Source organism: Lepidochelys kempii, chromosome 14 (assembly GCF_965140285.1).
Source record: "Lepidochelys kempii isolate rLepKem1 chromosome 14, rLepKem1.hap1, whole genome shotgun sequence".
Lineage (NCBI taxonomy): Eukaryota > Metazoa > Chordata > Testudines > Cheloniidae > Lepidochelys > Lepidochelys kempii.
The window spans coordinates 48,643,010-48,709,693 of NC_136393.1; the positions used below are offsets into that span (position 1 = coordinate 48,643,010).

At 50.1% G+C, this 66,684-nt stretch overlaps 1 protein-coding gene across 2 annotated transcripts; it reads right to left on the bottom strand.

Moving 5' to 3' along the window:
- Nucleotides 1–27,572: 27,572 nt before the first annotated feature.
- Nucleotides 27,573–52,695, bottom strand: LOC144929297 (L-amino-acid oxidase-like). 2 transcript variants are annotated; one of them, XM_078848440.1, is made up of 7 exons: nt 52,320–52,695; nt 37,642–37,865; nt 35,324–35,430; nt 34,500–34,701; nt 32,658–32,711; nt 29,167–29,297; nt 27,573–28,427 (listed from the first exon to the last, which is right to left on the bottom strand). In XM_078848440.1, the coding sequence occupies exons 2-7, from the start codon at nt 37,780–37,782 to the stop codon at nt 27,614–27,616; spliced, it is 1,449 nt and encodes a 482-aa protein (XP_078704566.1). In that variant the 5' UTR covers nt 37,783–37,865; nt 52,320–52,695; the 3' UTR covers nt 27,573–27,613. The 2 variants fall into 2 exon arrangements, with proteins under 2 accessions (XP_078704566.1, XP_078704565.1); XM_078848439.1 differs by lacking the exon at nt 52,320–52,695 and adding an exon at nt 42,452–42,514.
- Nucleotides 52,696–66,684: the final 13,989 nt, after the last annotated feature.

Below are 66,684 nucleotides of genomic sequence, written 5' to 3' on the forward strand. Positions count from 1 at the left end.
CAGCGCCCGGCACAACAGGGCCCTGATCTTATTTGGGGCAACAAGCTGCTTCCATAAAATACATCATCAATCATCATCATCATCATCATATAATAGACCTAAATGAAGCATGTTCTCTTAGAATAAAGACTGAGTTGTAAAGTGACTAATACACAACGTGGCATTTAAGCCTTGCAGTGATTTCAGGGTACTCTCCAAACTTAAACAGGTGCAGAAAGCAAGAACCAAAACTGATACCTATTCAAAACTTAACTCAAAATAACCAGAAACTGACTGAGGGACACAGGTGTTCGTCATATCAGGAAGCCATACGGATGTTTTTTTCTTCATGGGGAACCTGCAGCCTAATCAGAAAGCTGATGACTGCAAAAAGATCTGACAAAATAACCCTTTGGGGTAGAAATCACTCAGTGTAATTTTTGTAAAGTGTTTTACAAAGTCACTGACAACTGCACAGGGATCTCGTCTGTTTCAAGGAATCACTTAGGAATAAATATTGTCTCCCATCCCGGGTACTGTCCACCTCGCACACACAGAGCTGGAGAGTGTCCTTGTTTAACGCAGCCCTGCAGGGATGTCAGGCAGAGAGAAGTGCCCTTCCATCCCCTGGCACAGCCCATGTCAGCAGTTGTGTAACAGCTGTGTGGGGAGGGGCTAGGTGAGATGGGAGCACCGCACATGGGGGAGCAGCGCTAGCTGCTGTTTGAGATGGGGAGGATAGGCAGGGTTGCCAACTCGCTCCCAATATGTGCTGTGTTTCTGAAAGCCCCAGCTCCTGGAGTCATGGGAATCAGGTGATAATCCCAGCTCTGATTTTTTAAATACGTACATTTCTAGCTCCTTTCATTGTGGAGAGAAACCACAAAACCTGATCTGAGTGCGACCTAAAGGGTCAGAAACCAGAATGGAAATAAAAAAAACCCCAAACCTGCTTTGTTATTTAAAGAGACAAGGATTTTACAGGCCTGACTCCTGATTTTTAAATGCTCTGGGACTGGCAACACTGAGTATGTGACACTTTCCTAAGGGGTGCCACAAAGCACCCCCCTAATCCAGTACAGCTTCTTGTCCTATCCTCAGAGGTGAAGGAGAACAGGTTTTCTCCCTCCTCCTTGTAACAACCTTTTAGGTATTTGAAAACTGTTCTCATGTCCCCTCTCAGTCTTCTCTTCTCCCGACTAAACAAACCCAGTGTTTTCAGTCTTCCCTCATAGGTCATGTTTTCTAGACCTTTTATCATCTTCTCTGGACTTTCCCCAATTTGTCCACATCTTTCCTGAAATGTGGCACCCAGAACTGGACACAATCCTCCAGTTGAGGCCATATCAGCGTGGAGTAGAGCGGAAGAATTACTTCTCATGCCTTGCTTACAACACTCCTGCTAATACTTCCCAGAATGATGTTTGGTTTTTTTTGCAACAGTGTGACACTGTTGACTCATATTTAGCTTCTGATCCAGATCCACTCTGACCCCTAGATCCCTTTCCACAGTACTCCTTCCTAGGCAATCATTTCCCATTCTGTGTGTGTGCATCTGATTGTTCCTTCCTAACTGGAGTGCTTTGCATTTGTCCTTATTTAATTTCATCCTACTTACCTCAGGCCATTTCTCCAGATTGTCCAGATCACTGAATTTTAATCCTACTCTCCAAAGCACTTGCAACCCTTCCCAGCTTGGTATCATCCTTAAACTTTGTAAGTGTACTCTCTATGCCGTGATCTAAATCGTTGATGAAGACATTGAACAGAACTGGACCCAGATCTGATCCCCGCGGAACTCCACTCGTGATGACCTTCCAGCATGACTGTCAACCATTGATTACTTTCTGGGAGTGGTTTTCCAACCAGTTCTGTACCCACCTTATAGTAGCCCCTTCTCGCCTGCATTTCCCTAGTTTGTGTATGAGCCGGTTGTGCAAGACAGTATCTGACTAAAGAACCTGGAATTGGAGCCAGATCTCCTGAGTCCCAGTCCAGTGACCTAACCACTTGGCCTTCCTTCCTCTGTCAGCACCTTGAGCTCCTGCAGAGAGCACCTCTCACTATGGGCTGCCTGTCAATGGGGCACAGTCTAGCCTGTCAATGGGGCAGGGTCCCAGAAGAGAACATAAGAACGGCCATACTGGGTCAGATCAACAGTCCATCGAGCCCGGTCTCCTGTCTCTGATAGTGACCAGGACCAGAGCTTCATGGGGAGGGTACAGAATTCTGGGGAGGTCTACCCCTGTCTCCCCCTCCAGCTTCTGGCAGTCAGAGCTTTAGGGAAACCCCAAGCAAGGGGTTACATCCCTGACCATCTTGGCTCATTGATGGACCTATCCTCCAGGAACTTATCTAGTTCTTTTTTGAACCCAGTTATGCTTTTCACTTTTGCAGCATCCCATGGCAATGAGTTCCACAAGTTAGTTGGGCGGTGTGTGAAAAAAATACTTCGCTTGGCTGTATTACACCTGATGCCCATGAGTTTCATCGGCTGGCCCCCGTGTTTTTGTCCCGTGGGAAAGGGTCAGTAACACTTCTCTACTCACTTTTCAGAGGTACCTGCATAGTATTGAGGGCTGTAACAGCAGGGCATTAAGGGTGTGCCCTACTGTCTATGCAAAAGGGAGGGGGCAGTTAAGGTCATATCTACTGCCTCACCATGGCCATTTCCTTGCATCACTCCCCAGCCCCGGTCTTCTCTTGCTGCAGCTTTGGGCCTGACCCACTGCCCACTTGGTGTCACTGGGAATCCTGCCATTCATGCCAAGGGGGGTTAGACCAGACCCTTTGTGGGATGGGTTGTGTTATACGCTACCCTGGCGAGAGCTACGGCCCCGATCCTGCACTGGGGCCCACACAGGGCCCTGACAGTAGGATCGGGGCCCAGGCTCATAACCGGCTTTCCGTGTGTGTCAGCGGGACCCAGGGGTGAGTCCGGGGCTCGGCAGGGCAGGAGCACGGTTGTTCAGGCACAGCCCGGAAGGAGGAGGAAGCCTGCCGCATGGCTCTCGGCTGCTGAAGGCAAACCCGTGTGACTGAGATCAGAATCTGGCCTGACTCCACTGACATCCCTCGTGACCTAGATCAGACCCTCGCCCTGGCGGTACCATTGACATTGCTGGGTTACTCCAGATTTACAGAGCCGAAGGGGGGGGCACAGGCTGGCACAGACGAGTCAGGCCACAAAGGAGGGAAACGCCCTAACTGATAAACAAGCTTCCCGCATCTAACCCCAACAGACCTGACCTCACCCTTAACCACACCCTCGCTGGTTCCCCGTGACAGCGACTGTCTTGGCCGGTACCGGGGCGTGAACTGGACAGCACCAGAGCCATCTGCATCCACGGCTACACATTGAACTAACGAAGCAGTCTCTCTCGCTGGGGCTGGAATAGGCACCATTTACTGCACCAGAAAAACTTGCCTCTTTCCCCGCAGCCTGTCCTGCATCCGCACTTCATTTTGTCTCCTGCCCTCCAGCATTTCCGGCAGATGTATCCCCCCACCCTGCAGAGCATCTTAATTCCCTCCCAGGGGAGCCGGTTGGCCCGGTGCTGTTGCTCAGTGCAGAGAAGGCTGGAAGGACGTTGCTGTGGTAACTCAGGCCTGGGGCTGCTCTGGCTTCAGAAAGCCCCGGTGATCAACACAAGCCTAAAATGCAGCTTGCTACTTCAGCAGACCTCGATGTGATTCATTAAGAACAAGACCACTGGCACCGTTCAATGACAAAGGTGCTCGGCCAGACAAGACCCAGTCCTAGCGCCCTAGCTCTCGGGTTACCGGTACGGTAATACACGAGTGTCCAGCAGCAAGGAATGTCTCGGTCAGCCGCGGGAATTTCTGCCGTCCCCTCGGCCGCACAACGGGTTAAAGTGATATTTACACACTGATACAAACAACTCTCGTACCCCCTTTTGTGATTCATGCTTGTGAGCTCCCTTTGTATTATGCTCCAGGTGTCTGGGGTAAAACATCCTTCTCTCTGGGGTTAGCTCGGGATGTCCTTGGGCTAATCGTGTGGAGTGTGTTTTCACTCATACCCAGTATCTGTCGCGTCTTTGTTCCTTCCGAAGGGGGGCCTCTATTTTAGCCACAAAGACAATGCTTTTGCCAAGATCATACAATGAACTTTTAAGCATCTGCTTTAATCCGTGGCCTAACATGGGGTCACAGCCTCTGGTTCACGCCTCAGCTCTTACACCAGGCCCGGTGCTTTGGGCTCTGTCTCTCCTACAAGTGCGAGCGTGGATGTCCGTGTCTCAATATTGGGAGAAGAAGTCCTCCAGCTGCAGTCCCACAATGCAACCGGTATACTAAAAGGTGCCAGAGTCTGCTATAAGCGGGGTCTTGGATCCAAAGACAATCACAGACCTCGTTAAAGCCAGTGGGTGCCGGGCACTTTCACGTTCATTGGAAGGGGACAACAAGGTTAATACCCAGGAGGCCAGACTAAATCATCTAATGGTCCCTTGATCACTTGATGATCACTTGATGATTACCTGTTCCATTCATTCCCTCTGAAGCACCCAGTATTGGCCACTGTTGGAGACAGGATACTGGGCTAGATGGACCTTTGGTCTGACCCAGTATGGCCGTTCTTATGTTTCCTTCTAGTCTTAAACTCTGAGAATCTATGAACATCCGCTCTGTACCAAGCACAGGGGGAGAGCTGTGAGACGCCCTGACCAGTGGTTATGTCTCCTCTGGCAGAGGGGAACTTTCAGTTGCCATTCGAGGGAAATCACACTGGGTGTTTTCAGGATATGAGAGTTAGAAAAATGAGAGATTGTTCTGGGGAGCAGCGTGACTCCAATGTGATCTGGGCTGGAAATTGCTCGTTTGCTTTGATCTATTGATGGAAACAAGCTTTGGGCTCTTCACTAGCGGGAGTTTTAGTCATAAAGGCCTTTTTAGAGGCTCACTGAAATGCAAACAGCTCATACCCACGTGGAAAACAAACAGCAGCAGCTGACATTTAGTAATGGAAACTCATGTTCTGTTCCCTTATTGCATTATTTATGTAATTGACAAAGACAGAGTGTAAACAGCAAGTTCTGCTTCTAATGTATCCTCTGACAATGGCCCCTTGGCAAATATTTGAGGTCAATATTGGCACTAATGGAGTCTGATGGTTTCTGGGAAATTAACAAAATGTCCAGGGCTAAGTGCACTTCCTGGCAGAACAGATATTCACCAAAACAAACAAGGAACTGGCTAATCACTCCGCTTGGGTTTTTAGTTAAACTCGCAGGTTCCATGAGCCCACCTGTCCAAACCAAAGAGAAAAGGGGGTGACAGGGGGTGAGAAGCATTTAGGATGGGAATCTCTCCACACCAGAGGGACAGGGCATGTTAGTAAGGGGTTTGGGCAGGGCTTAGGGGAGGGCTGGTCGAAAATTGTCTGTCAAAGCTGTTTTGATGGAAAATTGAGTTTTTTTGTGGGGGGAAATACTTGCATAGAAAGCATCTACAGAACATTTTGACTCTTCATTGTTTTGGTTTTGAGGGTTTGGTTTTTTTCTATGAAAACAATAAATAGCTGATAGTCAGGCCCGGCTTAGATCACCTGTCACATGGAGACCCCATGTGATGAGTCATGCCTGAGCTGAGAAGCCAAAGAGGTCATTACTTTGAGTCCTATGACGGGCCCATGCTAATTAATCAGGACCCAGTCAATCCACAAGTGATGCCCTAACCATGTGATGCCCACGGCAGGTATATAGGCTCCTGGTGGAAGCAGACTCTAGTCTGTTCAGTGTTGCTACCTTGCTGAAGATTTCCAGCTGCTGCTTTACAGTTCTGACAGACGGTCCCTGCCTGGCCCTGCCCCTGTCCCAGCCTCAGCCGCCCCCCGGGCTGTCCTGGCAGGGCTCAGAACAGCCCCAGTCCTCTCACAGGGCCTGTCCGTCTGGTCACCATTTCATGTCAGTTCTCAGAGCGAGATGGAGTGAGCTCCTGCCCTGGGGACAGCTGGTCGCTTTACACAGTTTTCAGCTCTTGGATGGCTAGGCCACTGTCACCAGATCAAACCAGTCTCTGCCAAGTCCCCCAGCTGGTGAGACTTCTCCAGCCTTGTTCACCTGCCTCGGGATTTGCATTAGTCACCCCCGGTGTCATTCGTTCCTGCCGGAAACTCGGTACCTCCCACTCATGGAGCCAGGACACAATCCCCAGCCCAGAGATTCAGATTGCAAGACCAGAAAAAACCATTGTGATCATCTAGTCTGACCCCCTGGATAGCCCAGGCCAGAGACCTAATCTGAATAATTCCTAGAGCAGATATGTTAGAAAAATACCCAGTCTTGATTTAACAATTGTCTGTGATGGAGAACCCACCATGACCCTTGGTAAATTATTCCAACCGTTAGTTACCCTCACCATTAAAAATGTACACCTTATTTCCAGCCTGAATTTGTCCACCATTACATTCCAGCTATTGGGTTGTATTAGATCTTCCTCTGCTAGACTGAAGAGCCCGTTGTTAAATATTTGTTCCCCATGTAGATATTTATGGTCTCTAATCAAGTCACCCCTTAACCTTCTCTTCATTAAACTAAATAGATGGAGCTCCTTGAGTCTAGCACTACAAGGCGGGTTTTGGAACCCTTTAATCATTCTTGTGGCTCTTCTCTGACCCCTCTCCAATTTAGCAACATCCTTCTTGAATTGAGGGCACCAGAACTGGACACAGGATTCCAGCTGGAGGAAATCGCTTGCTCTCGGCTGCTCGTCAGCAGGAGATAATGGCGCAGCGGGTCTTGCATTCATTCCTCTCTGTCGATTTCACTCAATTCTTCATAGGGCACTTGGGTCCAGCCTGGACCGGCACATTTGACATCCACTCATCCCTTTTCCCCGTCCCAGTGGAAAGCAATACAGAGGGGGTGGGGAAACTGAGGCACGCATGTTGCTCATAAAAATATTACCAAAAAATCCCATGTTCTCCCAGCTGTAGTTTTTACCTCATTTCAGCTAGTCAAGGGATAGGGTTGACCTCAACTGGCTACTCCAAGGTAAAAACCAGCTGAGTCTCGTCTCTGCTCAGGTTTTGCAGCAAGATTGCTGGCTGCATTTATCGGTCTCAGTGTAAACCACCCTCTTTGTGCAGCGCAGACATAGGCTATGCGGGCAAAACCAGCCATCAGTAAAATAAAATGGAGTGAAATAGGCATTGCCAGAGTAGATCAGACCTGATGCCCATCTATCCCAGTGACCCGTCTCCGACAGGGGCCACCAACAGCTGCTTCAACGCAAGGGACGAGGAACCCTGCAGGAGCCAGTTATGGGATAACCGTCCCCAGGAAAACATACCAGCTGCACAAACACATCCAGGACCCAGGGTATGTGCACAAGTGGCGAGCTCCTGGTGCCCTGGCTTCACTGCTATTATCTTTTCCAGCTAGCTGGATCAAAGCCAGCTGCAGCATGTTGATAGGTACTACAGACATCCTCCCTCCCCCGGCTGCAGCGCAGATATAAGAGAGGGATGTTAGATGGGGTGGGATCTGAGTTACCCAGGAAAGAATTTTCTGTCGTATCTGGCTGATGAATCTTGCCCATATGCTCAGGGTTTAGCCGATCGCCATATTTGGGTCGGGACGGAATTTTCCTCCAGGGCAGATTGGAAGAGGCCCTGGAGGTTTTTCGCCTTCCTCTGTAGCATGGGGCACGGGTCTCTTGCTGGAGGATTCTCTGCTCCTTGAAGTCTTTAAACTACGATTTGAGGACTTCAATAGCACAGATATAGGTGTGAGGTTTTTTGCGGGAGTGGTGGGTGAAATTCTGTGGCCTGCATTGTGCAGGCGGTCAGACTAGATGATCATAATGGTCCCTTCTGACCTAAATATCTCTGAATCTATCTATGAATCTATGTGCGCTCTGAATCAGGAGAGCTTAGATCTCTTTAAAACTCGGGGTTTTTTTCAGCATTTAATACTCTAACTCTGGCTAGTCTCATTCCCCATGTACATTTCCAGTCCTTTTTTCAATCCAGCTAAACTCTTGGCCTCAATTATATGGTGTGACCATGATTGAGAACTTCAGAAGAAACATAAAAGATCGTGCGCGATCTGTCTCCTGACTTGTGTAACAAACCCACAGAGCACGAATGTAGAGCTCTCCAGTGTACTGTCTAACGTGGCATTTGCTTGTGGAAATATTTGTGACAGTTATTTACACTATCAGAGTTTCATATTGCTGGAATGCTAACAAAGATTGTTCAAGTTGCAAAACAAGAAAATGCTGTAGAAACTCAGCATGTCCTTTTCCTGTAAACTACTGAAGTATATTTAGGCTTGGCAGAAACTGATTTTTATTTTTTTTTATAATTTTGGGGGATCGTATTGATGTTCATTTTAAGCAATTTTTACTATTTTCATCAATTTAAATTTTCACAGGTGTGCAAAAGGAGGGGGTTTAAACATTTTTTGTTAATTGTATTGATTTAAATGTTCACAGTTGTGGGAAATTCACAAACGGGGGAGGGGACAGACCATAACTATTGAATGACACCAGATGTTGAGATTCAGAAAGTTAACACTAAACCACAAAAGTTACAACACAAACTGTCAACATCCCGAGGTTGCAACTTGGGTCTTAATTAAACTCTAATGCCGTTCTCAAGCACCTTTTGTCTGACTTTGCCTAGCTATACATGTCTGTTATCAAGGAGGCAAATGGGGTTTCATCACTTTTGCATCCGATGAAGTGAGCTGTAGCTCACGAAAGCTTATGTTCAAATAAATTGGTTAGTCTCTAAGGTGCCACGAGTCCTCCTGTTCTTATCACTTTGTGTGTTTCTGGAGAAATCACCAGTTACCAATAGGTATCTCATCTCTCCAACTCTAAGTGTGTTTACCCGCTTGCACAAAGGTTTAAAGTGCCCACACCCTATCCCTGAATATGAACAGAGAGGGCTCCTCCTGATGGTCAATCTGTTCATTGCACGTATGTGACCAAATGCAAACTCCTACAGAGAAATTACAGAAGAGGGAAAAAATCCTACACGTCCCTGATGCAGCCGTTCCCCTGAGGGACCCGGGCAGGGTTCGCCCTCCTGGATCTCATTCTGAGTGGATCTAGCCATGAGCCAGCAAACACTTAAGCAGTGGCCTACGTGTGCACACGTGCAAGCAGACCCCGTGACTGCAATGGGGTGAATCGTGTGCATACAGACACACACGGGCGGCTCTGCCCCGGTTTGGGGCCATGGTTTTCATTGTCCCAAGTGCCAGGTCTCTCCAGCCTTGCCCTGGGCACTCTCTGGCTGGATCTATTTAATAGAATCATAGAAGATTAGGGTTGGAAGAGACCTCAGGAGGTCATCCAGTCCAACCCCCTGCTCATGGGCAGAAGGTTTTCCCCCGCTAGTATTTAGCTTAGTTTCTCGCCTGCCTTATTCCAGCTCAGCCTCTCCGGGCTGCCCCCACACAATGATTACGGCCCAGGGGTTTTTTGCAGCTACAGGTGAAACCAGTTGAAGGTGCTTTGAAAGGGGCTGGTTTGCAGAGGGTGGATGCTCGGCGCTTTCTGACAATTCAAGCCCCTTTAAGGCGACGGTCCCCAAATGGTGGGGTGCATCCCCCTCAGTGTGCATGTAGAAACATTCGGGGGGGGGGGTAATGGCAGGGCCTGGGCAAGCCCCCATTGAGGGCAAGGAGAAAGCACCACCCAGCCCCTCTTGGCCCCCAGCTCTTCTCCGGCTCCGGCATGAGCCCCAACCTCTGACTCCTGGGGGGCAGGGAGAGTCCTTCCCAGGGGGCAGATTGTTCCTCAGCTGCCTCATGCAGTGTTAACGACACCTTATTTGGAGGGGCTGGTGCTAGCCATTGCTGGAAATGGGATACGGGGTTAGATGAGCCCTTTGTCTGATCCAGTCTGGAAGTTCCTGGGGTCTTATCTGTCCTGGAGTCTCAGTCAGGATCCTGGCCCCATTGTGCCGGGAGTTGTACATACACATAGTTAAGAGTCCTTAGTCCAAACCGTTTACAATTTAAATACCGCGAGAGGGGTATCACCTGGAGATGATCAAAATGTGTCAACTGAAAATTCTTTCTCTCCCCCCGCAATCCCTAGAAAGTGGGGTTTCATCAGAATTGAGATTTTTCATGATGAAATGTGGATTTTTCATGGTTTTTTCAGCTTTTCCATTGGAGAAATTGAAATGACCATTTTCACATTGATTGTATTCTTTCTTATTATTTCCATCTTTAAATGACGTGTTTTGGGTGGTCCCTGCTTTTTAAGCCAGAAAGTGGAGCGAAACTCACTTCTCCGTGCGGTGTAACTTTGAACTGGCTACAAAAGCAGAACGCTTGATTTTTATTTCAACTTCCCAGTTCTTTCCCCTTCAAATAATAAAATATATTTACACACGACTGTGAGATTGCCACAAAAGATGGAACTTTTTTCAAATGGAAAAGGGTGAATAAAGTTAATAGCGAGAAAGTGCTACTTTCTCTCACTTTGTAAACTTTTTTTAAAATTCACATTTTGCCAGTTGATTTTGTCCTTAAGTGTGGGGGGAAACACGCCTCTGCATTTCTTACAAAAATACCAAACCTGTTTCCAGTGGGAGGAAATGTAGAAACACAAGCTAAGGTGGGGTGTTCCCCACCTTTTAATATATATTTTTACATAATAAAAGTGGAAGAAAAAGGTGGGAAAGAACCAAAAATCCACAAGTGGAAATTACAGTCGAAAATTAAACAAAAATGTTCATTTTGAAATTTCCATGGGATCACGGTGTTTTCCCCTTAACTCCTGTAAGCAGTGCCATCTTGTGGCCGGGGTAGCTTGCAACTCCCTGCCTCAGTTTCCCCATCCCAGGTTCCCAGGAGTCATCCAAGGAGGCTGGTGCCCAATAACAACCCCTCTTCTTGGGGGCTGGTTTGTTAAATATAAAAATAACCCCAAGGTCGAGTCTCTTCCATTTGAGTCTCCCACTGGACACGGCCCCCCCTCCCTGCACTCTGTGTGTCTCAGCCCTGGCCTCCGTTGCCTGTGGTCTGTCCCTTAGGTGCACAGCATACCCCTGTGCACAGCGTTCGGTGTAACCCTCCTTCCTGGGCTCTGAGCAGACCCTCCAGCCACTTCCCCAGCCACCTCCCTCCTCTGGGGAATGGGGCAGCCCCCTACATCCCCAGCTGCCCCTGTGTGAGCTTCCCTAGCAGCACAGAGGGGAATGAGTTCTGGAGCTTCCTGTTCGAAACCTAACAAGGACAGATACTGATTAAGAGAACAATGATAATAGGGAATCGTTTGCATGGCAGCAGGGTGGGAGAGCCCCAGTCACGGATCAGGACCCCGCTGCGCTAGGAGCTGTATGAACATAGAGTAAACAGCCAATCCCTGCCCCAGAGAGATTAACCCACTTCTGATACTGCAGGGGATTTCTCTGATGCAGCTGGCCCTGGCCAGGGCCAGAGACAGGACACTGGACGACATGGACTCTGGATCTGATCCAGCCTGGCAATGCCTACCTTCTGTGATGGGGCAAGACCAGAGAGCTGGAGGAAAGTAGTCAGGAACAGGTATATTAGCCCCAGGCGAAACAAAGCCATGGAAACCAAACTGGCACACCTGGAGCCAATTAAGAACCCCCTAGACAGTCCTAGAAGCAGCTGGATTGATTGGAACACCTGGAGCCAAGCAAGGTCTGGCTGGAAGGGGTTCAAAGCCTCCCCTCCAGTCAGTTCAGGAGCACACAAGGAGCGTGGGGGGGGGTGTTGCCGGAGGAGCTGTGCGAGGAAGGGGTGCAGCAGACAAAGGACTGGGAGGGACAAACACCATCAGGCATCGGGGGAAGAGCCCAACAGTTAGAGTGAAGCGGGAGCCGGGGGCCGAGGGGAAGTGGCCCAGGGAATCCTAGCAGCTCTGCCATTATCTGAAGAGACAATTACTGACAGCTGCTATCCATAGGGTCCCTGGAGTAGAGGGTGGGCCTGGGCTTCTCCCTTCCCCCCATTAGTCACTGGGGCGGAGTGACCTGAACAGTGAACCACCCGCTGAGGGGGGAAGACTAACTGGGGAAAGGGTCTGATCTGTTTCCACCACACCCGGAGGGGTAACAGAGACTATGGGGTTCCCTTTTCCCCTGCTGGCCAACGATGAGAGTAACTAAATCAGACTGCGGTGATCCCCTGAAGTAAAGGGACAGGACTGAGAACTGTAGTGAGCCACTGAGCCGAGCTGTTAAAACTGAAAGTTGCTGGTTTTTCCCCAGGAAAAGGTAAAATTCTCAGCCTACCGCTACTAGAAGCACAGCACCCAGCACGGAGAGGAGGAGCTCCTCCACAACTCCTGGACGGTGATTTATATACGTCCTGCTCCATCCCTAACTCTATCTGTATATACAGAGTCTATCTAGCTCTCCATCCATCCGTGTATCCATCCAACCTTCTCTCCATCCATCCATCGGTGTATCCATCCAACCTTCTCTCTCTCCATCCATCCATGTATCCATCCAACCTTCTCCCTCTCCATCCATCCATGTATCCATCCAACCTTCTCTCCATCCATCCATCCATCCATCCGTGTATCCATCCAACCTTCTCTCTATCCATCCATCCATGTATCCATCCAACCTTTTCTCCATCCATCCATCCATCCATCCATCCATCCATCCATCCGTGAATCCATCCAACCTTCTCTCTCTCCATCCATCCATGTATCCATCCAAACTTCTCTCCATCCATCCATCCATCTGTGTATCACTCCAACTTTCTCTCTCACTCATGTATTTCTAAGACAACTTTCACTGTGATTCCTAATAGCCAGGTATTGCTGGTCCTGTCCTCTCTTTGCACGCCCCACTTCCACTCTTCGCAGTCACCCCACACCCACCCTTTTGTGACACCAAAGAGGAGGACATGGACTGGTGGGGAGCTCAGGATCAGTCAGAGTCACCCCCTGCTATCTCAGGCTACCCCGTTGTATCATCCCATCCTTACACTGAGCAAGCTCCGTCTTCCAACTAGTTAGAGCATTTGCCCCCTCGCCCCACTGCACCTAGAAGGAGGTTGTGCCAGAGTCTCACCCCTCTTCCGCTAACGGCCAGCCGAGATATGTTTAGGGCCGGTTTCTCCTCATTTGTTTTGGTGCCAACCAACATTGTCCTTTAGCATCAGTAGCTCTTCTCCCTCCCTGGTGTAGTTATGGAGAGCAATTACGTCCCCTCTCAGCCTTGTGTTGCTAGGCTAAACCCCCAAGCAGTTTGAGTCTCCCCTTGGGCAATCAGCCCTCCATCACCCGATCGCTCCAGCAGCCCTTCTCTGCTCCAGGGCTCATCGGAATTCATCTCTCTTGAACACAAGTGATTGGAACTGTTCACAGGATGGCAGATGGGGTCTGACCAATGCCGTGTAGGGTGGTATTAATACCACCCTATCTCCACTGGAATCAAACCTTACTAGTCTGTATTATTCCGATGGTTGTAACATTCAGCAGCACCAGGTGCAGACCAGGGCCCCATTGTGCAAGGTGCTGTACAAACTCCGTTTACACTCCAAGCAGAGGACAAAGGGCTACATTTCAGCCCCTACTTTCTGCCCCTGGCACCTCTGCCCCTGCTGCTGTGTGTGAGGACAGCCATGTCCCAGTAAACAGGCAGTGAACGCTGTTACATTAAACAGTAGCTGGCACATTCTAGCCCTTTCAAGGAGTTTGCTAGGCAGTGTAACTGACAGAGCAGCTGGAGCGGGATGTAGCAGAACATAGCTAAGTGGAGGGTGTACCTTAAAGTATTTGAGAAGGGTTCTGACTTCACATTGTGTTTACACTGATGCAGCCCCACAGCAGCCAGTAGAGCTACTCTGGATTGACAGTGGGGTCTCAGATCCAAATCCAGTGACAAGGGTGGAGTCACTCTGGATTTATCCCGGGGTCCTGAGAGCCAAATCCAGCCCTGACTCCATTGACATGGGTGGAGTCACTCTGGATTTATCCGGGGGTCCTGAGAGCCAAATCCAGCCCTGACTCCATTGACATGGGTGGAGTCACTCTGGATTTATCCCGGGGTCCTGAGAGCCAAATCCAGCCCTGACTCCATTGACATGGGTGGAGTCACTCTGGATTTATCCCGGGGTCCTGAGAGCCAAATCCAGCCCTGACTCCATTGACATGGGTGGAGTCACTCTGGATTTATCCCGGGGTCCTGAGAGCCAAATCCAGCCCTGACTCCATTGACTGGAGTGAGGTCAGTCTGGATGGATCCCAGCGTGACTGAGATCAGAATCCACCCCTAACACTTTAACAGGCCCACTTGGTTGGTTGCCTTTCCAGCTGCTTCCCCTCCTCTCCCATCATGGAACAATGTGCAACGATTTTAGCCTCCAGCAGGTGTGCAAAACGAGGAGGAGACACCGTCCTGGAACACATGAGTTATGAGGAGAGGCTGAGGGAGCTGGGATTGTTTAGCCTGCAGAAGAGAAGAATGAGGGGGGATTTGATAGCTGCTTTCAGCTACCTGAAAGGGGGTTCCAAAGAGGATGGCTCTAGACTATTCTCAGTGGTAGCAGATGACAGAACGAGGAGTAATGGTCTCAAGTTGCAGTGGGGGAGGTTTAGGTTGGATATTAGGAAAAACTTTTTCACTAAGAGGGTGGTGAAACACTGGAATGCGTTACCTAGGGAGGTGGTAGAATCTCCTTCCTTAGAGGTTTTTAAGGTCAGGCTTGACAAAGCCCTGGCTGGGATGATTTAACTGGGAATTGGTCCTGCTTTGAGCAGGGGGTTGGACTAGATGACCTTCTGGGGTCCCTTCCAACCCTGATAGTCTATGATTCTATGATTCTATTCCTGTGACACTTGCCCCTCTCGGGTGATCAGGTCCCTCCCTGGAGTCCCGGTTCCCTGCTCTAGATTTACGGTGATTGGCGGTTTTTAAAAGCAGGTTGGACAAACACCTGTCAGAGATGGTCTAGATAAGACTTAGTCCTGCCCTGGGGGCAGGGGACTGGCCGAGATGACCTCCCGAGGTCCCGTCCAGTTCTCTGATTCTATGAGTCCACTGCTGGGTGACCCAGTGGGGGATGCAGCCTCTAGTGGGTAAAACAGGCTTCAGCCCGGCTTGTGGGGCGGTCGCTTCCTGTCTGGTCTCCCCCAGGCAGCGTGGGGGAGTGTGAGAAGGCCAGGGGAACCTGCAGGTCTGTGCACTCAGACACAGCCTACTGGAGGCTGGTGTATAACCAGGGCATCGGGATGCCGTGGGGATGGGCAAAGGGATAAACACGGAGACAGGAAACTATGGACCCAGAAGCCAGCCTGGGGTAGGATACATTCTGCATATAAGTTCCAGGAGGCTGGAAGGGGTGTGTGTGTCCATCCAACCCCCATCCCCGCTGACTCCGGCTTGCACAGAGACAGTTCCACATGGCCCGGAGTGGGAACGAGGCTGAGCAAGAGATGGGCAAAAATTGTCAACGTGAAACTTTTCGCCAGCCAAAAACTGCAGATTCCGGTCAACGGTAACATTTTATGGATGGGGAGTAAAATTCTTGGGGGGAAATTCAAGCTGAAACGCTTTCGTTTTCCACTCACGAGAGCTTTTCCTTTACAAATTTCCTTCTGTTTTATTTCATTAAAAAAAAAGTTTAAAAAACCCCCCAAGCCCAGAACTGAAATGAAATGTTTCCTTCAACCCCAAACTATTTCCCCCCCCTCGTTTCTTTGGAACAGCCAGTCAACCGAACAATCACTGTCTCACCCCGCTCTTGCTGTGCAACCTGGCTTCTGCATGGACGACGGGAGAATCCAGGCTGGGGTGACCCTCCGCTTGCAGATCAGCGGGATCCCCAGGGGACGCGATCCAGGCTGTCTCTTCGGAGCAGTCCAAAAAGTACCGACAGTCCCTCTGTGTTACGCTTTGCCCTGGCAGCGAATTTCCATTCGGGAGAATGGCATTCTCCAAGGGGAGAATGAATGAGTCCAGCCAGACCCCACTGCACTGCAAAGAGGCCGTGCTGGCAGGATGAGCGAGGCAGGTGCCCAAGGAATCCAAACCCCTAAGGGCTCTGTCGCGGGGGTAGCAGCCAGCCAGGGTGGGGCTCATGTGTTGGGTCTGGGCCATCATTAGTGTCTCTTCCTGCTGCGATGGCAGCTGGGTCTGCAGCAGGACGATCTCTGCTGTCTCCCCCCCCCCGTCAGGTGTGATTCTTTCTCATCCTTCAATCCCCCTGACAGCCAATCCCTACCTCATCTTAACCTAGGGTGACCAGATAGCACGTGTGAAAAATCGGGACGGGGTGGGGGGTAATAGGAGACTATATAAGAAGAGGACCCCAAAATCGGGACTGTCCCTATAAAATCGGGACATCTGGTCGCCCTATCCTAGCCACTAGACCCTGCCCCCATCTCAGAGCTGGGATAGAACCCAGGAGTCCTGGCTCCCAGCCCCACCCCCTTCTAACCACTAGCTCTAACCACTAAACTCCACTCCCCTCCCAGAGCCGGGGAGAGAACCCAGGAGTCCTAGCTCCCAGGCCCCCCTGCTCTACCACTAGACCCCCCACAGCTGGGGATGGAACCCAGGAATCCTGGCTCCCAGCGCCATCCCCTCTAACCACTAGACCCCACTCCCCCAGGAACTGGGGATGGAACCCAGGAGTCCTGGCTCCCAGTCTTCTCTGCTCTAAACACCAAAATATTTAACTCTCTCTAGCAGTGATGTGGCTTTTCCGGGGACTCCCTGGGGCTGAGTCCCGGCACCGTCCCGTCCCTGTTTCTCACGCCGGGCCAGATCTATCGCAATGAATCCGCCCTGCCCCTTACCTGCGCTCCCTCCTCTCCAGCCCACTCATGCCCCATGTGCGGGGCGGATGCTCAGGCTGCAGCCCCAGCTCCCTTCCCCTCTTCAGGATCATTTCCCGGTGCGCTCAGATCCAGTGCGAATCCACCCAGCGAAATCCACAGAGCCAAGAAAATCCACAGAGCCACCCAGCGGTGGGAGACCGTCCCCTGCCCATCTCTGTGCTCCGGAGACGCGGGAGTGAATCTACTCCTCAGGGTAACGGCCTGCTGGGGAGAGTCTCACCTTCTGCTCTCTGCTTTTGTTGCAGTGGAAAAAGCCTCCCAAAATGCTCCTCCCAGGACAGCCCAGAAGGCGGGGCTGGGGTTCACAGAATCACAGACTATCAGGGTAGGAAGGGACCTCCGGAGGCATCTAGTCCACCCCCAGCTCAAAGCAGGACCAATCCCCAGCCAAATCATCCCAGCCTGGGCTCTGTCAAGCCTGGCCTCAAGGATGGAGATTGCACCAGCTAGGTAACCCATTCCAGTGCTTCACCACCCTCCTAGTGAAAAAGTTTTTCCGAACATCCAACTTAGGCCTCCCCCTCTGCCACTAGCGGGGCCAGCTAGTGGCTGGTTACAGCACTCGCAATTCATTGCGCTCGGGCACGACACCCTCTAAACACGTGTTGCCAACGTGCCCGGAAGGCGGCCGACCCCTCCGGTGCCTGTCCCAGGTAAAACCCACCTGCAAGCAGGTGACCCCCTGGGCCTGTCTCATTGCACCGTTAATCGGGGTGATCAGCCTAGCCCGGGGGCCAGATGAAGGTCTATCAGCACCCAAGCTCCCCCGGGGGGCTTCCAGCACCTCCAAACCCGGCTCAGAAATTCCATCTGGACAGGGAGGGGGTTAGGGCTAAACCCTGGGCCCGAGCCTGGGTTAGCCATGCAGCGTAGATGTACCCACAGGGTTTGGGGCTTGGCCGCAGGGGATGAGTTCAGAAGCTGTTGCATTATTTATTACTATTGTGGTAGTGCACGGGAGATCAAATCGCAGCTCGCGCTAGGGGCTGTACGTTATGCTAGGGGCTGTACAAATACTTTATTCCTGTTTATTATTTGTGTCACAGGGTCTGCCCAGGTTTTCTCCCTCTCCTCCCTGCGCCCTGTGTTTGGGCTGGTGCAATAAAGAGGCCCAACACCTTCTTTTGCTCTTTCACCCGAGTGTCTTTATTTACAGTGCTTGTGCGGCTCCCCTTTCCCCCAACCGCTAGTCCCCCCCCCCGCCAGGGTCTCCTAGCCCTTGAGGCTCCCTCCTGTTGGCGAGGAGACAGAGAGGTAGCCCGCCTGTCTCCTCCCAGGCTGGCACCCTGGGGGGCGGGGTTCTTGCGCTTTTGGGGGTTTGACCCTCTCCTCGCCCCCTTCTGCTCCCTCCATTGGGTACCCCCTGACCCCTTCCTCAGGCTCCATGTCCCGACTCCGGGCTTTGCCCACCGGGGGTCCCCAGTCAGCTCCCAGTAGGACCGGGTAGGGCAAGTCCTTTACTGATCCTACCCGCTGCCCCCGGCAGCGCCCCTGGACCTCCAGAGGCCCCGGGTCTGACCCCCTCTTGGGTGCAGCGTCTGGCAGGCCTTTCCCCGGTCCTGCTCTCTTACTTCACTACCTGCCTGGGCCCCTCTGCCTCGACATCTTCTTCTGTTAGCCCCACCGTCTCCGCTCCTTGGGTCTTTGGACCCAAACACGCAGCGGGTCCGGGAGCCCCAGGAGGAATTGTTCTGCTAGGACCTGGTCCATGACCTCCTCCATGGTCTGGGCTGGAGGCCTCAGCCACCGGGTGGTCCAGGCGGTCAGCCTCTGGGCGAATGCCCTGGGCCTCAGACCTGCTGTCCAGCGGGCCGCCCGGAACCACTGACGGTATCTCTCCGTTGAGAGTCCCACTCGGTCTAGTGTAGCGGCCTTTACCGCCTCGTAGTCCCTGGCCTGGGTCTCGCCCCAAGCCATAAGCGCGGCTTGGGCTTCCCCTCCCAGGTACGGGGCTAGCCGCAGGGGCCCACGTCGAACGCTCCCAGCCTGCCATCGTCGCCACCCACTCAAATGACCCCAGAAATGCATCTGGGTCATCTGTGGGGCCCATCTGGCAGAGCCCCCACCCTGGTGTCCTGGTTCTATCCCTGGATGCCGGACTCACCACCCTTTGGAGGTTCTGTTGTTGGGCCGCTGACTGCTCCCGGATAAACTCCTGGAGGGCCCGCTGTTGGTCCGCCCGCCACGTCATCAGGGCCTGCCTTTCCATCTGCTGGGTCCGTTGCATCTCCTGCACCATGTTCACCAGCCACTTCAGGGTCTCCTCCATGCTGGCAGCCACAAATAACAATGGCTAACATCACATCATCCACTGCCTATTGACAGAGATTTGCTTTCCTCGCACACAGCAGCAGGGACAGTGACACTAGGGGCTGAAAGTGGTGACTCAGATGTAACCACTTGTTGTCCACTTAGAATGTAAACACCTTGGGGCAGGAACTGTCTTTTTGTACAGCACCTAGCGCAATGGGGGCCTGATCATAGGGCTTGCAGGCCACTTGCCATCAGAGTAAGTGTGTGGCTGACATGTCGTGTCTAACAAGTGGCAGCCATACACTGTGAGTTTGAGCCCTCTCCCTGGCAGCTTTCCAAGAATGTGTGTTGTGCACATGAGCTACATTCAGAAAGGTTTGCCCTGAGAGCGAAGTGTCTGGTTTCGTGCCAATGTTTCAGAGTCCGACCAGGAGTGTGGGATTTTTTTTTTTCAATGAAAAGTTTAAAATGTGATAGAAAATAGCACTTTCTCTCCCTTCGGTCTTTTCCGTCTGAAAAAAAGTTTCACCTCTTGTTTGGATCTCGCAATCAAATGGGAGTTCAGTATTTAAATATATTTGAGTCTCTTAACAGAGAAGAAGTTGGAAGTTGAAATAAAAATGAAAGTCTCCACTTTTTTACCCTGTTCAAAAAATTTCAACTCGCTGAAAAGCGAGTTTTCTCCATTTTCTGTCATAAAAAAGCAGGGGACCCCAAAATACGCACCTTGGAAATAATAAATAACAAGACAACCAAAATGGAAACGTTCACTTTAAATTTTCCCATGGAAAAATTGATAAAAAAAATAAAAATCAACATTGTACCATGAAAAATCTCAATTTTGATGAAACCCGATTTTTTGAGAGTGAAGAAAAATTTTCAGTTGACACACTTTGATCAACTCCAGGGAATACCCCCCTCATGGTATTTCAATTGTCAGCTGTTTGGGGTAGGGACTGTCTGTGAACTATGTGTATGTACAGCTCCAAGCACAATGGGGCCAAGATCCTGACTGGGGCTCCAATAGAGATAAGACCACAGGAACTGCCAGAGTGGCTGAGCCCTGGGGCCCATCTACCCCCGTATCCCATCTCCAGCAATGGCTGGCACCAGCCCCTCCAAAGCAAGGCGTCGTTAACACTGCATGAGGCCACTGGAGAACAATCTGCCCCCTGGGGACAAGTCTCCCCGCCCCCCAGGAATCAGAGGTCGGGGCTCATGCCCCGAAGCAGGAGGGACCGACCCCCGTCCTAACTCCTGGTGGGTTTTGATGTGTACTGTGAGAACTCTGCGCACCCTTTGTGGCTTCCCCAGGCCTTTGAACACGTGTGGTTTCGCTTTCTGAGCTGTCTGTTCCTACGATGCTGAATGGCTCCATCCCACTGTGTTGAGAAGCCTGAGTCGAGGTGCTGTTCGCTGGCTGTAACGTCCCCGCGCTGGAGCGTAGCCACGGGGGCCGGTAGCAATCTGTCCTGGCAGGAACAGGGGCTGCGAATCTCCAGAGTGATGGGGGATTTGGGGAGCCCAGGTTGCGCTGTCTTAAAGGGGCCAGATCGTCAGAAAGCGTCGAGCACCCGCCCTACGCAAACCAGCCCCGTCAAAGCTACTTCAGCTGGGCCCCAAAAACCATAGGGGCCAAAATCACCAGTAGCTCCAAAAACCCTGGGCCGTAACTATTGTGCGGTGGCAGCCAGGAGGAGCTGGGCTGGAATGAGGCAGGGAAGGAACTACGGTAAATATTAGTGGGGAAAAACCTTCCTGCCCATGATATGGAGCCAGCCAAGGAGCGCCCAGGGCAAGGCTGGAGAAACCCGGCACCCGGGATGTCGAAAACCATGGCCCCAAACCAGGGCAGAGCCGCCCGTGTGTGTCTGTATGCACACGATTCATCCCATTGCAATCACGGGGTCTGCTTGCACGTGTGCACACGTAGGCCACTGCTTAAGTGTTTGCTGGCTCATGGCTAGATCCACTCAGAATGAGATCCAGGAGGGCGAACCCTGCCCGGGTCCCTCAGGGGAATGGCTGCATCAGGGACGTGTAGGATTTTTTCCCTCTTCTGTAATTTCTCTGTAGGAGTTCTTGTGGCACCTTAGAGACTAAAGTCTCTAAGGTGCCACAAGTACTCCTTTTCTTTTTGCGAATACAGACTAACACGGCTGTTACTCTGAAATCTGTAGGAGTTTGCATCTGGTCACATACGTGCAATGAACAGATTCACCATCAGGAGGAACCCTCTCTGTTCATATCCAGGGATAGGATGTGGACACTTTAAACCTTTGTGCAAGCGGGTAAACACACTTAGAGTTGGAGAGATGAGATACCTATTGGTAACTGGTGATTTCACCAGAAATACACAAAGTGATGAAACGCCATTTGCCTCCTTGATGACAGACATGTATAGCTAGGCAAAGTCAGACAAATGGTGCTTGCCAACTGCATTAGAATTTGCTTTAAGGATAAAATTTTGACATTATAGGGTGACCAGATGTCCTGATTTTATGGGGACAGTCCCGATATTTGGGGCTTTGTCTTATATAAGGGTCTATTGCCACCACCCCCCAACAACCCATCCCCCCTTTTCACACTTGCTGTCGGGTCACCCTATCTTATGATGTTGACCGTTTGTGTTTTAACGGTTATAAACCGTGAACTTTTTTTCAATGTCAGCATCTACTGTCATTAAATAGCTATTGTCTGACCGGCCCCCCACCCCATTGTTTGACCACACCTCCCCCCATAATTTCCCACACCGGTGAAATTTTAAATCGATATCAGTCATTTTTTTTAAAGTTTAAAACCCCTCGTTTTGTGCAACTATGAAAATGTAAATGGATGAAAATAGAAAAAAATCATCATTGCCATATGATCCCTCAAAATTATAAACAAATAACAATCAAATGCCGTCAAGGCTCAATATACTTCAGTAATTTACAGGGAAAGGACTTGGAAGTGTAAAGAACAGACCATGCTGTGCGTCCACGGCATTGCTTGGTTTTGAAAGTGGATTTAAACTCGAACATCTCTACTAATATTCCAGCAATGCTAAAAATTCTACAGCATAAATAGCTATCTCAAACATTTGTACAAGCAAATTCCAATCAGACAGTACATTGGAGTATTCTGTATTTGTACTCCTGGTTTGTTACACAGGTCAGTCGACAGCACTTAGAGGAGAGGAGAGTGATCAGGAACAGTCAGCATGGATTCACCAAGGGCAAGTCCTGCCTGACTAATCTAATTGCCTTCTATGATGAGACAACTGGTTCTGTGGATGAGGGGAAAGCAGTGGACGTGTTATTCCTTGACTTTAGCAAAGCTTTTGACACAGTCTCCCACCATATTCTTGCCAGCAAATTAAAGAAGTATGGGCTGGATGAATGGACTATAAGGTGGATAGAAAGCTGGCTAGATCATCTGGCTCAACGGGTAGTGATCAATGGCTCCATGTCTAGTTGGCAGCCGGTATCAAGTGGAGTGCCCCAAGGGTCGGTCCTGGGGCTGGTTTTGTTCAATATTTTCATTAATATTCTGGAGGATGGCGTGGATTGCATCCTCAGCAAGTCTGCAGATGACACTAAACTGGGAGGAGAGGTAGATACGCTGGAGGGTAGGGATAGGATACAGAGGGCCCTAGACAAATTAGAGGATTGGGCCAAAAGAAATCTGATGAGGTTCAACAAGGACAAGTGCAGAGTCCTGCACTTAGGACGGAAGAATCCCATGCACCGCTACAGACTAGGGACCGACTGGCTCGGCAGCAGTTCTGCAGAAAAGGACCTAGGGGTTACAGTGGACGAGAAGCTGGATATGAGTCAACAGTGTGCCCTTGTCGCCAAGAAGGCTAACGGTATTTTGGGCTGTATAAGTAGGGGCATTGCCAGCAGATCGAGGGATGTGATCGTTCCCCTCTATTCAGCATTGGTGAGGCCTCATCTGGAGTACTGTGTCCAGTTTTGGGCCCCACACTACAAGAATAATTTGGAAAAATTGGAGGGAGTCCAGCGGAGGGCAACAAAAATGATTAGGGGGCTGGAGCACATGACTAACGAGGAGAGGCTGAGGGAACTGGGATCATTTAGTCTGCAAAGAGAAGAATGAGGGGGGATTTGATAGCTGCTTTCAACTACCTGAAAGAGGGTTCCAAAGGGGAGGGATCTAGACTGTTCTCAGTGGTAGCAGATGACAGAACGAGGAGTAATGGTCTCAAGTTGCAGTGAGGGAGGTTTAGGTTGGATATTAGGAAACACTATTTCACTAGGAAGGTGGTGAAGCACTGGAATGGGTTATCTAGGGAGGTGGTGGAATCTCCTTCCTTAGAGGTTTTCAAGGGTCAGGCTTGACAAAGCCCTGGCTGGGATGATTTAATTGGGGATTAGTCCTGCTTTGAACAGGGGGTTGGACTAGATGACCTCCTGAGGTCCCTTCCAACCCTGATAATCTATTATTCTATTCGAAGTATTCTTCCATTAGGCTATCTGTGTCTGTGCTATGGGTGAGGTTGGCATAGTTATGTCGCTCAGGGATGGGGACTTTTCACAGCCCTGAGTTCCGTAGCTATGTCAACCTAACTTTTAAGTGTAGACCAGGCCTGAGGCTAAAGTTTGTTTGTTTTTTAAATAACATGTCATTTTGGAAATCTCCGCATTAGGGTATTTAGCTTCAGGTCTTGTCTGTATTTAAAGCTGCCGTGGTTGAACTCAAAGTGTGATTTTACAATCATCTAGATCAAGTGATGTAAATCAATCACAGTGTGGACAATTTTCATCCAGTTGAAAACAATTTTATGTCCATTTAACTGTCGTCTGCAAGGTATCAACCTAAACTAAAGCAATATAAGCTCGGTTTAAATCGAACGAAGAGTCTCCAGACCATAGGCTGTTGGGAATATATTTTTTTCTGCTATAAAAAACTGACGACCAAGATTGGTTTCCCACTTTTCTTGAACATTTGCATTGACATTTCTCTGGGTACAGCATGCTTTAGATGAAAATGGGAATTTTCCTTCAGTCAAAAAGCCATCTTCCATTGGGGGGGAAAAAAAGTTCCAACAGACCATTTCTGATCAGCTGCGGTCCACACTGCGGTCCAGAGGCACTTTCGAGCCTGAATTTCCCATGTTATAGGCATCCATAAATCCAGCTGAAGTCACTGGGAAATACCGGTGCTCAAAATCTCTGAGAACCAGCCCCAAAGGAAGGATTTTCTAAAGTGACCAGTGACCGCAGCCCAATGTGAGACACATTATATAAGAGTGAAAATAATTACAAGTTATTTATTTATTTACTTATAGTCACACCGAGACAACCAACTAAAATCATGGTCCTTTTGTGCGAGACAAAGCACATACAGGATACGTCTACACAGCCCATGGCTAAATTTAGTTATTTGATCTCTGGAAAGAACCATGAGTGTAGTCAAACAAATGGCTACCTCTTTTAGTCAATAATAGGCTTGATTCATCACCCGCTAAAGTCTCCATGAGTCTCTCCATTGGATAAGGTTCTAAACCAACAGAACTGATCCTTTCAATAACCACTCTTACAGGGCTTAAGTATGACTTAAGTGTGGCATAAGGCTTTGTTCTGTCCCACTGCGTGGGGTGAATTTCACCCATGTGCATATTTCTGTAGCTGTTATCTAAGTGGGTGCTTTATTATTAAGATGCCACCGTAACTGGGTTTCCAATACGTGTTTCTTTCTTTTAATTTTAACGTCCCTGCAAGGTAAAATGTCTTGAAATAATGGATATACGATGGCAACTTTAGGCAAACACTTACTTATGTGAGTAACTTTAGACATAAATTTGTCCCGCTGAATTTATACACAAGCTCAGAAGTGTTCGGCTCATTGGGGCCATAACTTTATCTTGATACTTCTTTGGTATTTGGGTTGCGATATGATGGGGGCTCCAGCAGATGCTGTGTGTTTCCCTCACTCAGCTCATCCAAGATGAAGCGGTGGCCGGGCTCAAGCAAACCCCCATTTTTCAATGGAAAAAAAAGGTGGGTTGACAAACTCTCGTTATAATACGATGCCCCGACTTTGCTTGATGCAAGGTGTCAAGGAAAAGCTCCGTTGGAGTTCCAAGTTAATACTTCGGGCCATGCTGCCGCCTCTTTTCGGCAGTCCGGCTGTACAAAATGGCTACAAACTCCGTGGATCTGGCCACAGGATTGTCCCCTGCATAGGAAACCCCCTCATAGTTCTGAGACCCTCTAGCACAATCTTCAGCACCTTCCCCCCTCCACTGGCATGGGCAGCATGGCTGGGCAAAAAGGGGATGATCTCTACCCCGCAGAGGTCTTTGAATACCCCTCTGTGTCACTGCCAGCTGGGATAAGGCATAGCAGCTGTGATCCTCCTCTAGTTTACTCCATAACTGGCCTGGCAGAGAGAGGTCCCCCAGATCAGGGAGACAAAAAGCTACTCGTCCCACCTCCCTTCCAAGCTAAACTCAGGGCTTGTCTACCCCGCTGCAGCTGCCTTGCTGCAGAGCATCAGTGAAGATGCTCCCTCCTGAATGGGATTCTCCCATCGGAGTAGGTAATCCACCTCCAGGTCGACGGGAGAATTCTTCCACTGACTTAGAGGTGTCTACACTAGGGGTTAGGTTGGTTTAACTGCATCATTCAGGGATGCGGATTTTTCACACCCTTGAGCGAAGTAGTTACACTGACCCAATTTCCTAGTGCAGACCAGGCCTCAGACTCAGCCCAAGGGAGAGGTCACGGGGGCACCCAGATAGCTGGTCATGCATTTCAGCTGGCTTAATTAGTTCACGTGTACTCCAGTTCTTTAATGTCATGAATGGGGTCCAATAAGTGTCATGCAAGCTGTCAGTTGAATGTTAGACCTCAGTATGCGGGGAAAAGGGGAGAACATCTTCAGAAGGACAATAGGCTTTACCTATTTCAGAGGTGAGTCAGAAACAGTAGCATAGAAAGCAAGGAGTACAGGACTCAGAGAATGGAGAGCAGGACTTTTGAAAGAAGGTTAAATGAAATTATTTGGTAAGTAGAGAGAGAAAGGAAGAAAGTTCAGTAAGATGTAAATATTTGCACTGAAGCCGAATGGCCAGACATCAGGACTCATAAGAGGTAGATTCTATTCCCGGCTCTCTGGCGTCAAATCCCAGTAACTCAGTGTCCCCATCTGTAACGTATGGTTAATAATACTTACCGACTTTGAGATATATGTATGAAAACCACTTCATTAGAGCTAGGTATGAATATTTCTTAATGAATGTAATTAGATTTATAAAATGTGGCTGTCCCACATTCTTTGAGCATATCTGTATTGAACTTTCTTGATTTTTCTCTATACTTACAATATATAGAGAGAACCTGGACTGATATTAAATGCCCTAAAACTTTATTAATGCAAAGTAAAGGTTGCTCAGTGATACCTAGTAGCCTTGCAGAATGTGTTAAAACAAAAGCAGATTAAGCTACAGTGAATTAAGGCTACTTTACTTCTGAATGAGAGTGTCCACACAGCTGGTTAATGCATATTAATGGGCTTTGACATCATACCTGCAGTAACTTGGTTTTAACTTCCCTGAGTGTCCTGGTGTGGATAGGCCGGAGATAATGCTAATAGACTGGGGAAGCAGCCAAAAGAGTCTAAGGTCACCGCGCGACGGAGCATAGCAGTCTGCTACTGGTTTAGGCAGTTTCCGCACCGCCCCATCTGGGCTTCACCTAAAGAGTCGGATTGTTTCATTCTCTCATTGTACTCCCCCCCCCCCAGCCCCCTTCCTTCTGTATCAAGCTTGTCTTATAATTAGATTGTAAGCTCTGGGGGTTGTGTAATGAATGGTCCTTGCTTAGAGTCTGGTTGGGGAGCGTGGCCTACTGGTCATAGTTGCAACCCCTGACTGCCAAGGGGGTTGTTGGGAGGGGAGCCTGGGCCAGTCAGCTCTGACCTAGGGCCATTTAGGATACCAGTAGCCTGGCAACCAAGGCTGCTTAAGGCTGTCCTCTTCCTCTCATTCCCCCTCCCCCGGGTTCAGCTTAGTTCAACGGCTTCCCCGGGTGGGGAAACCCAAACCACAATAAGTAAAGGGGGTTACCAAGGTGCAAGGTCCACAGGATACTTCCCTCTCTGGTTGTCTCTGGGGCGGGTCCTCCCTACCCTGGGGGGGGCGGGCGATGGGGGCGTGCTTTGGGCTGCTGGGTCAGAGCCTTAGGCTTCCCTCTGCTCTGCGCTGCTGGATCTGTGGGCTGCGGGTCCGCTCACCTCCAGCTCTGCCCCCCAAACCAGCTAATTCCCGGCCTTTTAATGCCTCCGGCAGAGGGAGCATTTGCTGCAGGCGTGGCAGGGCCGGGCTGGCTGAGCCCAGAGTAATCCCTTAGCTCCTTGTTGCCCAGGGTGGGGTTTGTACGCCCCATCACGAGCAGGCCCTCTCTCGCTTTCCTTCCGCGTTTTTGGAGTGACTCACACAGCGGGACACTTCGGCGCTACCCCAACCACAACCATAAGGACGCTCGATGATTAGCCGGGCAATTTTTAATTCCCCATCAGAATCCCCGTGGGTTTGCACCTTCACCACACGCCCATCCGTCCATTACACTTCATTTTCCTTCCGCTTTTTCTCTTGCCGCCGAGACGATGCAGGGATAGCGCCATGGATGTGCGTGGCTGCTCTCACAGCAGCTTTCATAGCCGTTTCGATCCAGGCGTGAGGGTGAGCGGCGTACTCTCCTGCAAAATAGACCCGCCCTTCATTCTGAAACAAAGCTTTGGAGTAGTCGACTAACTGGTACGGGGTTAAGGAAACATATGCTCCCATTGCAAATTTGTCCAGGCCCCATTTCTTGACCACATGTTCATCACAGACGTTCTGGATATAAGTCTTGGGCAGTTGGTGGACTTCTGCCAGGTCGTCCAATACCACATCAACGCACTTTTCATCACTGAGGGGAACGAAGAATTCAGCTTCATAGTCCCAAGTGTAGGAAGCCAGGATCACCCCCACCCCACTGGAGAAATTGTGGCCGGGGTAATAGATGAATCTGGAGGGGCGATCAGTGATTGACCTCCCTCTATAGATTCCATCCTTCTCCCAAAACTTTTCCCTGCAGGCCAAAAAAATCTTCACGTCCTTTGAGTAGTGGAGGGAGCGCAGGGCATGGGTCTTGTTGGAGGAAAGAGGGGGAGAAAATTTAATGAGCCGTGCGGCTTTTGCTGTGGTTGTGACAAGGACATAGTCAGCCGTCACTGAGAAGGAGAGCGACGAGTCTGGCCTGCGATAAAACACTCTCACTTTTTCATTGTCTTGTAGTATCTTCACCGCTGTGGAGTGAAATAGAATATCCTCGTGCATAGCCTTGTAGAAAGCCTCTGGGAGCTGATCGAATCCCCCCGTGATCTCATCAAAACTGAAAGAAAGGCAGCGGGGGGCAGGGGGGATGGAGGGGGAGATGATGGTAGAAGAATTACAGCTTCCATCAATAGTTCTCTGAGTGAATATCACAAAAATAATGAGCGGATCTGTAAGGAGCTGCTTAGCTGAAGATATAATTTACCCCTTCCATCCCCTCCTCCCCCAGTGACTACTTCAGTTCCGGCTTCTTTTATTACAGGCAAGTGCCAGGTCTGCGGTAGTTAAGGTTCAGACCAGCTTTCCGTTTAGAGCTTCACTTTTCGACATGATCTAAATTCTGCATGATTACTAAGATTGCCTTAGAATTAGGTGTGCCTCCTGGGGATGGCGTAGGGTTAGTAATCCCAATTTGGGGTCATTTGGCCAAAGGGTTCCCTTGGTACAACAGAGTGATGGTCACTATACTCTCGTCAGAAGTTAATTGCTGAATTGCATGGGAATTAGAAGCCATAGATAGACACTTTCAGCAATGTTCGTCTCCTCCCTTGTGAAAGTGGCCCCTGCCTTGTATGGCTAGAGAAATATAGTAACGAAACCTGCCCTCTATGACAGTTCAGACCATCGGTGCCTTCTCGAAAGAAGGCAACTGGCCGCACTGATAGATGGATGAGATACATCTATCTGATCCTCATCCTCATTGTATCAGAAGATGGATGGATAGATAGAGAGATCCTATCATAGATACATGTTCTTCTCCATATAAAGCAAGTCATTAAAGATACTCTTCTTCTTACCCGTCTTTGAATGCAATATCGTCCATGACAGAGTACAGAAAAGACAGGTGGAAACTACCATCTAAATTCAGCACGTCACCAATCATGTCAATGGCTCCTCTACTTAATTTTCCTTCTTTAATCAAATATTCCTGGTTGGGGAAGAGAGGAAGGGCAGAAAGTGCATGCATATCATATCCACATTGAAACTTGACAGCTGAAGAGATGAACATAGGAATTATTCAGTACCCATGAGGGTTAGCCAAAGGTCACACCCATAGAGACACAGAGACCCCTTGGCAAACAGTCCCCTGTTCTTTGCAAACATCTCTCAGCTCAGCCCTGACAAACTGACTACACCAAACACATCTTACAAGCTATTTATCTATGAAGAGTAACATGTAAGGTATCTACAGAAAGCTCCCAACTTGTCAAGATTCATAACCGTGGCGAGATGTATGTATGGGTAGTATTTAAGGAATAAAGTATTTATACTGAAAGTATGCTTGATGGACTTGGGGTAAAAATTAGTCACCAGGGCTACTGTGTCTAGGTGACAACTCTTTCAAACCAGAGGGACTTGTTCCCCTCGCTCGGTCAGCCAGGAGGTAATGCAAGGTTCTGTTCCTACCCTGGCCACATCCCAGAACAAATTATCAAAAAAGACCATTATAACAGGCAAGAGATCGCCCTGGCTATGAATCAAGGCAAAAGACTGTTTCTGTATAAATAGAGTGTCAGGGAAGGCGTTCTGGATTCATTCACTGAGAAAACCCCTTAAGGCAGTGGTCCCCAAACTGTGGAGGAACATTTGGGGGGCTTGATGGGGCCCAGGCCAGCCCCCATTGGGGGCAGGGAAGGAGCACCACCCAGCCCCACTCTGCCCCCATTTCTGCTCCAACCCCAGCTGAGGCCCTGGCTTCGGCTTCCGGCCCCCAACCATGGCCCGGCCCTGGCCTTAGCCACTGACCACAGCCCGGTTCCCGGCTGCAGCTCATCTCCCAGCCACGGTCCCAGGTCTGGCGGTGGCTCTGCTCCTGGCCCTGGCCCCAGTCACAGCTCTGGCCCCGATCCCCAGCTCCCAGCCCCTGGCCCCACTCCCGGCCCTGGCTCCCGGGGGTGGGGTTGGGGGGTGCAGACAGATTACATTATGGGTAAGGGGGAGCATGACAGAAAAAGTTTGGGGACCACTGCCTTAAGGAGCAGGGGCCTTTCATGAACATTTTGATGCTGGCTCTGGTGAACCCAGCCAACTTTGCAACAGACTGAGCTTTGCAAGGGAAGCCCACTTTAGTCTATTGGCAAGGTGACTATTGAGAAGGGTACGCCCAGCTTTGTGGTTTATGCTTTTACGTTCTAGCCATTTGCTTCTGTCACTTTCACCTCAATTCTTGTTAAATACTTATTCTTTCTCAAACAAACCTTCTTTCGGTCTGTTATAAGTGCTCACCAGGGCTATGTGGTTTACAGGAGTGGTGGTTTAAAGTAAAACTGGTAAACTGAGGTACACTGCAGAGGAGCTGGGATTTCTGAGTAACCCGCGGCAGGGACTGGATATCACAGGGGAATGAGTCTCAGGGATTGGGGTTCACGTACTGTTAACCACCCGCAAGGCAAAGCTATGACCTGCACGGCCCAGAGGAGAGAGCTTGAGTGACCGAAAGGCTGGTGGCATCAGGGAGCTGCCATCCAGCTACCCCAGCAAAGACTTCCTCGAGCTGGAGGCAGGGAGAAACAAAGCGACTTAGGCCTTGTCTTCACTACCACGCTACATCAGTGCTGCAAGATTTAGTGGGCCTGTTGAAGACGCAATAAGTCGATGGGAGATCGCTCTCCTGTCGACTTCAGTACTCCACCTCAATGAGAGGGGGAAGCTACGTGGATGGGAAAGTGTCTCCCGTCAACCTAATGCGGCATAGACCCGATAGAAATCAATGTCATTTATAAAAAGAATCCAGGTTTTCTCATCCTCCGCATGCCCCCCCCCCCCCAAACTCACTCTCCTGCTGGTAATAGCCCATCCAAAGTGACCACTCTCTTCACAATGTGTATGATAATCAAGGTGGGTCATTTCCAGCACAAATCCAGGTTCTCTCACCCCCTCACCCCCCTCCAAAAACCACACACACAAAACCTGGATTTGTGCTGGAAATGGCCCAACTTGATGATCACTTTAGATAAGCTATTACCAGCAGGACAGTGGGGTGGGAGGAGGTATTTTTTCATATTCTCTGTGTATAAATAAAGTCTGCTGCAGTTTCCACAGTATGCATCCGATGAAGTGAGCTGTAGCTCCCGAAAGCTCATGCCCAAATAAATTGGTTAGTCTCTAAGGTGCCACAAGTCCTCCTTTTCTTTTTGCGAATACAGACTAACACGGCTGTTACTCTGAAAAATGTCATTTACGTCGACTTAAGTTACGGAACTTGACTAGCGTAACTTAGATCAACTTCCAGTGTTAGTGTAGACAAGGCCTTATTGTCCCAGGTGACTGGAACATCAACTACCCTCCTGTGTGATTTGGCAGCTTCCTCATAACCAATCACTGGAGTCGGGTGGATGATCCCCTTCAGGACGCCATCCCTCATCCCTTTTGATTCACCGGGTGAAATCCTGACCCCAGTGAAATCAATGGGAGCTTTGTCATTGATTTCAGTGCGGGCAGGATTTCATTCCGAGTGTCCATAGCAAGATTTTATTGCCTTTGATTAAACAGCCAGGGTCCAGGTCAGACCTCCTACAGCAGTGGTTCTCAACCAGGGGTACACGTATCCCTAGGGGAACGCAGAGGTCTCCAAGGGGCTACATCCACTCATGTAGATCTTTGCCCAGTTTTACAACAGGCTACATAAAAAGCACCAGGGAAGTCAGTGCAAACTAAAATTTCACACAGACCATGACTTGTTTATACCGCTCTATAGACTACACACTGCCATGTACGTACAATATTTATATTCCAACTGATTCGTTTTATAATCATATGGTAAAAATGAGAAAGTCAGCAATTTTCCAGTAATAATGTGCTATGACACTCTTGTATTTTTAGGTCTGATTTTCTAAGCAAGTGGTTTTTAAGTGAGGTGAAACTTGGGGTACGCAGGTACACAGAGGAAGCGTATCTCATTGAAATAACCGTGGATGAGGGCACATAGCTGGATGCCGCTCAGAGACCCAGGGTGAGAAGGAGAGATGCCACGTCGGTTACGTAGGAATGGAGGAGGGTCCTGTCTTCACTGCACAAACACAGGGCAGATGGGAGCACAGAGACCGTTTGCTTTCTACAGACTGATGTCTTGGGTAGGGAGAGGCAAAGAAGATGTGGATCCGTGGCCCTGCCCTCCCCCTTCCACAAAGCAGAGCCCGGAGGACCACAGGGGAAAGTATGCAAGGCCCCATGAGGCAAGCGGGTTTGCTCCACATAGCCAGGAGGGGTAGGAGGATTCAGACGTCCTACCTCCGACCATGGACTGTGTGAACATGGCACAAGAGACTGGAATGCCATATTCAATTACCTTGACGGAAAAGGAGTCATATTTCTCTCTCAAAACTCTGCAGTCTGTTGTCACCTGGGGAGCAACGAAGAAAACAGTGGCTAGTTTCACAGTCACAGCTCTACCTTTGCAGATTGGTTATTTTCCCTGTTTGCCCTGATGTACTTACAGGTGGTATCCTAGTGACTATGCCCACAGAGGCAGGACATGAAATGACGTGCTCAGGTGAAAAAGCTGTTAACAAGATCTTTTTAATGGGGACATAGGCATGGACTTCTCCTCTAGCTGGGGCGTGCTTGCCCCCCCCCAGGCCTCACCCCCGCTCCACCCCTTCCACCAAGCCCCTGCCGCTGCCCCGCCTCTTCCCACCTCTTTCCGCCCCCTCCCCTGAGTGTGCCCCATCGCCACTCCTCCCGCTCCCTCCAGGAGCCTCCTGCATGCCGCAGAACAGCTGTTCAAGGCAGGTGGGAGGCACTGGGAGGGAGGGGGAGGAGTTGATCAGCGGGGCCGCCGGTGGGCAGGAGGCACGGAGGGGAGCGGGGAGCTGGCTGCTGGTGCAGTGCTAAGCACCTGCGAACTTTTCTACTTGGGTGCTCCAGCCCTGGAGCACCCACTGAGTCGGTGCCTAGGAATGGGGACAAGGAGGGGTCATTTTTGTTTTCCCTTCCCGCAGTTCTCCAGCTGACTCAGCTGCTTTCGCTCAGACTTTTTGAACAATAAAAGAAATAGTTTAAGGCAATGTCTGCGGTCGCACTTTTGTTGGCCAAACTTTTGTCCGTCAGTGGTGTGAAAAAACACCCCTCCTGATGGATAAAAGTTTCACCAACAACAACGCTGGCCAACAGCTAAACTGGCCAACAGGAGATGCCAAAGAGAGGGGTGTGTCCTCATCCCTACCCCTCCCAGGGCGTTCGATGCCGATCTCTGCTTGGGGAGCGCAGCTATGAAGCCTCTCCTGCAGTCAGGAGCCTGAGGCGGGTCTTGAAATCAACAGCACCAGCCTCGTCGCGTTTCCCAGGAGTTTGGGTACTCACCGAGCTTCTGGGAAACCTCTGGTGCAAGTCTTCCCTCTATCTGATCAGCAGTGGGGATTTGAACAGGGGTCTGTTCCTCTCAGGGCGCCCTCTCTGGTGACACATTCACCCATGTGTACATTGCTAGGACTTCGGGGGCCGTTTCCCATGGTTCTCTGAGCCGCTCTACGATTCTGTCCCAGAACTTGTTTGTATTTCCGGGCCCCCGGGGGTGGGGATTGTGGGAAGGCATTGGAGGACTATCAGGACTCCAGGGTTTTAGCTTGCACCTTCACTGCACACGCTGAGTTGCCTACTAGCTCAAGTGAACACAGACCCTTAGCTGGAGCACCCACGGGAAAAAATTAGCGGGTGCTTAGCACCCACCAGCAGTCAGCTGCCACCCCCTACAGCCCAGCACCTCCGGCCCGCTGGCAGGTCCAGCTGATCAACTCTTCCCCCTCTCTCCCAGTGCCTCCGGCCTGCTGTGGTCAGCTGTTCCATAGCATGCAGAAGGGGCTGCGGGAGAGGGGGAGGAGTGGGGACAGGGCGCGCTTGGGAGAGGGGCCAGACCTGGGTGGGAAGAGGTGCAGAAGAGGTGGGGCGGGGCCTATGGTGGAGCAGGGGTGGGACCTTGGGGGAAGGGGTTGAGCTGGGTTTGAGCACGCCCAGGGAAAGGAGGAAGCCGGCGCCCATGCCCTCAAGCCATGCCAGCTAGCCTGGGTTGAAAGGACCACTTCAGCAGAGCGAGATGGTTTTGTGTGTGGATGAAACAGGGTTTAGGACCAAAATCTAACTTTGAAGTGAAGACCTACCTACAGTACAGGAGTCCATTCCACAACACACATACCGTATCCAGTGTCTGGTCATAAAGTTCACTGGCAGATTTCCCCTTCTCTGTGGGAAGCAGAGGGTATTGCAAGATATCAGGGTTCTGGTCAACATCTTCAGATCTTGCCCTGATGTTGTTCACCAAATACCAGGCATTGTCGTTAGTGTTATAGAATGGGTTCAGTTTAAGTTTGAATTTGGTAATATATTCACGCACAATCCTAAAGAAAAGAGGAGTAAAAAGAGAAAAATTCCAGAATGAGAGAGAATGTTATGTGCTCATATATAGTCCCGAGCGTGAATGGTTCCATCCTACCTAGGTAAATTACATTATTTTTGTGTCATATGGCTCCAAATCCATATTTTACCAAATCCACATTCAACCCTGTTTTGCAGTAGATGAAAAATGTGGATAACTATTTCAATAACGATTATAAACATGTTCAGAATAAAACTTTTAGTTAAATGTGTCATGAAACATTTTGCCCAAACTGAAACAAGAAAATGCACTAAAGAATTTACTTTTGAAAAAATGACATTGGGCATTTGGGCTGGTGGAGTAGATCGCCATAACTCAACCCACCCTGCACTTCTGCCCACCCAGTCCCATCCCAGCTTTGCAGGAAGAGTTACAGCTCCACGGAGATTTCAGTTCATGCACACAGACTGACTATTTCATGCAATGCAATTAGTCCACATAAGGAAGCAAGGGGAGATTTTAACCTACTCAAATTTAAGGCTTCAAAGATTTTTTTTTCTTGGAATTATCATAAAAGTCTTTAAAACGGGGCTTTCACTGTTCTGAACAAGGTTGGCGGGTGAGGAGGGCGAACTGTGTCTTACCGGTGGTCTCTTGGCAAACGCATGGCTCCCAGCTCCGCATACCAATCGTTTCTTCGATAGGTCAAGATACGTCCTCCCACACGGTTGCTGGCTTCCAGAATCAGGACCTAGGGGCAAAACGCAGGTCATGATTTTCAATCCCTTGCTGGTACCTAGTAGCTGTAGGTAGGGCTTGATTTATCCCACATCCCTTCTTTTGTAAATGGGCATCAAAGAAAGAACATTAATGTTTTATCGAAGTAATTTCAGATGATATGTAAGCATACAGGCCTTGATTCAGGAAAGCAGGTACACATATGCTCAACTTGAATTTCAACTTCGTAAGACTTAAGCATCGGCTTAAAGTTAAGCATGTTCTCAAGCATGCTTCCAGAATCGGGCTGTATTCCTGCATTGGGTACTCAAGGAACACATTCCAGTATGGAAGTTTTCATAACAACAGCGATTTTTGCATTAATTATTAATGCCAGATTTTCAGGGAGGGAGGTTTTAAACCAACAACATCAACTAAGCACTTCAAATATAGAATCATAGAATATCAGGGTTGGAAGGGACCTCAGGAGGTCATCTAGTCCAACCCCCTGCTCAATCCCCAATTAAATCATCCCAGCCAGGGCTTCGTCAAGCCTGACCTTAAAAACCTCTAAGGAAGGAGATTCCACCACCTCCCTAGGTAACGCATTCCAGTGTTTCACCACCCTCCTAGTGAAAAAGTTTTTCCGAATATCCAATCTAAAACTCCCCCACTGCAACTTGAGACCATTACTCCTTGTTCTGTCACCTGCCACCATGGAGAACAGCCGAGCTCCATCCTCTTTGGAACCCCCTTTCAGGTAGTTGAAAGCAGCTATCAAATCCCCCCTCATTCTTCTCTTCTGCAGACTAAACAATCCCAGTTCCCTCAGCCTCTCCTCATAAGTCATGTGTTCCAGTCCCCTAATCATTTTTGTTGCCCTCCGCTGGACTCTCTCCAACTGTGTATATAAATACACAAGCTCTCTCCGTTGTCTTTTCCAGACTCGGGGGCTGTAGTTCTTGGGTGGTTTTGAGAAGGGGCTGTAGAGGATGCTTAGGCAACCTATAGGGATAATGGAGTTTGGTCTTTCCCATGGCCCAAGACAGTAGCTCTTTCTACGGAAAAACAAAACAAAACGCGAACAAACAAGCAAACGAGTAAGAGTGAAAGTTAAAGGTGTTATGGGTTAGTTAATATCAGTTTTCACAGGTAGAGAATTTTGTCAGAAATATGGGAACTGTTCTTGGAACATTTACTTGACGACTCACCATTTCCATAAAAGCCAGTGATTCGAATATTTTTAGCTGCATCATTATGTTTCATACAGCTATGCTATTATCACACTAATAACCTCAACCTCAAGGCAATGACCATGTTGTCTGGAAATCAAAATAATAGATTTCTTTCTTTCTTTCTTTCTTTCTTTCTTTCTTTCTTTCTTTCTTTCTTTCTTTCTTTCTTTCTTTCTTTCTTTCTTTCTTTTGCAATTCACTCAGTTTACTTAAGTTCACATCGTTTTGTTCTTCAGCATTGCTCAGCTCTGTGATAGAGTAAACAAACTACGGCCCGCATGCCGGATCTGGCCCCTCGGGGCTTTGGATCCGGCCCGAGGGATTGCCCCCCGTGGCGCCGCGGGCCCCACGCTGCTCTCAGAAGCGGCCAGCACCATGTCCCTGTGGCCCCCGGGCCGGGGGGCAGAGGGCTCCGTGCATTGCCCTCGCCTCCGGGCACCGCCCCCCCCCCGCAGCTCCCATTGGCCGGGAATGGGGAACAGCGGCCAATGGGAGCTTTGGAGGAGGCACCTGGAGGCGTGGCAAGGGCAGCGTATGCAGAGCCCTCCCCTCCTTCTCCCCCAGGGGCCGCAGCGCTTCCCGGAGTGGCACGGTGTGGGGCCAGGGCAGGCTTCCTGCCAGCCTGCCCTGGCCACCCCGGAGCTGCTTTAGGTAAGCGGCGCCGGGCCGGAGCCCGAACCCCTCCTCCACCCCAACCCCCTACCCTGAACCCCCTGCTGCACCCCGCACCCCTCCTGCACCCCACACCTGCCCTGAGCCCCCTCCTGCACTCCGCACCCCTCCTCTGCTCCAATCCCTTGCCCTGAGCCCCTTCCTGCACACCGCACCCCCTCCCCCACCCCGCACTCCCTCCCGCACCCCAACCCCCTGCCCCGGCCCTGCATACAATTTCCCCACCCAGATGTGGCCCTCGGCCCAAAAAGTTCCTATCCGAAAGGAATGATAAGACTATTTCAGAGGAAAACTGCCTCCCTGGCCTGTCTCTGGCTCCTCTTGGTCATTATAATTACCTCGCAACCAGCATCCTTCAGCAGTTGGGCAGCAGTGAGTCCGCTGATTCCTGCCCCGACAATCACCACCTTCTTTGAACAATACGCTTTTTCCAACCCATTTTTGGCAATAGCCACCAGTTCTTCGTAGTCAGAGTCCATAAAGCATTTTTCCCACGCCTTCAGTTTGCGAGCGAGACCCTCCGAGCTCAGGACTACTACAAGGAGGAAGAGCTGAAGAAATACTAGAACAGAGATGCAAAGAAAACACCCATGTTGAAGCAAACTCACTCTCTGAGACCATGCAGCTCAGTAACATCATTGACATGCTACTCCTCATCTCTAGGAAGAGGCTACCAACCTCAAATGCAGAGCACTGTTATATTAACAAACCAGGAATGTTATTACAATCCAATACAATCAGCATATAAACCCAGAGAAGGGAAGTCAGTTCTCAAATCCTCTCACAGTTCATGCATTCTTATAAACTGTAAAATATAAGAACGGCCGTACTGGGTCAGACCAATAGTCCCTCTAGCCCAGTGTCCTGTCTACCGACAGTGGCTGGTACCACACGTGGCCCACCACCCAGTCTACCATTGAGGGTCCTGGGCCCCACAGATTCACTTAGATCTGTGCATACCACAAGGATGTGATGATTTTGGGGGCCAGCCATCAGCTGAGGGAATGGTGCAGGAGAAATTCATCTACTGTGGACAATGTGACTGAACAAGGTCTTCAAGATTTAACTTCATGAGGTGAATTGAGGAACCTAACCAGAGTCTCTGCTTGATGCCATTAAAAAAACCTCAGTTCTGCTTTTGCTTTCCACAATTCAAGATAAGGTTTTTGTTTTTCAAAATGGAAAGCTGTGATTCCCCCTCTCGATAACCACGAAGCAGCTCTGTGTCCTGTGGAGCGTAGTTACGGAAGGATCACACAAAGAAATACGTGGTGCATGAGGTCACCAGTCCCCTAACCCCTTACAGCTTTAAAATGCAAATCCACACTCGAAACTCTGTCTGGAAGTTCACGGGCAGCCAGTGCAGCTTTCAAAGCAAGATTATTATGGTGTTCTCAATGGAAAACTCCTTCCAAGTGAGAACCCACATTTTCCACTAGTATCAGTTTCTGACTGGTCTAAACTGAAGGTGACGAAGGCATGGAAGTCCCACATTTCACAGCAATGGTGACTCTGCTCAGCAAAAGCAGATGAAAAAATATATTAATCTGGGCTATAACTCCATCCTGAGCATCCACCAGCACTCTTGGACCTAACCAAACCCCTATTTTGAGTTTCTAATGGTGTCCAGCCCCACCAGGAGACGAAAGGGCTACATGGAAGGATGTTCCCTGCTGCTTTTGTCTCACCCTTTTGAGCTTCCTTTATCTCCCTTTCCTGCTTGATGACTCTGTTGACTGCTTCAATGCAAATTAAGCAGCGCACACAATCGTCTGTTTGAGACAGAGCTGTTCGCCAACCTCAGTTTGGGACATGAGTTAATAACACCATACAGTGGACTCTTATAACTACATGACAATGTTGCCACACATATGTTATCAGGACAATATTAATCATCAGATTATGAGTTTTCAATTGATACCTTACAAAACATACTTGGTACAAAAATGATTACCATAGTGTGGAGGGTGTGGACACAGGGCTACATCCTGTCACAAATCCTGTTACTCTTTTTAATAACACAAGAACTAGGGGTCACCAAATGAAATGAATAGGCAGCAGGTTTAAAACAAATAGAAGGAAGTATTTCTTCACACAATGCACAGTCAACCTGTGGAACTCCTTGCGAGAGGATGTTGTGAAGGCCAAGACTATAACAGGGTTCAAAAGAGAACTAGATAAATTCATGGAGGATAGGTCCATTAATGGCTATTAGCCAGGCTGGGCAGGGATGGTGTCCTTAGCCTCTGTTTGCCAGACACTGGGAATGAGCGACAGGGAATGGATCACTTGATGATTACCTGTTACGTTCACTCCCTCTGGGGCACCTGGCATTAGCCACTTTCAGAAGACAGGACACTGGGCTAGATGGAACATTGCTCTGACCCAGTGTGGCCGTCCTCATGTTCTAAATAACTATCCCATGAAACCAAAAATGGTACAGGGTCACCACAGCCATAAACACCCATGTAACGTGTTTTTAATGACAGTGTTGGAACGGTTAGCAAAAAGCAAAACCAGGAAGGACTGGGTTAAAGCCATCGATCCTCTTGACAATTATTATGTTCTCCTTACTCTGCAATTATCCATATCTTCAGAGGTGCTATGCTCATATTGCCACCGGGAAGCAAGGGCTGGAGGATTGCCACCACACCTGTGTATTTGCAGGGACACTGAAGGGGATAGAGCATCTTGACCTTTAGCAGCATGATCTTGTTATTCCCACAGCTTATATGTTTCTTTTGTTAAAAGGGACGGGGGGCATGGACTCCTGGCCCTCCTGTTTCTGGCACTAGTGCACCACACCCAATTGTGGCCGTGTGTGACATTGTGCTTCAGTTTTCCTCATGTCTTTTATGGGCCTATTTTGTCTGTAGGAGTGCCCTGACCTTCCATCCATGACGCCTTCAAATGCCTGACCCCATCCAGGACCACAGCATCCTTTAGCACATGGCTCCTCAACCTTTCTTCTGAGGCCCCCCTGACAGGCTATAAAAACTCCACGGCCCACCTATGCCAAAACAACTGTTTTCCTGCCTATAAAAGGCAGGGCCGGCGTTAGGGGGTAGCAAGCAGGGCGAGGGTCCAGGGCCCCACGCCACAGGTGCCCTGCATAGCGAAGTTACTTGGGCTTCGGCTCCAGCCCTGAGCAGCTGGGCTTGGGTTTGGGGCCTGAGCGGCGGGACTTGGCTTCAGCTTTCTGCCCTGGGCCCCAGTGAATCTAACACCAGTCCTGCTTGGCAGACCCCTGAAACCTGCTCGTGGCCCCAAACAGGGCTGCGGACCCCCCACCTGAGAACTGCTGATTTAACAAATCCAACAGAAATATAAAAATAACGACATCTTCGGCCTCAGCTGGCCACCCCTTTCCTTTGCAGGCGGGACCCAGCTACCATGCCCATCTGACCTCAGTCTCCGGTGCTTCACTCCACCCCACGGTCTAGCCCTGGCTCAATTCTCCCCACCTTCCCAGGGTTTTGCAGGAAAGCTGTCATCCCTCAATGGCTCCAGAGAGCCACTCAGGCATCAGTCTCACCTTAGGGGCATCCTGTTTGCTTCTTAGTCCCTTAAACCTTCTATCAGATGCAGAGAGAGGGAACTCACTACATCCTCACTCCTAGGTCTCCTTCCCCAGCTGACCTCAGCCATGGAACTGCAAGGATCTCCTGGTGGGAGAGGTGTAAGGACGCCCATGTGAGCTGGAAATGGTCACTAGGCATTCATTTTTCTTGACTTGTTTTAGCTGTTAACAACCAGAATGTATCCAATCCTCCGTTTTTACTTAAAATGTATTTTTAAAAGAAAATTCAAAATTTCCCATCAACGTTTTTGTTTAGAACTAAGGTCAATTTTCGGGGAAAAAAATATTCTTCAAATGACACATTTTGACCACTTCGTTTTCCAGAAACATGCTTTGAATCAGCTATCTTCACAGAAAGGACAGACCACGTCCTATTCATGGAGCCCTTCCAACAATAAAAGGACGTGAAAGCAGTCACAGAATCAAAGAATTGTAGGACTGGAAGGGACCTCGAGAGGTCATCTAGTCCAGTCCCCTGCACTCAAGGCAGGACTAGGTATTATCTAGACCATCCCTGACAGGTGTTTGTCCAACCTGCTCTTAAAAATCTGCAATGATGGAGATTCCACAACCTCCTTAGGCAATTTATTCCAGTGCTTAACCACCCTGACAGTTAGGAAGTTGTCTAACCTAAACCTCCCTTGCTGAAATTTAAGCCCATGGCATCTTGTCAGTTAAGAAGAACAATTTTTCTCCCTCCTCCTTGTAACAGCCTTTTATGTACTTGAAAACACTTCTCATGTCCCCTCTCCGTTTTCTCTTCTCCAGACTAAACAAATCCCATTTTTTCAATCTTCCTTCATAGGTCATGTTTTCTAGACCTTTAAATGCAGGATAATTCAGGACTGTGAAATATACAATTTAACTGTAACAGGTGCAGGTGAAAACAGTCAGCCAAGGTATAATGAATAATAATAATAATAATTAATAAAATCTTCATTTCTCTTCCATCCACATTTCCAAACGGATATGGGACAAGAAATAAACAGGGCATCCAACATATACTGTGACGAAAAACAGCCTGCAGGTGGGCGCGCCCTTGCCTTGGTAACTCAAGGGAACAATTCCTAAGAACCCCTGCAAGAATTTCAGCAGCATCCGTATTTTGACTTTTGAGTCAATGTATTTAAAATCTCCAAGGCTTTTCTGGTGTATTGAAATAAATATGTTCAGCACTGACTTACAACACTGTTGTCCCTTCACTTGGCAAACATATCATTTGCTCTCTTAACGTTTTAACTGAATCTAATCACCAAGCCAAAGCCAAGGGAAGTGCAGAGCTGCTACACCTGTGTCCCACAGTAAAATTGATTTACTGTGTGACTGAGGCCAAGTGCAACTGAAAATACCACACAGCTGTTCGTTTCCTCCTACATGCACACTGAAAGAGGCGTAGAGGGTTCCGGGAGAAGCTCAGCTGAAAGTGAGGAAGAAAAAGACAAAAAGAGAGAGACGATAAGAGAGAGAGAAAGATGTGAAACAAGAAAGCCCATTGATCCAGTAAGATGTGCCCAAAGGAACAATGTATTCCATCGCTCTGAAAAAGTTCAAAGAGAAGTTTCACTCACAGAACCTGTCCATTTCAGATGGTGGGTGAAGTCATGCAGTTGACCTCTTATTTTATACCCACCTTTTATATAGACTGACTGATAAATATCCTAGCAGGAACTGCTGACTCTGTGTCTAGTGAAACAAGGAGAGGGCTGTCACATGGTCTTATGGGACCTCCTCCTGTGATGTGCTCATAGCCTGCGGGTTACTCTGAGTTGTGTCACCTCCATCCAGGCACATAGGACTTGGGAGCAAAGGAATTGTGGTAGTAGACTCTGTCCCATCTATCTTCCTCCACACCCTGCTGAATCTGGCAGCCTCCTAGTCTTTCCTGGAAACCACCCCAAATTTCCCTCCGTATCCTCATGAGCCCATATCTTCTCTCCTGTTGAAGCTGTTCCCCGGTGGAAAAAAAATAATTTAAGAAGTCATTGGCACAGAGGGACCGGATGCTGGGTCTCCCACGTCAACGCTTTAACCACTAGGCAACGGAGTCATTCTCAGGCTTGTTTTCTTTCTCTGGCCCAATGGTTCTTTCAATAGTTAGCGGGTGCTTTGTTTCGGAGGCACAAGTTGAAATCTGTATTTCCTGGGTTTCAAAACATTTGAAATTTGATTTTATTTGTAGAAAGAATGAGGAGTACTTGTGGCACCTTAGAGACTAACAAATTTATTTGAGCATAAGCTTTCGTGGGCTAAAGCCCACTTCATCAGATGCATGTAGTGGAAAATACAGTAGGAAGATATATATATATACAGAGAACATGAAAAAACGGGGGTTCCCAGACCAATCGATTAAGGTGGGCTATTATCAGCAGGAGAAAAAAAACTTTTGTAGTGATAATCAGGATGGCCCATTTCAAACAGTTGACAAGAAGGTGTGAGTAACAGTAGGGGGAAAATTAGCATGGGGAAATAGCTTTTAGTTAGTGTAATGACTCATCCACTCCCAGTCTTTATTCAAGCCTAATTTAATAGTGTCCAATTTGCAGATTAATTCCAGTTTGGCTGTTTCTCGCTGGAGTTTGTTTTTGAAGTTTTTTTGTTGAATAATTGCGACTTTTAGCTAGGCATGCTGGTAGCACAGGGCCTGAGGAGGGAGTCTACATAACCAGACAATCCTGCTGTCAGGGTGCCAACACCTGAGATGATGGGGCATCCAGGATTTCCAGGTTTATGGATCTTGGGTCGCAGATAGAAGACCCCTGGTCGGGGCTCTAGGGGGGTGTCTGTGCAGATTTGTTCTTGTGCTTTTTCAGGGAGTTTCTTGAGCAGATGGTGTAGTTTCTTTTGGTAACTCTCAGTGGGATCAGAGGGTAATGGCTTGTAGAAAGTGGTGTTGGAGAGCTGCCAAACAGCCTCTTGTTCATATTCCAGCCTACTCATGATGACGACAGCACCTCCTTTGTCAGCCTTTTTGATTATGATGTCTGAGCTGTTCCTGAGGCTGTGGATGGCGTTGTGTTCTGCACGGCTGAGGTTATGGGGCAAGTGATGCTGCTTTTCCACAATTTCAGCCCGTGCACGTCGGCGGAAGCACTCTATGTAGAAGTCCAGTCTGTTGTTTTGGCCTTCAGGAGGAGTCCACCCAGAATCCTTCTTTTTGTAGTCTTGGTAGGAAGCTCTCTGTGAGTTAGTGTGCTGTTCAGAGGTGTGTTGGAAATATTCCTTGAGTCGGAGACGTCGAAAGTAAGATTCTAGGTCACCACAGAACAGTATCATGTTCGTGTAACATGATACCGTTCTGTGGTGACCTAGAATCCTACTTTTTGTGTGATCTGAGCAGCCCCATTACTGTGGCTCTGGTTTCCTTGAGACCCAGCTGGAGCACACAGCCTATCCCATGGTCAATGTGCTGAAGGTTGAATGCTACAGGGCCAGATTCCCCAGCTGGTGTGAATCCGTTTTAGCCCCACTGGAGTCACCGGGCCAGTCCTCTAGCTGAGGCAGATAAGCAGAGCTCTGTTGGAGTCAATGGGGCCAGATCCTGAGCTGGGGGGATTCTGTGTTGCTTCACTGAATGGCGGTATGATTTCCCTGCATCTTAAAGTGCTGGAATGTCTGGGATGCTTTGCTCTCTCTCCGTTAGCAAGGGGTGTTACTGACCAGCCAGACTAGGCAAAGAAACCTCTGCAAAGCAAACTCCTCAGCAGCGAACAAGGTTGTTTCTGAGCGAAGACAGTCCGTGCTTTATGTCTTGGCACAATTCTACATAAGCAATGGGCCAGTGATTGTGATCATGTTTCCTTTCCTGCCTGAAGACAGAGGAGATTTCCTGGGTAGGACGTGAACACTGATGGTTGAGCTGGAAGAAAAACACCAGTAGGAGAACACTTCAACCTCCCTGGCCACTCAGTAAAAGATTTAAGGGTGGCAATTTTGCAACAGAAAAGCTTCAAAAACAGACTCCAAGGAGAAACTGCTGAGCTTGAATTAATATGCAAACTAGATACCATTAACTTGGGCTTGAATAGAGACTGGGAGTGGCTGGGTCATTACACATATTGAATATATTTCCCCATGTTAAGTATCCTCACACCTTCTTGTCAACTGTCTAAATGGGCCATCTTGATTATCACTCCAAAAGGTTTTTTTTTCTACTACTGATAATACCTCATCTTAATTAATTAGCCTCTTACAGTTTGTATGGCAACTTCCACCTTCTCTGTATGTGTATATATATATCTTCTTACTATATGTTCCATTCTATGCATCCAATGAAGTGGGCTGTAGCCCACGAAAGCTTATGCTCTAATAAATTTGTTAGTCTCTAAGGTGCCACAAGTCCTCCTGTTCTTTATTCGATAATACGGTATCTAAGATCTCGAAATCAAGATTAGAATGAGTCAAAATTTTCCCATCCTAACTGTTAATTGATGAAAAATTGAGTATTTGATTAACTGAAATTTTTCATGGCCAGTGCCTGTTGAGTTTTTGTCGACAGATGCTGAAAGATTTTCAGTCTTTTGATAAAATGTCAACATTTTTGCGGGGGAAGAGAGCAAATTTTTCCAACCATCTTCATTCGAGATAGTGATGGCTGCCATGGTGAACGCTAAGGGCAGGTCTTCACTACCCGCCGGATCGGCGGGTAGTGAATGATCTATCAGGGATCGATTTATCGCGTCTCGTCTAGATGCAATAAATCAATCCCCGAACACGCTCCCTGTCGACTACAGAACTCCAGCTCGCGAGAGGCGGAAGCGGAGTCGACGGGGGAGCGGCAGCAGTCAACTTGCCGCCGTCCTCACGGCCAGGTAGTCAACCTAAGATATGCTTAACCTAAGATATACTCTGAAACCTAAGATATGCCAAGTTGCATATCTTAGGTGGACACACCCTTCCCGTGTAGACCAAGGCTCAGACAAATGAGTAGATGGTAGATTTTTCTAAGATGTGTTGTTATCGCTCCATCTCCTGTGTGTTCATCTCTTCAAAAACATGTTTCCTCATGCTTCCTTCTTCCTTTCTCTCATCCTTTTCCACTCTGCTAAAAGGACCAGCAAAGAAATGGTTAATGCTGGCATTCCATGTGCCACAATTACACTTAAGAGTTAACTCTTCTTGAAATTAACAGGAGTGGAGAGTTCACACCTCTCTGATTCGTTGTTCTGGATCCTCTGTACACCTCAGTGACATGCAAGGAAGTTCCCCCCTCCTTGGAGAGATTGTCTCAGGCTCTCTGCAGACTCAGGCATATGTTACTGTATCGGTTACACGTGGGTCACATTTAGAAGGGTTCCTTTGCAGCTGTGATGGCTGGACACTTACTTTTTATTTTTAAACGACAGATGAGATGCTGCAGAATGTAAATATGCCCTGCAGACCCACATGAGTACCTCCGGCAGACAGGGCATTTCAAACCCCTGATGAGAGGGTGCCTGGTTTATATAAAAGAGGCTGTCTGAAATAAACCATAGCATTATATTGCTGTACACTCAGAGAACTCCAAAAGCATCAAGGAAAGCAATGAAGAAGAAACTGTCATTCGACCTAAAAGGTGGAAACATGGGGGGTTTGTTCTAATTTAAGACAGTAACGAGCTGTCCAGTACAAGCCTGATTCTTAAAGAATCCGAGCAGTTCTCAGACTGGATCAGATCTGGGGTCCGTCTACATCTTTGCGATTTAGTAGCAGGTGTATTATAGTCAAGAAACAGGAAACAATTCTTCCACACTACTCAGCCCTGATGAGGCCACAGCTGGAGTGCGGTGTTTAGTTCTCAGCAACACACTTCGGGAAAGATGTGGACAAATTGGAGAAAGTCCAGAGGAGAACCGTAAAAACGATGAAAGGTCTAGAAAATATGACACATGGAATCATAGACTCATAGAACTAGAAGGGACCTTGAGACGCCATCAAGTCCAGTCCCCTGCACTCATGGCAGGACCAAGCACCATCTAGACTATCCCTGACAGGCGTTTGTCTAAGCTGCCCTTAAAGATATCCAGTGATGGAGATTCCACAACCTCCCTAGGCAATTTATTCCAGTGCTTAACCACCCTGACAGGAAGTTTTTCCTAACGTCCAACATAAACCTCCCTTGCTGCAATTTAAGTGCATTGATTCTTGTCCTATCATCAGAGGTTAAGGAGAACAATTTTTCTCCATCCTCCTTGTAACAACCTTTTCACATGTCCCCACATGAGACAAGATTGAAAAAGCTAGGTTTGTTTAGTCTGGGGAAGAGAAGACTGAGGGGGGACATGGTGACATTCCTCAAGCATTGAAAGGTTGATATAAAGAGGAGGAGGAGGAATTGTTCTCTTTAACCACTGAGGACAGGACAAGAAGCAAAGGGCTTCAACTGCAGCAAAGGTTTAGGTTGGACATTAGGAAACACTTCCTAACTATCAAGGTGATGAAGCACCGGGACAAATGACCTAGGCAGGCTGTGGAATCTCCATCACTGGTGGGTTTTAAGAGCAGGTTAGACACACACCTGTCAGGGGTGGTCTAGAAAACACTTAATCCCCTGCACCGAGGGGCAAGTTCCCTCCTGACCCCTAATAGTTAGAGGTTGTCTTCTGCCCTGGATGGATTGATGGATCACTTGATGATTCCCTGTTCTGTTCATTCCCTCTGGGGCACCTGGCATTGGCCACTGTTGGAGGACAGGATACTGGGCAGATGGACCTTTGGTTTGAGCCAGTATGGCCATTATGTTCATATGCCCTGAAATCAGGGAGGGTTTATAGCTCTTCAAAAACCCTTGGGTGTCTGTCAGAATCTTTACTGTTACACCTCTGGATGTTCTATTTTCCATAGAAATGCCTCCTTCAGTTTTGAATCCTGCTAAGCTCTTGCCCTCAATAGTCTCTTGTGGCAGTGAGTTCCGCTGGCTAATTGTGTGATTAAAGCAGTGCCTTCTACCGGGTTTAAATCTGCCACTTTTCCATGTAATTTGGCTATTCCACTGACACCCCCCCTTGTACTCAGCCATCCTCCTGGGGGAAGTCTTCTGTGTGGCTCCTCTCCTCTCACTCCCCCACCAGTATAACTCCAGAGGGAGGGACCTCCCCACACAGTGAAACAGGCCTCAAGAGGGGTGTTAAGGGATACCCAGATATGAACCAGGGACTTTCACAGCTGACAGCATGACCAGTTACAGCTTGAGTTAGAGAGCCAGGTTTTTGAAACAGGGACAATGATGGCTTATAGTCTCTGTGGATTGGGCACAGCGAGGGACACAGAAGACACTGACCGATGGGCCACACAACCAGAACAGCTGTTGATTGTGGGGCTGTGTGACAGAGTTGCTGGGGGAAAGTTTGTTCAGGGTCTCCTGGTGTGAACGGTGCAATGTTGGAATATCTTTCGGATGGAGACACCCACACAGCTGGCTGCATCTCCGGGTGGGGTGTGGGAGCGGAACAGATGCGATTTATCCCAAGTTGCTTAAGGGATCTGCAAATCCAATTCTCACTGACATTTGGGTGGCCAAATCCCATGGGCGGGTTTGAATCTGTCAGCCCAGCACCACAGGAATTGCCCTGCCTTTCCAGTTCGGAGCATTGCTCATCTCTGGCAGAAATCAGACCCCACCCTGACCCTCAGGAGGAAGAAGCCATCCCTGATGCATCGTCCTGAAATCTCATGGCCCTACTCGATTTCAAAGCCTATTGGCCAGAAACTCCCTCCAGCCGGGACTCCAAAGAGAGGAAGAGCTGGACAAATGCTACAGCTGGTCCCGGGCTATTGCAATGGGTCCGTTGGTACCACCTTCCCCTGCCCCGCACGGCACAGAACGATCTCCGCTCTTCTCAGAAACCCTCACAGTATCTTACTTAAATAGATGGAGCCACAAGTAATTCTGAGATGCTGACACACAGCGTCCGTCTCCTCTGCCCTGTCAGCAGTTGGCACAGGACCAGCGACACCAGGCCCATGTGATCTCTGGGTAATGCCCAGCAGAGGTGGCCGGGCAGAGACATGGAAGCGTGAGATACCCCTGAGCCTGCTTCCGCCTGCTCGGACTCAGAGGTAACCCAGGCTGGGGCAGGCTGAGACTCGGGGGTATCACAGAGAGCTGGGAGGGAGCAGAGACTCCAGCCATCCCCAGGCACAGGGTGAGCCCCTCGGGGGTCCCTTGCAGAGTGGTGCAGTCACAATAGCCCTGAGGCTGCTGGAATTACGCTGGGGGTCGACACAGCCCCCTGCCCCCGGTCTGGTCCCGAGAGCAAAGCTGCCGTGGCCCCGTTTTCCCTTCTCAGCTGCACGGAGCAGACGCTGGTGGCCTGAGCAACCAGCCCCGAGAGTTTATCTTGGCACCATTCGTACGTCACTGCTGGGCAGCTGTTCACGCACGGGGGTGCTGAGAGTCACCCCAGCCTTGTGTTCACAGACAGCTAAATGGGTGAGGGGGAGCAGCCCATGCCCATCCCACCCACATGCAAATCCAGCTGTTCCCTTGATAGCCTGGGACAGACACCCAGCCCAGCACACTGAGAAGGGCCCGCACCTTGCAGGAGGATACAGACACCAGGAGCTTCATCTCACAACAAGTAGGTTATCGCAGTATGAGAAAATGAGATCGAACCAATGTCAGTCCCTACACCTGCTTTTGAATACACATCTCATTTCCTGTCATTTTACAACCGTTCACTATGTTTTTCAATGGGATTCTCCCCTGCCACTGTGTGAAGGACAAAACTGGGAAACCAGCTAACTCTATGAAAGAAGCCACATGAAAGATGAAGACTAACTGACTATACAGGGTTCTACTTTCATAAGTTTATAGTTTTGTAGATTTTAAAGGTCAAAGGGACCAGTATTGCTCATCTAGCCTGACCTGCATCACACAGACCAAAGAAACTCACCAAAAGATTCAGCCATCAGGCCCTTGACGTGTGCTTGAACCAGACTGTGTTTTCTAGAAAGACCAATCCAGCCTTGGTGCAAAGACTCCACGTGAGGGAAAATCAACCTCGTCCTGGGGGAAGCTGCTCCAGTGGTTAATCACCCACCCTCAAAAACACTGGGCCTTATTTCCTGTTTGAATTTGTCCCACTGCAATGTCCAGCCCTGAATCTAATTCAGCCTTTGTCTGCAAGAGTAAAGAGCCGTCTGCTCTCAGAACCCTTCTCCTCGTGTAGAGACTTATAGACCAACACCTCCCATGTGCCAGGTAAGTGCCCCAGCCACTGGGTATAAATGAGGGCCCTGGCATCCCCTCCTCCTGCAGTGACTTAGTAACTGACACCTAAGTCCTGTGGAGAATCTAGCCCCCAATTTTATTGTTTGGCCTAAATGATTTGATGAATTCACAAAGAGTTCTGGGTGACCCAAAACTGTGTTTTGCGTGGAATACACAATACAGTCAGATAATTGCCCCCAGCTTTGTTCTTTAGTCTGTTGTTCTTCTCCATGAATGCATTTCATTGTGATCTGTGTTTACACCCCTTTATATAATAGCTAGTTATTGGCACGGTAATAATGTCACGCTGTCACACTAGTGATGTATGGAAAATAAATGTCACAGTTGCCCATTAATGCACTGATTGTCCTCAGCATCCTACCCAGGAATGAACCAGATCTGGTGGTACTGATTAAGAGTTGCCAGAGATTGACAATGTTCCCCATTCAGTGGTGAGAAAGCCAGAGCCAGCCGGGCTGCAGTCGTATCTCTGCATCAGTGTGCGGGGCCCGATTTACACCACTGTGTGGTCATTTACACCAGTGCAAAATGCTTCCAAATCCCAACACTGGATACTCACCTTGCACTAGTGTCAGTGACTGCACGAGGGGCAAGACCCTGGGGAAACAGGCTGATAGCCTTTGACTGGGTGGAGAGGGCACATTTCTGTGACAACACATTCTGGTCATTTCTAGCAATGGAAAGACTAAGAACTCTGTGAGTTCATTTCCTGGAATGGAGCCTCTGTTGTTTATGCAGATCCCAGAGCCACTTGTTAAAAAATGAATCCCTCCTGATCCAAATTAACAAAGATGTCCCCAGTCTCATTATATGGCCTCATCATCATGGTATCTGAGCACCTCACAATCATGAATCTATTTATACTCATAAACACCCCTGTGAGGTATACCCCTGGCTGGTACGCCCAGATGAAATTTTTGGCCAACATTTTTTGGTGTTCCTGAGAATTTTCACCAGATCGGTAGAAATTTTTCAGTTGCTTTATAACTTTAAAAAAAAAAAGGAGTTTGGCTGCTGAAAATGGAAACATTTTTGGTTTCTAATGAAACTCCCCCAAAATCTTGTCCAAGGTGAAATTTTCTCACAGAAACATCTGTCTTGAAATGAAAAATTTTGACCAGCTCTGCTCTGCAGTGACTCCTGAGTTATGAAATGTCTGGATTTAGACCTAACGCAACCACCTCTTCAGTTGAGGAGCTTCCCCTGCCAATGTGATTTGGCAAGAAACCATGAAGTAATTCCTATCTGTGGCAACTGCTGAGGCCTCCAGACCCCTGGGGCTTCAGTTCAACCCTGCCCTGGCTCAGTTTACACAGAGAAAATTGCATTTGACTATCCCATGACCCCAACGAATAAAAAGGCCGTCGGTCAGCCAGATGGGACATTTCCCTTCTTCAGTTTGGATATACTGCTGCCTAAATCATTCCCAACTCTTCTTTAAAGCCTTCCACAGGGAAATCATTATTATTACTAAACAAAGCATCAAAAAGCCTCCAGGGTGGGCCCCACTGTGCTAGATGCTGCACAAAAATACCGCTACGCTGGGAGATGCTGATGGATGCCATCAAGTGAGTCCTTTGCTCCTAGGATAGTCGCAGACCTCGTCAGAGTCCACGGGTGGCTAAGCACCCGCTGTCCGACACAATGGAAGGAGCAATTAAACCCCTGTTCTGTAGTAAAGGCAGCTGGAGACAATGGAGGGATCCTCCAAGGCACATGGCAGGGCAGAGCTAAGCCATGTGGGCCGAGAGGTTTCCCTGACTGCAAATGCAGGGGCTAGGAGACTGGTTTGCAGTCTGTGTGCATTACAGGCAGGAAGCCAGGGGAAGCAATTGTGAGCATGGCCCTGAGATGGAGCAAAGAGACTGAGCTTTTTGGGCACAGAGCTCAATGGAGGGGCAGACTTAGGGATTTCTGAGCAAGTACAAGGCCTGTGGTTATTTGTTTCTGTTGTGTTCTTCTGAAATACAAGAAATTACACCAAAAATAGACCTGACTCATGTCACCGATTTCTCATTCTAATGGAAACAACCCTGCAAGGCCCTGAATACGGGCAAACCGCTCAGGCCAAAGAAGCAACAATTGTAATAGACTCCTAAATGATCCCAGACACAGTTCTGAGTCAGAGGATGTCCTGTGGTACCGAAGGCCATTCCTCTTGAGTGGCTTCAAATTTGTCACCGTGCCCACAATTCACAGTGTGAAACTGAATATATCTGTGCAGTTACCTGCTGTGGTTTCTGTCTTATCTCAGAGGGCTACTGGGAGCGAAGATTTCAGATGCTTTCCATTCTCAGTTAGATCAACGTCCATTATGAGCAAGGGAGGTGTGAAAGCCCCGGAATGTTTTACAATCGCTCAGTGTCAATGTCCTGAACCTTGGTCACTCACTGTGGGCAGCAAACCACTACCTGGAACCTGAGGGCTGTTTCCGCCCCAGCTGAGCTCTCTCAGAGCATGTGGGATGTCCATGGGCGTGGAGATATTGTGCTGGATTCTTGGTTAGGACCTATCCATCCCTGTCGCTCCAATCAGGTTGCACAAGGGATCCGGATTCTGGCCGGAAACGGCCTGCGGAGAATTGCTCTGGAATGTAAAGCAGGAGGTGCTGGGTTACTATGCTGACAGCCTGCTCCTTCCACCGCTGATGCAGGGGTGTGGAACACCACTCCATTGATCCCCCCCCCCATTCGTTGGATCTCCTGGCATAAGCTAGAGTATTGTTATGTGGAGACAGAAACAGACACTGCCCCGAAGAGCTTAGCTGACGCAGAGAAGACAGACAAAGGAAGGAGCCTTGTTCCCATTTTACAGCTGGGGAAACTGAGGCACAGAGTCTTGCCCCAGGTCACCCAAGGACTCAGTGGCAGAGCCGTGAATTGAAATGTGATCTCCTGATCCCCAGCCCATTGGCTCAATCACAAGACCAACCTTCCCCCATGTGACCTTCACCCTGGACCTGTGTAGAACTGCACCCCCCATGTTAGGGCAGTGAGAATTTTCTCTAGCCCAGGGATTTTGAACGCATTTTAAGAACCTGTGGAAACCTGAGGCTTTGGTTACTGCAGAGCCTTTCTCAGCCCACTAGCCCCTGCCAGGGTAGCTGGATCGTTCGTGCTGACACATGGGTTCTGTCTGCCCTGCCCTCCTCCTTGTCGAAGTCACTTATACTTGTGCAAAGTGAGACTGAAACATTCCCAAAGCAGAATCTCCCCTCACCCTCTGTGCACAGATGCCACTCAGGCCTGATTCTCCATCACAATCAGGTCGCTTTGTGACAGTTTTCAGAGTAGCAGCCGTGTTAGTCTGTATCTGCAAAAAGAACAGGAGGATTTGTGGCACCTTAGAGACAAACAAATTCATTTGAGCTTAAGCTTTCGTGAGCTACAGCTCACTTCATCGGATGCATTCAGTGGAAAATACAGTGGGGGGATTTATCTACACAGAGAACATGAAACAATGGGTGTTACCATACACACTGTAACAAGAGGATCAGGAAAGGTGAGCTATTACTAGCAGGAGAGCCGGGGGGGGGTGGGGGGGGTAAGGGGCAGGACCTTTTGTCGTGATAATCAAGGTGGGCCATTTCCAGCACTTGACAAGAACGTCGGGGGGTGGGGCGGAATAAAGAAGGGGAAATAATTTTACTTGGTGTAATGACCCATCCACTCCCAGTCTTTGTTCAAGCCTAAGTTAACTGTATCCAGTTTGCAAATTAATTCCAATTCAGCAGTCTCTCGTTGGAGTCTGTTTTTGAAGTTTTTTTGTTGAAGAATTGCAATTTTTAGGTCTGTAATCGAGTGACCAGAGAGACTGAAGTTTCAGAGTAGCAGCCGTGTTAGTCTGTATTCACAAAAAGAAAAGGAGGACTTGTGGCACCTTAGAGACTAACAAATTTATTTGAGCATCTCCAACTGGTTTCTGAATGTTATAATTCTTGACCTCTGATTTGTGTCCATTTATTCTTTTAAGTAGAGACTGTCCGGTTTGGCCAATGTACATGGCAAAGGGGCATTGCTGGCACATGATGGCATATATCACATTGGTGGATGTACCGGTGAACGAGCCTCTGGTAGTGTGGCTGATGTGATTAGGCCCTGTGATGGTGTCCCCTGAATAAATATGTGGACACAGTTGGCAACGGGCTTTGTTGCAAGGATAGGTTCCTGGGTTAGTGTTTTTGTTGTGTGGTGTGTGGTTGCTGGTGCGTATTTGCTTCAGGTCGCTTTGTGCTGCTCTGGAAGTGTAAACGCACCTTAAAATGGATGCAAACAGCCCCCTGGAAACTCCCTATGCAAGGGATCTCTGTGGCTGGTGTGGAGCTTTTGTAAAGACCTTGCAAACAGCCTGCCCCCAGGCCCCCCAATACAGGGTGGATTGGGGGTGTGGCCAGAGCACACTGTGCTATAGCTTTAGCCCATGCTGCCCAGGGCTCATGGGGAGCAGAATGAAATTAGAGCAGCCCTGAGGCGGCTCTAAATTCTGCTGAGGGCTGGACAGGGCCCTGCAGAGTCCCAGAACACGGGGAGCACAAAGGCAGCCTCTTCATTTGTTGAACCTGCCTTATTGATTGACTGCACCGTGTTGATTCCCAACCACAGGGTCTATGTGATTGAGAGCCAGGCCCCATGTACTTCTTCTGAGGGAGGGGAGACTGTGACAAGAGGTGTTAATCATGGGAAGTTGGCTACACTGTATGTCCGCAACCAGACGCTCTTGTTTCCCGTCTGTTCAGATAAGACCCTCTCATTAGACTCTTTGCTTGTTCTGGGAAATTCACCCGTTGATGGTGACAGATGCAACTGCCTGCATTGCTCAGACACGTTATCCGGCCTGTGCACATTTCCTACTGTGGGCAAAGCCACAGGGGCAGTGAATGTTCTTTTCTACTCTCCCTTGGTCCTGATCTCAAACCAGCCCCAGGCCAGATCCCCACTTTGTGTCAATCGGCCATAGGCAGTAGGTCCAATTTACACCTGCTGATGACATGGCCCGTTGTTTGCTAGTTTGTCAATGGGCCGTCAAATGACTTGAGGCCTAGAACGAACCCTGCAGCTGGGCCGGAGAGTCCAGCTTCACAACGGAGAAACATCTGACAGTTATTGCAACATTACCCTGCCCTACGGATACCAGACCTCCCCTGTGTGCAAAATCCCTGGTCCTGTTCATATGCAAACACAGCAACAAAACCAGCTTTGAGGAGGAGCTGATCACATCCCCCAGCATCACCTGGGCAGGGCTGTCTCTGGAGCACCGAGGAAGAGCTGGGTTCTGTCTCCCAGCCAGTAGCAGAGTAATGGTGGCCAAGGCTGGATCTTACATACCCAGTCACAGTCTGACGTCACCACTGCAGTGACAACCCCCTGCTCTGAGTGTGCGTGAAGTGAGAGCCCCTGCCAATGGCATGGAAGAGAACCAGGGCCAGACAGTCCCATTAGAGTGCTGAGCTGAAATACCCCCATTTCTCTGCACTCAGGAGAGCGGGATTTGGAGTTAAGACACTGGCCTGGCGCTTGAAAACCATGAAGTGACCTCCTAGCGTGGTCATGGAAAGCAGTTTGCAGAAGTAGGTTGTTATCTGGAGACTGAGCTGGAGGTGTTGCCAAAAAAAACCCTGGTCATCCTAGATGCAGAACTGGTGGTTTCAGATGTTTGCTAACTGGTATGGCCTTGCACAAAGTAGGGGTGGCTGAAGATATTTCTACATATTGATGAATGGATTGAAACAGTGAACAGTTGCAAAAGTAAAACACAACAAAGGAGATGCTGTTTTGTGCCCATGGGAGTCTGTTCCCATTCGCAGCACAACAGACTTTGCACATGCACAAGACCTATTAAGTAGAGCGGGTGGAAAATTTCCCCATGGAGCGGGTTTTTCATGGGAAAATGCTGGTTGGACAAAATCAAAATGTTCTGCGGGAACGGGCCAATTCCAATGCAATTTCGTTTAGAAAAAATCAAAGCCAGTGGCTTTGGGAAGGTGAAACTCTCCATGTTGATTTTTAGTTTACGTTACATGATGCATCGCAATAGGAAATTTAAACGTTGAAATCGAAACCATCGACTGAAAGCCAAATTTTAGACACTCCTTTGGCGGGAGAGTTCGAATTCGGCCGTTTCGTTCCCGTCTGGAAGGAACGTCAACTTCAAAACCCTGACACTTCCTGCGAAGGGAAATTCCGGTCCCTGCCCAGCTCCTGCAGACAGACAAACAGCAGCGGAGGGATGAGGCCTTTGGCAAGGTCAAGCTTGGTCTCAGGTGACTGGGCTCCCATTGGAGGGAGAGCAGCACTGGCTGGCTCACGCTTCACCGCTGGCGGTAGAGGCAGGGTGAAAACATAGCAGGAGCTCTGCCTGCCCCCCCTGCAGCTAGCCCTAGCTCGCCCCATGGCTGCAGCGCCGGAGTCTCTTGGTTCTGAACCAGCCCTGCTCCAGCACCCAGTGTAGGGGGTTTAGGGGCACAACCAAAGCATAGACAGGATGCACAAGCCCATCCGTTCCAGCTGCAAGAACAGAGCGTGTGTGTGTGAGAGCCAGGCCCCAGGTGTTTCTTGTACAATCACAGGCAGGGCAGGAGCTATCTGGCAGTTATTTGTGTTGCTGGGGGAAGGGAAGAGGTGTTTAGTTTGGGGGTTTGGTTACACGTTATCCCGGCAAAAACCTTGTGTGGGCCTGGTGCCAAACATACGTGTGGGCCCCCATGGGGGCAATGGAGCATGGTGCGGGGGGGCCAGCCCCCGGAGCGAGGGGCCGGCCAGGGGTATGGCATGGCAGGGGCGGCCCCGCTCTGCCCAGCCCAATGGGAGGGCACTATTTACAAACCGGCAGCTGCCAGACGCACAGCGTCCTGCCCGGCCCTGTGTTGCCAGCATGCCCCTTTCTCTCGCGGGGTGAGCCATGCCGTGCCACACAGCCCCCCCACCCAACACTGGAACCCCCCCCATCAGTTCCCTATGGCCAGAGCCCCCTCAGACCCACTTTGCCCAGACCCCCCCCCGAGTCTGCCACAAATGCACAGCGCCCTGCACACCACCACCCCCCTCCGGTGCCTCCCTGTGCATAGCCCCACCACAACTGTCCGGCACCCCCCACACTCTAGTGCCCCAACACACAGATCTTCCCCACCCCCTCACAGCCCAGCGCCGCCCCAGGTCCCCCACAGACCCACTCCCCCAAGCCCTACCTCCTGGCCGCACTCACCGGCCCTCTGGGAGGCGACTGTGTCTGCCGGGCTGAGCTGCCAATGCAGCCAGGGCTGGTCCCGGGGCGGAGAATCAGGCTGGCCCGCCGGGAGTGGCGCGACCAGCCAGGCCAGGGCCTGCCCCAGCCAGCCTCCCTCAGGACCCACTTTCCTGGAGGGGCCCAGCCAAGCCCCCCACACACACACACACACACATTGTCCCCCCATCAACTGGCTGAGACTGGCCAGGCTTCTGCACCAGTCCCAGGTGGCTCAGCTCCAGGGAGACAGGTGGGACTGCACAGGTGGTGGGAAGCAGAGGCTGCCCAGAGCCGGAGGTGGACTGGGGTCCAGCCAGGGGGCAGAGAGAATCATAGAATATCAGGGTAGGAAGAGACCTCAGGAGGTCGTCTAGTCCAACCCCCTGCTCAAAGCAGGACCAACCCCAACTAAATCATCCCAGCCAGGGCTATGTCAAGCCTGACCTTAAAAACCTCTAAGGAAGGAGATTCCACCACCTCCCTGGGTAACGCATTCCAGTGTTTCACCACCCTCCTAGTGAAACAGTGTTTCCTAATAACCAATCTAAACCTCCCCCACTGCAACTTGAGACCATTACTCCTCGTTCTGTCATCTGCTACCATGGAGAACAGCCCAGCCCCATCCTCTTTGGAATCCCCCTTCAGATAGTTGAAGGCTGCTGTCAAATCCCCCCTCACTCTTCTCTTCTGGAGACTAAAAAAGCCCAGTTCCCTCAGCCTCTCCTCGTAAGTCATGTGCCCCAGCCCACTGATCATTTTCGTTGCCCTCCGCTGGGCTCTCTCCAATTTGTACACAACCCTTCCATAGTGGGGGGACCAAAACTGGACGCAGTACTCCAGGTGTGGCCTCACCAATGTCGAATAGAGGGGAACGATCACGTCCCTCGATCTGCTGGCCATGCTCCTACTAATACAGCCCAGTATGCCGTTAGCCTTCTTAGCAACAAGGACACACTGTTGACTCATATCCAGCTTCTCGTTCACTGTAACCCCTAGGTCCTTTCCTGCTGAACTGCTGCCGAGCCATTCGGTCCCTAGTCTGTAGCGGTGCCTGGGATTCTTCCATCCTAAGTGCAGGACTCCGCACTTGTCCTTGTTGAACCTCATCAGATTTCCTTTGGCCCAATCCTCCAATTTGCCTAGGTCCCTCTGTATCCTATCCCTACCCTCCAGCGTATCCACCTCTCCCCCCGGCTTAGTGTCATCTGCAGACTTGCTGAGGGTGCAGTCCACACCATCCTCCAGATCCTTAATGAAGATGTTGAACAAAACCGGCCCCAGGACTTAGGTTCCCTGTAAGCTGCACAGCCAGGCAGCAGCCTATTTAGCACCGGGCAGGCGTGGCCGGAGTGGCCCAGACCCCGGAGTGGCCCAGCCCAGCCCAGACCTAGGTGCGGCTGGAGCAGCCCGGCCCAGCTCCAGACATGGCCAGGGAGGTGCAGCCTAGCCCCAGTCCCAGCCCGGGTGGAGCGGCCCAGACCCAGATGCAGCTGGAGCACCCCTCCCCTGGCCCAAACCCAGCCCTGGCCCGGACCTGCTGGGGCCAGGGAAGGGGCACCTATCCTGCAGCCCCAGCCGTGGAGCTGCCGTGGCGGGGAGAGGTGCCTCTCCCTCACAGCTCAGGTGTTGCTGAGGGGAGAGAGAGCTGGGGGAGTCCTCTCTCCTCGCCGCAGACCCATAGCCCCCTCCCGCACCCCACAGCCCAGGGACATCCCCTGCGGTTCAGAGCCTGTCCTTTGCCTCCAGCCCCACAGCCCTGGCTGAGGATGGTGTGAGGAGAGGCCTGCCCCCCTGGGGGACTGTCACCAGCTGGGGCAGGTTAGAGCAACTGCCCCTTCCCCGGCTCCTCTAGGCTACCCCAGTGCTGGGGCCAAGAGCCAGGGGCCCGGCACAGCACCCGCCCGCTGCCGTGACCAGCTGTGAATCCGGCCCTGGGAGGCTGGTTTGTGGGGTGCAGAGGGTGGGTGCTGCATGGGACAGGGGCCAGGGTGGGTGTGAGGCAGGTGGGTCGATGCGGCGGGTGCAGGAAAGGTGCTCAGTGAGTGCAGAGAGGAGGGGAAGCAGGGGGATGGGAAGGAACCTGCAGACACAGAGAGGGTCAAAGGGGGGTTCCTTTAGGGAGGGGACAGACCAGGACATGTCTGAGCACAGCGGGGAGCGGGGAGGGCTCAGGGGCAGGAGGGGAGTGGCCAGAGGAGTTAGGGATGAGGGGGTGGGTGGATGGAGCTAGAAGAGGAGGGTGGATGGGGGAGCTTGAGGTTTACGATGAAGGAGGGACAATAACCCCACCTAATGGCTAGTGCACTGCACTGCTCTGGGGCTTGAGCGACCTGGGTTCTATTCCCGCCACTGACCTACTGGGTGACCTTGGGCACCTCACTTCCCTTCTTTGTGCCTCAGTTTTCCCTCCCATCCTTTTTCTATCTAGACTATCAGCTCTTCAAGGCCAGGCCTGTCTCTCATGCTGTTTCTGTGCAGCTCCCAGCACACTGGGGCCGGTGGGTGCTCCTGGAACACTGGTAATAATAAGTAGAGGGCGATCTCAAGGGGGGCGATCGTGGGGAGGGCAGAGTACTGTGGGATTTTGCCATCTTCTGTTCTGAGAAGTTGGCTAGATCCTGGGCAGAGAAGGGGGCGAGGGCTGGAGGAGGGAGTCTGAAGGGGAGACGAGGTGAGGTGCGTTGCAGACCCTGGACTCAATGCAGGAGAAGCAGGGCTGGGCAGTGAGACGTTAGGCAGAGCTGTACCAGGAGCAAACTCGCTTGCAGGGCAGGAAGTGGCGTCTGAGCATACGGTTTCCAAACATGAGGCCCAGCTGCAGAGCAAGTTTGTGGTTTGGGGCGGTTTATGCATTTCAGAGCAGCAGATTAAGTTGTGGTGAGGTGAGAAGTCTTGTCTGCATTTGTGACCACATTTCAGCACCAAAGTGCTGTATTTTTCACACCAGATTCGTGTCTCTGTTGTGTTTGTTGTTGAAAATGGTTCCCGTCAGACATAACCCTGAGACCTGGGTACCAGGAGAGTTCTTCACACTACAGGGCGGAATCCCACAGCCGTGTCTGCTTCCTGCGTAGATAATGTTGTGTGAGCTTTGTCCTTGGGCTACCTTGCACACTGAGTCCCACACATGCGCCTTGACAGGCTGAGAGGGATGACGTGGTGGGAGCCAGGGCCAGGGCTTATAGAGACACCAGCTACCATCCAATGCACCTAGCGAATCCCAGGAGCAGACCACAGAACTGCTCTGTCTCATCCTCCATAAGAGATGCATGATCGGGGCACCAGAAGACGGGGGGCGGGGACCAGGGGGCCATGGCCCCATCACTTTTAAAAGTGGGAGGGCTATGTTTTTTTCCTGGCTTAAGGGCAAGCAACAGGGGAGGAAGGCGGGAAAAGGACCGAGCGGCGGGCAGGGCCTTTGGAGAAGGGGTGGAACAGGGGTGGGGCTTCATGGGGAGGGGTGGAACATGGGCTGGGCTTTGGGGGGAGTGGTGGGGTGGGGGAGGGTCCATGGTCTGGGTGCTTGTGTCCCCCCCGCCAGTTCTAAGGAGCTTCCAGCACTCCTGTTCTTGAGGTCTCACATAGACATGTGACCCTGTCACATGATACTGGAATCCATCTTAAACCTTCTACCTTTCCATTGAGAGAAAGGGGTGGGGGCCAAGCACAGACAAAAGGCTTCCGCCTTGTGCAAAAGCAATAAAAGGGAGTGGAGCAGGAGAAAGGGGGCGGCCAGTCATGAGAAAACCCCTGCTTACCACCTGGAACTAGAACTTATCTGCGGGAACTAACAAGGACTGTACCAAGGACTGGGCCCAGACTAGGAAGGAGTCTAGTCTGTGAAAGAAGCTTATTGGAACATCTCTGAGGGTGAGATATTACCTGTCATCAGTTTCTCAATGTATTAGGCTTAGACTTGCGTGTGCTGTTTTATTTTGCTTTGTGACTTACTTTGTTCTGTCTGTTATTACTTGAAACCACTTGAATCCTACTTTTATACTTAATAAAATCACTTTTGTTTATTAATAAACCCAGTGGAAGTAATTGTTACCTGTGGGGGCAAAAGGCTGTGCATATTTCTCTTTCTGTGTTAAAGAGGGAGAACACTTACGAGTTTTCCCTGTATAAGCTTTATACAGAATAAAATGGATTTATTTGGGGTTTACCTTGGACACGTTAAGCCATCTTTCTGTGTCTCAGTTCCTCAATCTACACACCTGCCACCTGACTTCTCCCTTGTAGATATAGGGCCTGATCCAAAGCCCATTGAAATCAACCTGGAGTTCTCTTCGCTTTACTGGGCTTTTATAAGGACCTTAAATTGCAAACATTTAGGGGCAGGGTCTGTCTCTTATTGTGGTCCTGTGCAGCTCCCAGTGTAATGGGGCCCTGATCTCAGCTGGGGCAGGGACTGTCTCTCGCTGTGGGTCTGTGCAGTACCTGGCACAATGGGGCCCTGATCTTATTTGGGGCAACAAGCTGCTTCCATAAAATACATCATCATAATAATATAATAGACCTAAATGAAGCATGTTCTCTTGGAATAAAGACTGAGTTGTAAAGTGACTAATACAAAATGTGGCATTTAAGCCTTGCAGTGATTTCAGGGTACTCTCCAAACTTAAACAGGTGCAGAAAGCAAGAACCCAAACTGATACATATTCAAAACTGAACTCAAAATAACCAGAAACTCACGGAGGGACACAGGTGTTGGTCATATCAGGAAGCCATATGGATGTTTTATCTCCACGGGAACCTACAGTCTAATCAGAAAGCCAATGAATGAGAAAAGATCTGACAAAATAATCCCCCTGGGGTAGAAATCACTCAGTGTAATTTCTGTAAAATATTTTACAAAGTCACTGACAACTGCACAGGGATCTTGTCTCTTTCAAGAAATCACTTAGGAATAAATATTGCCTCCCATCCCTGGGTACTGTCCACCTCGCACACACAGGGCTGGAGAGTGCCCTTGTGTAACGCAGCCCTGCAGGGACGTCCGGCAGAGAGAAGTGCCCCTCCATCCCCTCCAGCCCCTGCTTCAGCAGCTGTGTAACAGCTGGGTGGGGAGGGACTGGGAGAGATGGGAGCACCGCACCTAGGGGGGTGGCATTAATACTGCCCTATCTCCACTGGAATCAAACCTAACTAGTCTGTATTATTTCAATGGCTGTAGCCCAGAGCTGCATCAAGCACAAAACCAGGGCCCCATTGTGCAAGGTGCTGTACAAACTCCGTTTACACTCCAAGCGGAGGACAAAGGGCTACATTTCAGCCCCTACTTTCTGCCCCTGGCACCTCTGTCCCTGCTGCTGTGTGTGAGGACAGCCATGTCCCTGTAAACAGGCAGTGAATGATGTTACGTTAAATAGTAGCTGGCAAATTATAGCCCTTTCAAGGAGTTTGCTAGGCAGTGTAACTTACGAGTAGCTGGAGGGGAATGTAGCAGAACATAGCTAAGTAGAGGGTTTACCTTAAAATATATGAGAAAGGTTCTGACCTCACATTGGGTTTACACTGATGTAGCTCTACTGGTGTACACTGGTTTACACTGATGTAGCTCTACTGATGTAGCTCTGCTGTGGGGCTGCTCTGGATTTACAGTGGGGTCTGAGAGCCAAATCCAGCCCTGACTCCATTGACATGGGTGGAGTCACTCTGGATTTATCCTGGGGTCCTGAGATCCAAATCCAGCCGTGACTCCATTGACTGGAGTGAGGTCAGTCTGGATGGATCCCAGCGTGACTGAGATCAGAATCCACCCCTAACACTTTAAAAGGCCCACTTGGTTGGTTGCCTTTCCAGCTGCTTCCCCTCCTCTCCCATCATGGAACAATGTGCAACGATTTTAGCCTCCAGCAGGTGTGCAAAACGAGGAGGAGACACCGTCCTGGAACACATGAGTTATGAGGAGAGGCTGAGGGAGCTGGGATTGTTTAGCCTGCAGAAGAGAAGAATGAGGGGGGATTTGATAGCTGCTTTCAACTACCTGAAAGGGGGTTCCAAAGAGGATGGCTCTAGACTGTTCTCAATGGTAGCAGATGACAGAACGAGGAGTAATGGTCTCAAGTTGCAGTGAGAGAGGTTTAGGTTGGATATTAGGAAAAACTTTTTCACTAAGAGGGTGGTGAAACACTGGAATGCGTTACCTAGGGAGGTGGTGGAATCTCCTTCCTTAGAGGTTTTTAAGGTCAGGCTTGACAAAGCCCTGGCTGGGATGATTTAACTGGGAATTGGTCCTGCTTTGAGCAGGGGGTTGGACTAGATGACCTTCTGGGGTCCCTTCCAACCCTGATATTCTATGATTCTATGATTCTATTCCTGTGACACTTGCCCCTCTCGGGTTATCAGGTCCCTCCCTGGAGTCCTGGTTCCCTGCTCTAGATTTACGGTGATTGGCGGTTTTTAAAAGCAGGTTGGACAAACACCTGTCAGAGATGGTCTAGATAAGACTTAGTCCTGCCCTGGGGGCAGGGGACTGGCCGAGATGACCTCCCGAGGTCCCGTCCAGTTCTCTGATTCTATGAGTCCACTGCTGGGTGACCCAGTGGGGGATGCAGCCTCTAGTGGGTAAAACAGGCTTCAGCCCAGCTTCTGGGGCGGTCGCTTCCTGTCTGGTCTCCCCCAGGCAGCGTGGAGGAGTGTGAGAGCAGAAGGCCAGGGGAACCTGCAGGTCTGTGCACTCAGACACAGCCTACCGGAGGCTGGTGTATAACCAGGGCATCGGGATGCCGTGGGGATGGGCAAAGGGATAAACACGGAGACAGGAAACTATGGACCCAGAAGCCAGCCTGGGGTAGGATACATTCTGCATATAAGTTCCAGGAGGCTGGAAGGGGTGTGTGTGTCCATCCAACCCCCATCCCCGCTGACTCCGGCTTGCACAGAGACAGTTCCACATGGCCCGGAGTGGGAACGAGGCTGAGCAAGAGATGGGCAAAAATTGTCAACGTGAAACTTTTCGCCAGCCAAAAACTGCAGATTCCGGTCAATGGTAACATTTTATGGATGGGGAGTAAAATTCTTGGGGGGAAATTCAAGCTGAAACGCTTTCGTTTTCCACTCACGAGAGCTTTTCCTTTACAAATTTCCTTCTGTTTTATTTCATTAAAAAAAAAAAGTTTAAAAAACCCCCCAAGCCCAGAACTGAAATGAAATGTTTCCTTCAACCCCAAACTATTTCCCCCCCCTCGTTTCTTTGGAACAGCCAGTCAACCGAACAATCACTGTCTCACCCCGCTCTTGCTGTGCAACCTGGCTTCTGCATGGACGACGGGAGAATCCAGGCTGGGGTGACCCTCCGCTTGCAGATCAGCGGGATCCCCAGGGGACGCGATCCAGGCTGTCTCTTCGGAGCAGTCCAAAAAGTACCGACAGTCCCTCTGTGTTACGCTTTGCCCTGGCAGCGAATTTCCATTCGGGAGAATGGCATTCTCCAAGGGGAGAATGAATGAGTCCAGCCAGACCCCACTGCACTGCAAAGAGGCCGTGCTGGCAGGATGAGCGAGGCAGGTGCCCAAGGAATCCAAACCCCTAAGGGCTCTGTCGCGGGGGTAGCAGCCAGCCAGGGTGGGGCTCACGTGTTGGGTCTGGGCCATCATTAGTGTCTCTTCCTGCTGCGATGGCAGCTGGGTCTGCAGCAGGACGATCTCTGCTGTCTCCCCCCCCCCGTCAGGTGTGATTCTTTCTCATCCTTCAATCCCCCTGACAGCCAATCCCTACCTCATCTTAACCTAGGGTGACCAGATAGCACGTGTGAAAAATCGGGACGGGGTGGGGGGTAATAGGAGACTATATAAGAAGAGGACCCCAAAATCGGGACTGTCCCTATAAAATCGGGACATCTGGTCGCCCTATCCTAGCCACTAGACCCTGCCCCCATCTCAGAGCTGGGATAGAACCCAGGAGTCCTGGCTCCCAGCCCCACCCCCTTCTAACCACTAGCTCTAACCACTAAACTCCACTCCCCTCCCAGAGCCGGGGAGAGAACCCAGGAGTCCTAGCTCCCAGGCCCCCCTGCTCTACCACTAGACCCCCCACAGCTGGGGATGGAACCCAGGAATCCTGGCTCCCAGCGCCATCCCCTCTAACCACTAGACCCCACTCCCCCAGGAACTGGGGATGGAACCCAGGAGTCCTGGCTCCCAGTCTTCTCTGCTCTAAACACCAAAATATTTAACTCTCTCTAGCAGTGATGTGGCTTTTCCGGGGACTCCCTGGGGCTGAGTCCCGGCACCGTCCTGTCCCTGTTTCTCACGCTGGGCCAGATCTATCGCAATGAATCCGCCCTGCCCCTTACCTGCGCTCCCTCCTCTCCAGCCCACTCATGCCCCATGTGTGGGGCGGATGCTCAGGCTGCAGCCCCAGCTCCCTTCCCCTCTTCAGGATCATTTCCCGGTGCGCTCAGATCCAGTGCGAATCCACCCAGCGAAATCCACAGAGCCAAGAAAATCCACAGAGCCACCCAGCGGTGGGAGACCGTCCCCTGCCCATCTCTGTGCTCCGGAGACGCGGGAGTGAATCTACTCCTCAGGGTAACGGCCTGCTGGGGAGAGTCTCACCTTCTGCTCTCTGCTTTTGTTGCAGTGGAAAAAGCCTCCCAAAATGCTCCTCCCAGGACAGCCCAGAAGGCGGGGCTGGGGTTCACAGAATCACAGACTATCAGGGTAGGAAGGGACCTCCGGAGGCATCTAGTCCACCCCCAGCTCAAAGCAGGACCAATCCCCAGCCAAATCATCCCAGCCTGGGCTCTGTCAAGCCTGGCCTCAAGGATGGAGATTGCACCAGCTAGGTAACCCATTCCAGTGCTTCACCACCCTCCTAGTGAAAAAGTTTTTCCGAACATCCAACTTAGGCCTCCCCCTCTGCCACTAGCGGGGCCAGCTAGTGGCTGGTTACAGCACTCGCAATTCATTGCGCTCGGGCACGACACCCTCTAAACACGTGTTGCCAACGTGCCCGGAAGGCGGCCGACCCCTCCGGTGCCTGTCCCAGGTAAAACCCACCTGCAAGCAGGTGACCCCCTGGGCCTGTCTCATTGCACCGTTAATCGGGGTGATCAGCCTAGCCCGGGGGCCAGATGAAGGTCTATCAGCACCCAAGCTCCCCCGGGGGGCTTCCAGCACCTCCAAACCCGGCTCAGAAATTCCATCTGGACAGGGAGGGGGTTAGGGCTAAACCCTGGGCCCGAGCCTGGGTTAGCCATGCAGCGTAGATGTACCCACGGGGTTTGGGGCTTGGCCGCAGGGGATGAGTTCAGAAGCTGTTGCATTATTTATTACTATTGTGGTAGTGCACGGGAGATCAAATCGCAGCTCGCGCTAGGGGCTGTACGTTATGCTAGGGGCTGTACAAATACTTTATTCCTGTTTA

Excerpts from the sequence above, each read along its gene's own strand:
- LOC144929297 (XM_078848439.1), bottom strand. Across the intron at positions 35,431-37,641 it reads TGAAGGATGCTGGTTGCGAG|GTCCTGATTCTGGAAGCCAG; the intron begins GTAATTATAATG and ends TTTTGCCCCTAG. Across the intron at positions 29,298-32,657 it reads ATGACTCCTTTTCCGTCAAG|GAATATTTGATTAAAGAAGG; the intron begins GTAATTGAATAT and ends TTCCCCAACCAG.